Below are 72,089 nucleotides of genomic sequence, written 5' to 3' on the forward strand. Positions count from 1 at the left end.
AGAGAAAGCAGGGAGGCAAAGGAGGCCATGAAACATCCTACATGTTTCCTTCTCTTATTCAATGCAACTTTCACAGCTTTGCAAATTAGTGCCAAAGTGTGCCCGAACAGTGCCAAGTGCACTCTTCTCCAGCTGACATAAATCCACACCTCTGTGTGTGCAGCAAGTCTGGCTTGTCTCAGCCTGTCTCCTCTGTAGACACCATTGTCTCTGCAACAGAGCAATGGAAACAAAAGTGAATACTAGTGAGCAAAAAACAGAGAGCAAGAACAATGACAGAGAGAGAAATGGAGTAAGACGTTCTGGGTAAGGAGCCGCATTCTTGATCACTCGCTAGTTTCATCATGCAGAGCAGGCATTTTAACAGTGTTTACTCAGCGAGGGGAATGCTCTGGCTCACAGCTGCTCTCCAAATAAACAGTCTTGTATTTATCAGTGACAAGATAAAACACATCTAATCTGAACAAGTAACAGCTTTTCGCGCAGTCCAAAAAGTCAGGTCCTTCTGGTTCATTCCTACAAGACAGTTGTGCAACACAGAGAAAATTCTCGCACAATTGAATGAAAATGTGCACATGCTGAGCACCGACACCTTGCCATACACCCACTCTCTCATGACTACACTTCCTCTGCCATGATGTCACAGTCTGGGTTCATTCTTTGCAGATGTGGGAGCCAGTCCTGCTAAGTGTGTGGGAAGCAATCAACACTAATGCAGTTGGCATTGTGGCAAACTGAAGTTTCTAGCCTTATAAAGACACAACTACCACAGCGGCAGGGGGTGAATGTGGCGATATAGTCGTGGCATGGTGGAACAAACAACGCACGTGTACAGAGCCAAGGCTAAATTATCTCTCCAAGACATCTGTTATGAGAACAGAGTCCTGCTAGCATGTTGTTGCGGGGAACTGCTTTGTTAACGGCCCACTCTCTCTGGGTTTATAGTATGTTGAGAGGTGACATTTTGAGCCTCAGGCACTGTTGCCTTGTTTGAGGCCTGCTGTGTATCAGTACGTGGTTAAGAACTGCATGCCACATGCTCTCAAATTATTGCCCAATTAAGCCAGTGTACAAGAACATTCAATGGGAAGGATGACGACATTGCTCCTCCCATAGAAATAAAACCAATCTGTCAGTTCTATCAAGGCGGATAGTTCCTGTTTGCTTGCTTGCTCATACTACAATTATTTTCTTATTACTCCTACTATAAGTCCTAATTAAAGAGAGGTGTCAGTCAGCATCAAAGATTTGGAATTTTACTGAGTCTACAATAAGTAAGGCATTAAGCAATTTAATAGTGATCCACATAATTCAAAGATCTGTGGAGAAGTAACTCCCACAACAACAATATTATCCAAAACAAGATCACTCTCTTATCCCAGATATGAAGACATGGTGTAACGGTATGAAGTGTCCTCACCCAACATTCTTCTCCTCAAGTGCCTCCGTTAACCATAGGTTATCCTATGATTTAGCCATCAGCCACAGCCCAACATAACCATTAGCCACATGAATTCATAATACATTTCATATTACCAGTTTTATAAAAACCACTGCAATTTGTCCACAGACTTCAAATTTGTGCTCTCCTCTCAATCCTCCCTTCTGCTCGAAGTGACTTGCATAGTTGGTTTTGGAGGCCAGTTTGCTGACAATATATAACCAGCTGTCATGGTTATTTATGGACTTTTGCGACATTTATTCCCTGTATAGAAATGCACTGTTTTCCCAGGATAACATCTTTTATGGGTGCCAGTGTATTGGGCAAACTAACATTAAGCAATTCTACATTGAGACACTATTTGGCAAAGAGACTTTCAACCCACAGCAGAGGGAAGTGCCAAAGAACTGTGGGCCGGTGTGTCTGGGATCCTGTTCCCTGGAGCAAACTGAGATAGGTTAGGCACATGATGGAGGAGTTGATAACCGTTGCACGTTTTGCATCACGGGAATCCTTTCATCAAATCCTGTGAATTTGTACATGCCAGACACTTCAGTTGGAGCATGATCCTACCCTCCTCCCTTTAGGCGAGGGTGCAGGGACACAGTCAGGGTTGACTCATATGTTTCCTCAGCCCAGGTTCATAACAATACAGAACGTGGTGATGCAGCAGTGAATCGACAGGATTCCTGCACCCAAACACCATCTGTTTCATGTGAGACAGTGCAAAAGGAAACAGTGATAAGTGTGCAATAAAAATGTGCGGTACCATACAAATGAAGTAAAATGAAGTCGACCGAGTGAAAGGTGGAGTGAGGCAAAGCATAGCCCCATTCTTTCATAACATATAATTAGTTGGAATTAAACTAGCAAGTGTGTAGTTATGAGGCATCTGCACTTCTTCTGCTTACAATTTGGTATTTCCTTTGAAAACAGCACTTCCTTTGAGAGTAGCAGGTAAGTGCTAGGTGTAGACCTGTAATTGTATCCCTAGAAGAATGTAATTACCCCATTAGCACCGAGTCAGTTACCTTTTACACTCCTTAGCTGCCTATATAAAGTTTATGTCCTCTTTACATAAAATCTCACATGGAGTGAACAGTAAGGCTGAGAGTGTAGAGAGAGTAAGAAAGAAGAGCGGGGAAGAGAGCGAGGCAGGATGACTGGATCGTGGGGGGGGGCATATTACCTCCCACAGGGGCCCTGACTCAAAGGATCAAGTTTCAGACGTTTACCAACAAAGCATCCATGGAGGAAGTCTTGCGCCCCTCACAATAACACCACAGCACCTGGTCATCCCCACACAGGAAACCTGAGGTCACTTCCCCCCTTTCAGGGAATTTAGACACACTCCTGCTGCCAGCCACGCGCCCCCGCGGCCTATTGAAAGAGGGAGCTGGCCACCAGGGGAAAGACATGGAGACACACATACAAACTAAAAAGAACATCTAAATTATGAGAACAGCCGAGGCCACATGATTTCCCAAGTTTTCATTGAAACAGTTCACCCAAGTGAATGAGAGTTGTGTGCCAGACAGGTTCTGTTACACCAAAGCAGAAAGAGTTCCAATTTCCCTTTTTTGGTCTCACATGTAACACAGATGTGATGTTGTTTTAATCAGCCTGAACAGCTAAGAGCTGGATTAGGTTGCATTGTTTAATTCTGGTTGGAACCACATGAGTAAGAGGTTGAAAACGAGGTATGTGCCCTAATGGCTGTGCTGGAATGTTCTAATTGTCTAAATTTTAGCAAAAATTAGGACACCAAGACACAGCAAGGAAAAACAGAATGGGACAGAAAGTAATGGAAACAATACAAACAGTGTCCAGTGTCCTCTGTAACACTGTGGAGGGACAGACGGCTGCAAAATGTCAAAGCAGAGCTGCTCCAGCACAAATCTAAGTTCTGCTCCCTAACCACCTGCAACCACTTGACCGCCGATTCTCCATCATTATCGTTGGCCTGGTTTCAAACGATGCCAACCCATAAAACCAGCCACAGCCAGTCCGAGTCATTTAGTTGCAGTCCCGCTGCAGTTTGGAGCTGGCCAGAGTCCAACCACCACGCGGGGCTAACCTTTGGAAAACACTGAGACCTCCGAAGAATGTGACCATGGTCAATGAAACAGAGAGGGAGAGAGGAAGAGGAAGAAAGCAAACAAATACATTATACGGCCCATGGGCTCTGTCAAGGCAAATGTCCCAGATGCTAAATGGGACAGAATGACTGGCTTTTGGCTGCTAGGGGATTATTTCTGCTTGTTACTGTGATAAACAGTTTGTGTAAAAATAATCTGTCAGTGGTAAAAGCATAGCGTGATGCATGAGCCCAAATTCCTCCAAGGTGTCATTTCTGTAGAGACAAATGGGAAAAAAAAAAAAAAAAAAAAGGGTACGTGTGCAAATTCTGCCATTGTGAGTTCAGAATTTGTAGCCTTCGACTTCAAATCTGCTAGAAATCAAACCTGGCTGAATCTCTGTATGTTACAGCTTCACCAATCTATATTCTTATATGGACAATAGATCAAATGACTGTGTGCGTTTCAGTTTCTTTCAACTCAGTTTTGGTTTTAAGGCCCGTGGCTTTACTTTTTTTGTGCAGTGTTACCGCTCTCATCACCCTCATTGGTCTGATGAATCCACTGCCTCCTAAAGGGCGCCTAAAGACCTACAGAACATCCTCATCTCTATTCATTCATCTTCCCCAAAAGCATTGAAAAATAGCCCTAAAAAAAGGTAACACATCGCCCAGAAAACATGTAAGATCTTGATCAAACCTTCCCCTTTTGGCAAGCACTGACATTTTCTTTTCCCACAGTGCCCTCTGCACCCAGATGATGCAACAGGTGAAACGGCAAACAATCGTCATGAGGATGACACTGTTACAACTATGCGCTGTGATGCAATGATGTATGCCCAAAACAAACCTTGAAGCTGCAGCACAGACACACCCTTCCCAGACACACACACACTGCCATATCCCACTTCCTGCTGCTGAAGAAAAGACAAGTTTAGCCTGAGGGATTTTGCTCTCTGAGGCCCTCACACACACACACACACACACACACACACACACACACACACACACTGCTCAGCTGGGAGCTTCTGTGACACAACTGTTGTTCCTTAATCCTTCCTTCACACAGTTCAGTGGGTCACACAGTCTAAAAGTCTTTTCCTCTGACAAGATGTTGTTTAGCTGTTTTTTGCCTCACTTTCTGTGTGTGTGTGTGTGTGTGTGTGTGTGTAGCCTACATTATATTACAGACAGACACGAGAGCAGGTGAGAGACTGTGATTAGAGTGGCAGAGGAAAAGAAAAACAAGCAGGAAAAAAAAGGAAAGCAGAAAAACACAGAGCCAGACAGAAAACGTCCAGACCCCCTCACATGTCACAGGAAGTGGTTCCTCTTTTGTCAGGCTTTTACTTTGTAGGCTTCTCCCCAGGCAGCGTGTTTGACTAAGGTGTGAAGTAGGAAGGCTTGTCATAATGTCAAGCCCACGCTTGTTTTAATCTTTCCACTGTGGACACATTTTCACTCACTAGCAAAAACAGTAATAATTATCAAAAGTGTAAATTATTAATAATTAGATTTTCTCATATAATTATATATTTATAGCTCAGAATTACTCTGCAATTAACTATATTACTGCCACCAATGATGATAATAATAAATAAGTCTCCAAATTGTTTTTAAACTTTTGGGTTTGGCAAACTTTGGTCAAAGGAAACAACTTTATTCCCCAAAGACCTTTACTTCCATTAATTATACACTCAGGTGGTTATACAGTTGTTAGTAATCACAACGTTTGAAGCTAACAGACTTCACTCTTTCTTTACATCCTTCCCTATAACGCTTTAAATGACACTTGAGATACGCTCGTTTATTTCCCCCATTCATTAAAAAAAAAAAAAACTAATTTCCTCACAATCCGCGTCAAGAGAGCGCAAAGTGTTTTCATGGTTTACTGAGCCCGAAGAGGTGAACAGTGGAAAAAAAAAGTGTAGAAAAGTATTTTAAAAAAGTGGATTCCTACCAGGAGTAGTGTCTGAGGCACCTTCTGCAGCAGCACTGTAACCCGCCTCCCTCTCTCTGGAGCTCAGATCAGGACTGGGATCAGTTTGCAGGTCGCTACTCCGGCGGCTCACAAGCGTCGCCCGCCAGCGGTAAAAACTTTCTGTGTTTCTTTCTGACAGTAGTCAAATCTCTGCGGCGGAGGGTGATGCAGCTTGCCGGCTACATTTGTCCTACTACTCAGGAAGTTGCTGGTGAGTCACAAGATCCCGCCCCCCCCACCCCCCCACCCAAAAAAAAGCCATTCCTCCCTCCCTCCCTCCCTCTGCAGCGACTTCAAAAGAGACCAGAGAGAAGTCCAGGCACCGGAGGGTATGATGGGAGCTCCCAGCAGGGCTCTGCGCCTCCACGTGTGCTCTGGCGCCCTATTTTATTCTAACAGAATTATGTTTTAATGGGGAGTGGTGGTGGATAGGCCAAACCTGTTTTTCATATATAAAGAGTGTTGGTAGGTTTAAACGTCTTTTTAATTTGTCAATCAGCCAATCAATTGATCGACCACCCAGAAGATAGATGGTGGAAATCTTTGACAGAGTTCTTCTTACAATGCCATTTTTTCAGCACAGACTCTGCTCAGGGCTCAGTCTGATATTGGAGTGGTAATGGTGGAGAGCTTACGCCTTCCTTTTTTTCCCCCCCTGGTGTTTCACCTGTTGGGTGATTGGTCTCACAGCTAGTAATCCCTTTGCTCTGGATCTTTACTGTCAAGTCACCTCTGAATGTCAGTAAAAATGTCGAAATAAAACTTCAGGGATTGGCTTCAGCATTAGAAATAAGCTGCGTGGGTTTAGGGTAGATGTTGGCTCAGGGTTAGGTAAAATAAGGATCAGAATCAGATTAAGTTGAAGGATCAGCCCATGTTAAGGTCAGGGTCAGGGCTGCATGTTTTGTAGAGAATCGGGTCCTTACAGTGACTCCTGTTGCCGTTTCAGACAAGATACATATTGTAGGGAAAACAGGTAGATACATATAAATATTTTAGCATTAAATTGGTGAAATTGAACGGTGTTGGTATGAAGTAAGACACATCAGCGTTCAATCTTCCATTAAACTTATATCTGTCTGTATTCTGTATACTTCTGTGACCTTTGCTAACTGTCTTTTGTACACGCTGACATTACCAAACAGGGCAGAGACCAACCCAGCTGTCAAATGTTACTTTCTTCTTCCTTCTTTCTTGAGACCCGATGTATCATTTTTGTCATGACTCAACAAGCAGGAGTGACGTTTATCCTGGATGCAGCTGGCTGCCGCTTTGTCATACATGGAAGGATTTGTACTCTTGATCGTTTGAGTCACTACTGGTAATCAGTGTGTGCCCACCCTATTAAAACACAGCCTTGTTGGCAGAAGCACCACCCGTACGTTAGATAGCATTGTTCCACTGTTTCTCATGACATCAAGGGTTCACAGTGGTTGCCAGTATCCAGCTTGCCAGTCACCATGCACTCTCTGGGGTTGGCGTTTTCAGCCTTATCTGCTAAAAGAGCCACATTAGAGTTTGACCAGTATGAGAGTAACATGGAAGAGCAAAGAAACATCTACAACACCAATCTGACTATTGTCAAATATGTACTTAAGTTGGGTTAATTCTCAAAATAAGCTATCCCCTATGATGTGTCATCCAACCAGGCAAAAGAGCCTCCCGAAAACGGCACGCACTTTTAGACAGTCTGTCCTGGATGTCAGTCATGATGTTGCACTCGTGTGAACACAATGAAAGGGACAGAAATAGCCCTGAAAAGAACGACAAAGAAAGGAGTTCAAACCCTACCAAGTTTCTCACCTTTAGTCATCGCTGTGTGAAGCGCATTAAGGTGAACATGAAACCCCCCCTCTGTCTGGGCCCACCAAATTAAAAGTCTTGTGTAATTTATGTATTATGTAAATATCTGGAACTTTGATTTGATTGATTGGGCATCACTAATCTTTTTCTGTACCTGTGCGTTTCTGGAAATACAAAAGCAACTGCAGAATGCGACACATTAAACATCCCATTAAACACAGACCTTTTTACATTGCGGGCCCGAACATGTGACTCTTGTCTTTCATGGTCCTGTGACATCTGAAAGAGTGTGATCCATACTGGTCTGACCCCTGTTTTCCCCACAACCCCCTAATTATAAATTCTAATTTTACACTCTGAGGCGTGGTCCTGTCAGACTGTGTGCAACAAATTAGAGGATAGATGCCTGTCAATTCATTATGGCAGAAATGGCCTGATGAGTCCCTCGCTGTTTCTTTCTAAAAAGGTTAAGGGTAGCTGTTTTTACCTACGACATAAAACATCTCTCTGTTGTAGTTCTGAAAAACAAGTTAAAAGCCTAATAGGGTTTAACTAAGTAAACAGTTCAAAGCATGAAAATGGACACTTAAGAGACATTAAATGAACAAGTATATGTGTAATGGAAACTGTAAACAATGTTTGGTATGGATAATCATTTAAGATGCTTTCTTATTGAAGAATGCGATGCAGTACAATTTTAAACATTCTTTACCTTTTGAAGCAGCATGTGGACGGTGGTGATGACGTCTCAGGTGACTGTCATGCCCTGCTCAATGAAATTTAAATTGTAATGTGTGGTTTTGGAACACCTGAGTGAAATTAACTCTAATGTGCCCTGAGCAGCAGACTAATGAGGCAATTAAACCGTTAAAAGTCCAACTTCAGTAATATGTAGGTGTGACTTGCAACAGTATGTGTCTGTTTTAACCACATTCGTGACGGGGAGTGGAAATGGCGGCTTGCTGCTGTTGAATAACAAAACATTATTTTTTAAAGGGATGGAATGCACAGCACATATTCAAAGGGAGTATGAACACAGAAAACGAGTTCACAGTGTATTTGTAGCTGTGGCACAGGGGCAATTATGTGCTGGTTTTTAAAGCTCAAAATAAACTATCGAAAAGACCATCGACTAAAAGATCCTTCTGATGACTCTGGGGATTCTAGTTTTCTTTACAGAGCACTTGGAATATAACTTTCTCGTCTGAAACCCACCCACTTCCCGCCACTTCAGCGCTGTGATTGTCAAGAGAATAAAACAGGTCATGCCACTATATACACTTGCAAACTCAAGCAGGGAAAATTTGCACAGTATTGGCACTTAATTGTAGACAATTTTTGTTTTACAAGAGTTTGTGGTTAAGGGGCTGTGGTGAGAATCCCACCCAGGAGTGCACCTACTGTATGGCTGAGGCCTCGAGTAGTGGAAGGGGGGGGCTTGGTCCAATAACCAGCGGTGGAACAACTATTCAGATGCCTTTTTTAAGTAAAAGTAGCAATACCAGAATGTGAAAACACACTATTACAAATAAAAGTTCTGCATTAAAGTGGTACAAAGTAAGTATCAAAGGTAAGGCTACTTCAGAAAAGTGGCCCCTGTGAGAGTTACAGTATTATATATTACATTAGATTGTTAATGCTGACGCATCAATATATAATTTTACTGTTGTAGTTGGTTGAGGTTGAGCTGTTTTTAGTCCCTTGGTTCCCAATCCAGTGGTCTAGCCTCCTCCAAAGGGAGAGATGATAAATAAGATGATTAATCAGGTGATTAATCAGGTAGGAAAGAAGAAAAACACGGGATTCTGCTACGCAAATGAGTTTTTCTGGACTTTTCTCTAAGCTTTGCCTTTTTGTGAAATATTGGATAATTTTACCTGCTGGGGACTGAAACGGTTATTTAAATGAGACCATCTGAGAGGTTCGGGGGAGACGACACTCACGTGAAACTGCCGTCAGTACACGAGGCCCCAACTAGACTGCTGGTGGGCTCACAAGCCAAAAAAGGTTGAGAATGCCTGGTGTAGTCTTTGAAAGTGCCTTGTAATTTTAAATGCTTATGATATGTTTCTTTACATAAATCTCAAAAGTACAATATTTCCCTCCGTAATACAGTGGAGTAGAAGTATAAAGTATTAATACCTCAAAAGGTAAATGTACTTAGTTACATTCCACCACTGCCGGGAACAACTGTTAACAGATTGACTTCTTAATCTGTCTGATGTTTTTCTGCCTTATGTGAATTTTAGGAGATGCAACTAAATAATCACAGAGGAGGAACTTCTGCCTCATGCATTTTTCAGCTGGGCTGGCCTGGCGGCTCGCTGTAGATGAGGACCAACCATGGTCAGGGGAGACATACCAAAGCCCTGAGCTCAGCCCAAGTGCAGCAGTCTTACAATATGTCAGCAGTGTTATTTTTACAGCGTCATATTGGAAAACCGAACGGATCTGCATCTGCTCCACAAGGGCATTCCTTTATTGCTGACCCTGAACAAACCCACAACCTCTTGTCCCCCTGCTCTTGCATCAGCTTGTTACAAGGCCCTGATTTCCTGAGTAGTATTTACCCCTACCGTGGCCCACCGGGCATTTCACTTGTAATGATAAATACTCCCATGAATTAAACAGCAAGGAGCCAAGTAAGTCAGAAGGCAGACATTTAACCCGTAAATTGCAGCTGCCCTCTGTGTCTGCCTTGTTAAACACGTTAGTGGGTGAGTGGATCGGCCGGGGCCTTGGGCTGAAGCCTTCACAGGAATCGGGGTCATTAGACATCAGACTGATAAACAAGCCTGTGACATAATGTGGAAACACTGATCCCATTCATAGGTCTAATCACCCGCAAAACATTCTGCATGCCGGGCAAATCTCACACATATAAAACAAATTCCTTGCGGTTGGTGGGGGGGATAGTGAGCTGCCATAGGGGGAAAATGGCTGTTTATTGGAATATCACTCTCTGTCCTACTGGATTCCTCTCACATCCACAAAGAGATGGGAGTCTGGGTGAGATTAGGGGGCTGGTGCCGCTGCGGCTTTGTCTTTGTCTTCCTTCCACCCAAAATATCATGTCAGGAAGTGGATAGTCTTTTCCCCTAGAGCAGAGCGATGGCCCACTCATCGTCCAAGTTCCTGCAGCACTTTTTTCCTCTCAAAAGAGAGAGAGAGAGAAAAAAAACTGCACAGACGCCTTTCATATGTCTATATCTATTTTTTGTGTAAGAGAGGTAAAATCATAGTCAGTTAGTTCTACCTGTGGGATCCAAACAACAAAATGTTTCGGTTCAAATGAGATGGATTTCTCTTTAATTCCTGTTTTATTGTGTGTGAATGTTTAAAGAAATATAACAGAGTTTCAATGTAATCTCCTTTAGGCCTATTGGTTTGGACATTAAATCAAAACAGGGGTCTGGAACCCCAACGGAAACATGCAATAAATGTCCATGTTGGAAAAACATAAACTTGTTACCAATTAGTGTTAACTGTGCGCTCTGGCAAACGCAGGCCCTCATTATAATGACCAAAATCATTTGGTGTATGAACAGTGCAGCCAAAACAGATTAAGTCAGCAGCACTGTGATGACCCTCACTTGCTTTAAGTGCTTACTGTGCCAAGTCTGGCTTGTGTGCAACTTGAAAATGATAGATAGCAATTGTATTGCTCTTCTACTTGGATGAATATAATTAAATCCATTTCCATTTCCCTTTGCCAGTAAGCCCTACGACGCAACTTCTGTGGCTTTGATTATTGGGAGCCAAATAAAATATTACAGGACTTTGAGCTTTAATGACAAAACGTTATTAGATAAGAAACAATATTAAGGTGATTGGGCGATTAAGCATTAAATCAAATATTATTGTGTTTCCATCCATTTATTCATTTTAGAATGATTTATATTCTCATAATACCAGCAGTGGAAGAGAAAAATAGATCCTGCACAGATGCTAAACTTAAGTACAACACAAGAGTACTCAAAGATGTACTTAGGGTATCATTATGCAGCAGAACAGCTGCATAACAGTTGCGGACGAAATACAATTATATACATGTGTCAGTAAGGGATAGATATTACTGATGCATCAACACGTGAGATGCATTTTAACATTGTAGCTGGTTAAGATGGAGGAAATATTAACTACTTTACATACTGTGAAGTAATTAACTCTATAACTATGGCTTGTATTTTGCAAACGGAGCATAGCCTATGTTTTTTTTTAATATCATAATCTTCACGGTTAATGTAGTGGAGTAAAACTGGGCAGCTTTTCCCTGTGAGACAGTCGAGTGAGGTATGAATACTGCACATGTACTTAGTTAGTTAGTTACATGTACCTCAGCTGCATTACACTTTAGCTGTGATTCCTCAATCAGAGGCTCACACAGCAGGTACAACAGGCTGCTGCTCCCATTTCTAAAACGTGTGCAACAGCGCCACCTACTGTTTGCTACGCGCTTCTACAGCAAGTAGCATGAAATCCACAAAACACTTTGTTACATAGAGAAAATACATATAATAATATGATTTTCTGTCTGTTTTTTCTCAAATCATAAATAATAATTAAGTGTTTTTCTTTACATGACAGTAAAATGATTCATATCTCATATTTATGATGTTTTCAGTCTGACTTCCGTCACGAATCTGCGGCAGAGACATTAAAAAAAACAAGCCGCCGTGAACCGGACAGGAAACCACGTGTGCTGCTACCGGGAAGCACTGAGGCAGCAGGGAGGCCTCCGTGTCTGTGCGGCGGAGAGAAGCCCAACTAACACCTGATTTAACCCAAACATTTCGCTTTACCAGGCTCGACGACATTTTTCAGGATGTCTTCGTTCAGGAAAGCGTTGAAATCCCGACAGAAAAATCACCATGAACGATCTCAGGTGGGCATGTTGCTGTTTGGCTGGCTAGCTTGTTAGCGCGCTAGCCTGCTGTCCTGGGATGAAGTTCACTGTAGATATGTTTACATATCATCACCTGGTTTTTAAATGTGATGCCATGCTCCTGTGACACACACACACTGTTATAAATGTTATAATATTAAACGTATATGTCTTAACTGTATCATTGTGTTCTACCAGCCTGGTTTCAGGAAACATCTGGGGTTGCTGGAGAAGAAGAAAGACTACAAACTCCGTGCAGAGTAAGTGGGATCCAATTCCACAGACATATTTTATGTTTCCAGGCTTTGGAGCTAAAGTCATAAAACTTTTAATGTCAAAAATGTTTGAGGAATAAGTCTTGTGATGAGCTTTTGTTGTTGTTGTTGTTGTATTGCAGTGATTACCACAAGAAACAAAACACTCTTGCTGCTCTGCGAAAGAAAGCTCTGGACAAGAACCCAGATGAGTTTTACTACAAGATGATCAACTCTCAACTGCAGGTGATCCGCTTCATCATGGGTCCAAAAATCAGCTGAACAGAGAGCATGCATTTGCTTATGCTGTGTAAATCCTGTCATGTGATCTCTGTGGGCATAGCATTTGATGTCTTGTTGTTATTTTGCGGCATGTTGACAGGATGGAGTTCACGTAGACAAAAAAGATCAGGTGGAGGTGACAGAGGAGCAGAAGAAAGTGATGCGGACGCAGGATATCAAATATGTGGAGATGAAAAGAGTCGCTGAGGCTAAGGTATGTTTATATTACATGTAATACCCTTGTGCGCCCGGCCGACTTCATTTAAGACGTTTTTGAAATGTGGAATAAAAGAACAAAACACAGGTGGGCTTTAAGATGCACATCGACTGCTTGGTGTTCAGCTACAAAAGATTTATGGTGCTGAAAAGATTGTTGGTACAAATTTCAGTTCCTTTTTGTGACCTGATCAGATTTCATACTTAATATAATGAGCTTTAGTAACTTTTCAGGATAATGAACGTAGTTTACACATTGTCATTACACCAAAAAGACTCGATTCATAAAATGCAAAACTCCTTAAAGTTTGGCAACATCACTTTTAGATGCACTTGTTATCTACAATCATTTAAAGTTGTTTCCCTTAGAGGAAAATGAGAGGGTACTTGTTTTAAATGAGGTTATTGTTTATAGAGAGAATTCACAAGAGGCACCAGACGTTGGAGCTTTTACTGTAACTGTCGCACAAAGTCTTTGTTGGAGGGAATCACAGATGTAGTGATTGCCGAGCCTCCTACTTTAAGATGAGACCTCCCCACACTGGGCCTCTGTCGTCTGTAATCTTTGTGTTTCTTGTTTGCTTTCAGAAAATTGAGAGGCTGAAAGGAGAGCTCCATCTTCTGGATGCAGAGAACAAACAAAAAAACAAGCACACATTTTTTTTGGATACCAAGAAAGAAGGTAAATATCTAAATATAAATGCACGGTAGATAATTATTTGAATCGATGTGAACAGACATCTTTTGTGGGATATAATAGTTATTCGGATACCTGAGTAGATCGAAAATTTGAATGGTAGTTTTATTGCGTCTCCACAGTGGCCTCATTTGACCTGGCGAAGCAACTCAACACAGCTCCTGAACTGGTGGACAGAGTGTACAACAGACCGTCTCTGAACACTCTGGAGACCAAGAGCATCCAGGGAGCTACAGACCGTCACAGCATAACGGTCTGTGCTTGTAATGTCTCCAGATCAGCCTCGACATTGGAAAAATAATTCACATTGTGGTGACTTAAAGGTACAGTTGAAGCTTTTCCCCTCACTCTAACTGCAGAAGTTGGCCAGACAGAGGAGGCACCAGTATAAGATCCTTTCCCAGAGGGTTGACCGAGAGAAGAAAATGTTTGTAATCAGCCAGAAGATCCAAACCCGCAAGGACTTACAGGTGAGGAGAAGCAAGGGTCCATAAACACAGTGAGCCATCTGGTTTCAGTTTTGTATAAATGATCAAATTAACGTAAAGATTTTTTTTTTTTTCTTTGCACCAGGATAAGACCAAAAAAGTGAAGGTAAAAAAAGAGACGCCCAATGCTGCGGCTATCTACAAGTTTGAGACCAAGAGGAAACGCTGAGAGGGACGTAATAAACGTGCGGAGGAGAAATCACCAATGTTGCCAATAAGTTATTGGTGAAACAGAGGACTTCTAGATCAAACCATGGACTACAGACATGGAATCATTTACTTTACCTCAAATATTGTTGTCGCCATTCAGTTTTGTACATATTTAAGACTTTTTAGCTTCATTCAAAAATAAATATCAAAACATGCAAATTTGTTCTTTCTTGACTTGTATATAACTTGTGGCTGACCGACCCTTTTGTGGGACAGTAAGTTCATTGATTTGAGTCTTGATTTTTTTGATTTAAGGACAGACTTAAAAAAATAGGAGTGAGAGACAACTGCATGGTAAGTGAGAGAGATGTTGGATGTGCCGCGGTCAGCTGAACCAGTGGATTGTATGTTGCTGTTGTACCAGTAGGTGGCATCAGTGTTCTTTATCACACTATGTGCAAAAAGAAATTCTGAGCTGGAAGTCACTAGTATGACCCAACATTTAGACTTTAGAGTTAAATAGCTGCCGTGAAGTTTTGTGTAAGATGTCACTGATGTGTTCTGTCTTTATTACAAACGGCTCCAGTTCAGTACCCATCACTATTGTTTGAAACCTGCCATAATGGGCCGGGATGTCCCATTTCAAAGGCCTTTTTCAAAGGAATGGCTAAGAAGTGCATTCTTCCTCTGCCAGATTTTAAAGGACACAACTTTGGCATCCCTCAGTATCCCACAGCCCGTTGTGACTCGGCTGCATTCGGCTTGTACTCGTCAACTCATAAAGTCAGGAAATTAAAAGTCCAAGCTGTATTTAACAGGTATTTCCATTTATGTGGTCATCAATAACTGCCCAAAGACGATGTGAAGATATGAATCAACGAAAAAAGGCCACTCCAAGGTGTAAATATTTGAAGCCAGATATGAACACCACTGTTCCACGATACGTTGTTAATCACACAGTGTGACGAATTGTACCAGTTATACAGACATGCTGTATATACCAGTAACCTGTTTGTGTGCCAGGCAGCATTTGTTGTGGTAGATTGTCTGATAAACTTGTCTTAGCATTTGCAGAGGAGCCTACAACTGTTACTACACTACACTATTTATTTTGATGTCTGTGAATCTGGAGCATCTCGTGTAGTGGAGGCCCAGGTTCAGTCTTCGTAGAGTGTCCAGAGCCTCTGATGGACACACCTTTGTCGCAGCCCTCGACTCAGGATGCACACACTTCCAGCAGACCCTTTTCACAGTTGCAGCTGGCTGATAGAATTAAGTTTGATCTAGGTATCAATTAACGAGCAGTGATAATTGTCAGCACTTGGTCATTAGTTTGCTTTAATTGAAATTATACTAATTTTATTATCTGTAGCTGTGTGTATGCAAAAATACCTAAAGGCTCCCGACAGGCTAATGTAACAGAGTCTACAGTTGACTCTCATGCTGCCATAGGTTTGTCACAGGTCATCGGATATCCCAATATTTATCAACCAGGTTAGTGGCCAAAGTGGGAGAAGCAAAACAATGGCTCTGTTCTATTCAGGTGTCCCACTGAGCCAGCATGAACACACTGCCAGAAACTGAAGCAGCTAAATGGAATTCAGTCATCATTCACTTTATTAATTACACCTGTGCTGCGACATGTCAAAATGTCTTCCCTTGAGGGCTGTCACTTTCTACGTCCTCCTCACATCTTTCTGCTTTCACAGGACTATCCAGCTCACACACAGGCGTTTGGCTCATTAGACTTCTCAGGAAGGCGTCTGCGTGTGCTGATGCTTTGCCTGAGTGCCATGGTGGAGCAGGGATTAGCTCCGATGCCTCATTGTAAGATCCCTGGTTTGACTGCCACCGAGGCCACTGTCATCTGTTGATCCTCCTGTCATCAGTCCTCACTGAAGTTGGTTCAGTCAAGACCTGATATACACTGAAGCACCTTATATCAGGTGAGGCGAGCACTTTCACATTTTTAAAACATATCAGTTTCTAGTTTGTTAAAGTGCTGTCTTTCTCCAGCAACCTCTATTTGGTCACATTTGCGCATGAAGTGAGTACTAACAAACTGTATGTGTGGTTCCTCCAGCCTCTGGTGTGAAATAGACTGAAGACCTGGCGCCCAGCAGCAGATCACAGTGACCCACGTTTGATTGATCACTGTGGTGGCAGCAGCCTCATAAACAGGGCCCATCCATCAGCCTCTCCTGGGAACCACTGGAGGAGAAGACGGCAGAGAGAGGGAGCCAGGCAGAAATGTCACCGGGCACAGTGAAAGGTGGAGGGGTTGAAGGAAAGAGACCAGAGGCTTTGGCCCAAACACTGCTGACCAGAGCAAAGGTGAGCCAACACAACGGGATGGGCCAAAGCAGGGAAAGACTGATGGTGTCCACTGGTTGCTCTCATTTAAAACTCAGTAACAAGCTAACAGCAGTTTGCTAATTGCAGCAGATGTTGATGGGGATGCTTTTAAATATAAAAATCAATACAGGACTATGTGTATACACATGTAATAGAGGTATACAGTATATTCATGCATGTGCGGATTTCAAGGTCCTTCGGAGGCCTTTCAGTGTGGACCACTCATGTCAGAATCACATTGTCCCCAGCAAAAGAGTGATTGGTGTCCTGGGCCAACTCTCCTTCCCTCCCTCCTTACGCCTTCCTCCCACTCTCCCTGCCCTCTGCTACTGCGTCACACTGCTCAGAGAGCGTGCGTGTATTGGCACCCTCAGGCCCAGCATCCGTGAGCGTAGGGGGTGGAGGTCATTGAGGAGAGCCCAGGGGTCAAAACACTATGTGCGCAGTTCCGGGACCCCTATGTGACTGTGAGACCCGAGCACAGACGAGGCACTGTTCCCCCTCAAGCTCTCCTTTCATTCCCTCCAGTGACGGGACTCTTGCGCCGGGGTGCAGCGGCAGGGCTCAGGGTTGGGCAGTGGGCGACCTTCTGATTTTAAAGATATAGACAGGCATTGCTCTATTGTCAAAAGCCTCATAATTCATTTGATGACTCGCACAGGCCGTCCTGACCCCTCTCACCCCCCCCAACACCATTTCTAAAGTTAATGGTCCTGGAGGTCTGCTAACGGAAAGTCATTTTTGGGATGGGGGGGTTAGAAGTGGAGTTCCATGTGGCAGTCACACAGCTGCAGGATACGACACTGACCCTGATCTATAGTAATAGTTTGAGAGTAAAAGCGTAGCCTGGTTAAGAAGGGGCACAATACAATGAACCTTTGTTCTACAAATGTAGTTTTAAAAGACATTATCGAAAAGAAGCCAATCGTTTAAATAAGGGGGACAATTTGTGAAATTATCAGTTGTATTTAAAGGGTCAGTTCACACAAATTACAAAAATAATTTAAAAATAAATAAAAGTGTTATTTTCTTATAGATAGATTGGGTTTTATTTGCCCAGGTTTTGAGATATTTATCCCAATACAGTAGAAGTGAAATTGTACATCTTGCAGCATGGAAAAACTTCTCTTTTTTGATACAATCTGCAAGTTACTCTAGACCTCACCGTGAACAGTTTTCATTGGAACTACTCTCTACTTTCTATTGAAGAAATATCCCCATGAACACTCTTGACAGTTTTATCTGGAGAGACTGGGAAACTGTTGTGATTTTAAATCTTCTACATTTTCAAAATGTAATATTTCAACGCTTACCTCACTTATATAGGAGAGGTAGAAGAAACCTCAGAGACAGATCAAATCTGCACAAAAACAAAACAAAAAACTGCAAATGTTTAATTGTAATTTTAGTGAACCAACCCTCATTTTGTGGTCACACTTTCTTTATCATTACATGAAACAAATTAGTCACAGACCACTATCACCTCCCCACATTGTTTTAAACTGGCACTTGATCTTTGCAAACCACAAGTGCTGCACATCTACCCACCTCTTTCTCCAGCACAGAGCTGCCCTGCTCCAAAGCCGGCGCGCGGAGCCGAGGTTAAGGATGGCTAAGGACAATACTAATCGATCCCCCAATTATGGAGAGCTGGAGAGCGAGAGGTGGGGAGAAGAGAGAGGTAGCCTGGGGACTGAGTGTCGGGAGGGTGTCTCAGAATGTGAGGGGTGGGGGATGAGAGGTAGTCTTTATCTTCGGATCCCTCTCTCCTTTAACTTGAAGCTGTGTGTCATGGGGCTTTTGAAGTAGTGGATAGAGAGGAGGGACAGAAAGGGGGGAGGAGAGGGGGGGGGGTTCGGCTGGCGTGCAGGCAGGGTCTCTCTCCATGCCAGGGGGAAGATGTCTGAAGGAAAATCTTTACAGCCTTGACAGTGCCCCTGACGTGTGTGCGTTTTTGTGTATTTGTGTGTGAGTATTTGGATATGTGTGTGTATCTTAGCATGTTTGTGCATGCGTGTGTGTGTGTGTGTGTGTGTGTGTGTGCCTGAGTTGAATGTCTGGCTCATGCAATGAGGTGGGGATCACAGAGCCCCCTTTTTAAATTGCCGCTAATGAGCCCTGGCTGGCGAGAGGTACTCGAATTGATTAAATTTGCATGGGAGCCTAAATCAAGACGGGGGCCTCATACTTGTGCCCCCCACCTCTAGGTGCAGACACACACATACACAGCACCCCTGGTCCCCCCCACCACCACCTTCCCCACCACCACACCAGACCTACAGGGGGTATCTCTCTGCAGGAGAGAGGGACAGGATAGAACAGGGGGAGGGTGTGTACATGTGTGTGTGGTGTTGAACGGGGCGTGGAGGGCACCCATCTGCCCCGGTATTACTGTCAGTCCATCATTCAGGGGAATGCCAAGCACGCGCCTCCGGGACGTGTTCATTACGCTTTAACTACCGGATCTGTCCTTGTCTCCCAGCCTCCCCGTGTCATTGTCTGCCTGAGATTGCGTGTGTGTGTATATTTATGCATGTGTCTGCTTGCATCACAATTGAATGCACCCAATTTTTGCGTATGGGGGGGGGGGTTGTGTTTGTGTGTTTTGAAATTGAACATGATCTGGCAATACACACACTGGACATTGCACTTGGATTTGAATTTGTAGGTGTGTAAGTTTTTGAAAACTACTTGTTATATTAGTTTCCTCTTCTGTCAAGCTCCTTCTCACTTCATTATAATACTCTCTGTCTCTCTGCCTCACAAACACACTGTGCTCCTGCCATGCACTTTTTTTTGCTCTCAAATTTGTGTTGCTTCTCTAATGGTTACCTCTCTAATGGCAACTACACGACGATGCGTGATGAGAGACACTTTTTGTGTACTCGTGCGCCTCATATAAGCTCAACAGTGAGGTGTTGCAGTGAGTGTGCACGTGTGTGTGTGTGTGTGTGTGTGTGTGCATGCTGGTGGGGGACAGTGCTTGTGCGTGGTTAGCCTGGGTGATTGCAGTAATCAGATGGGGGTGTTAATCAGAGTTTGTTCGTCAGTGGCCTGATGAGGGGCGATGAGGGCCGCTGATTGTAATGCGATGCTTCAATCGGTCTCTCTGACGACTACAGAGACAAACCGCCAAGTGAATCATTATCATACCGTACACTTTTTTTTTCTCCCACTTTTGGAACACCACGACAGACGGAGAAAGTGTAAACAAACAAGCAAAACGCCACACTTCTCTACACACCAAACTATATCACTGGGAAGACACAGACTCAATTATCATTATACAGGATGTTTTCATTCCAGTGGACACAATGAAGCACTGTGACATGATGGGGTATATATATATATATATATATACATATATATCCCTATTTAGGTGTCAGTGTCACCCCTATTGAATAACAAGAGCAGGGGGAAGGGATGTGTTGGGGTTAGAGGGGAAAAAAAGAAAGAAAGGTTGGGGGTAGGGAGGTAAATATGACCCCATGGTTTATCGTCCTGTCTTGTCTCAGACAGGCTTGCATCAGATCTCTTTTTCCCCCTTTCTTTTCTTTTTTTTAAATTTTTTGCAAGGGGGGGGCAATCGCTGATGCTATTATGGCTACCTCATCAGCCAAGTCCCTACAAGGGCTGATACAAATTAATTAACCTAATTAGGGGCTGCGATTGCGGGTGTGATTATAGGGGCTGGAAGGGGAGGGAGGGATGGAGGGATGAGGCAGAGAGGGATGGTTCATGGTAGTGGGGGTGCGCTGGCAGCCAGGGCCCAGGCGATGATGAGCCGGGAGGTGTGGGACACGAGCCAAAATGCTTTGCATGGCTAATGAGGAAAGCTAGCTAGCCTGAGCCTTCCCTCCCCTTTCTCTTTTCAATTCTCCATCTTCTATTTACTTCCGTTTTGTCCTTATTTTCCTTCTGGTTTGTATATTTCACTTCTGTTATGCTCCAGTTTCACCCTCCATCACCATACAATTCTGTATTACTGTATTATTTACCCTTTCACTCAATCTGATGCATTTCCTGTGAATATTGTTTTATAAGTTATCGTTATTTCCCCCGTGTTTTGATGACTGACTTAAGCTACAGAAACAAATGCACCTGTTGCAGTGCACAGTTAAACTGCATGTATTCTGTTGTCATTTCCAAATAGAGGTTCAAAGCCATTGACAAGTCTGATCCAACAGCTGGACCTTCATTAATACGTTTACCACTGATTTTCAAGCCCCTCGTGGCTAAAAGCTCAAATTTTTGAGATTCGAGATTCCTCTACAAAGCTGTAATCTGCCTTTTGTTGATGCTCTGTAGTATCACGCTGCATAGGGTGCAGTGCAGCACTGCCTATTGTTCACTTTAACTGTTCTCCACACAAGGAACAGAAATACCCTCTGGGAACACACATAGTGTCACACACACACACACACACACATATGCACACGCGCACACATACAAGCTCAGACAATTTCTCATCCTTTCGTATGCACAACCAATCGCGGCTCAACACACAGCTGTGCACAGTACACTCCAACACTCTCTCTGCCTCCCTCTCTCACACAGCCACACAGGCACACTCCAGAGGAGCAATATTTAAATCTCCCTCTATTTGTATTGGAAACAGAACAAAGATATTCTTCAGACCGAAGCAAAATGTGTTTTCTTGCCAGCATCAGCAATTCTAATGTTTCTAATGAGTTGTAGGAGAAGAAGAGCGACTGGAAGCCGTTAGGTATCAGTAAATAAAAAAAAGAGAGTCAAAAGGAAAAAAAAGAAACACCAGAAAAGTTCCTCAGAAGTGCAGTTTGGGGGCTTCTACCTTCCTGAAAGTGCAGGGACCCGTGCCAGTGTTGTCCACTGATTGCAATGTCACCTCTGAATATTGTTGCTGTATCTGTGCCATGCTAAGCATGCAGTGGATAGTTGCATTTGATTCCCAAGATTGTGCCTTTAGCTGCCTCTCTCTCTCTCTCTCTCTCTCTATCCCACTCCCTCTATCTCTCCTTTCTCTTCTTCTTGCTCACCCTCCCTCTCACGTTCTGTTTCTGCCTCAGTATCAGTTGCAGGGATGTGATTAGGAAGCCACTACCAGACAGTGATAGGGAGGTGTTCATATCACCGTTCTAATCTGGAGCCCCAGGAAAAAAAAAAACAGCCCCTTCTGTTTCGTTCTTCCAAGGATTCTACATTGTAAATGGCTGCACGGCTCCTCTTCATATATGGAACACCGCATAAAGGATTTTTATTAAGCATAAAAGTTACAAATAAAGCAAAGGGTAACATGGAGTGTGAGATTTCAAGCTGCTCTAAACAATAGTTTTGTATTGGAATGTGAATGACGAGCCTGCAGCGAATTATTAGTACAATTTTGGCTCTCATGAGAATTCTCTCTAGCCGTCCAGTTGTTCTCAGATAAAACTCAAATAAACCCCACTGTATGATGTAGTGGAACATTTAGCTGGTTAATAGTCAGACATTTTCCTCAGCAGTTGGTGAAGCAAAAGGAGTGTGAATGTAGGATGTCAAAATTAATGCCAAAGTTGCTCCATGTCTGTGAGGTGTGTAAATAGGCAACTATTTGCTAAGTTGTTCTCCATATTCACTTTTGAAGGTTTTTAACTTTTTTGTGGGAATGACAAAGAGGTTTAGGAATATGAGATTGATTGGTAATTACTGGGAGTTAATTTGAAAAAAACTATCATATGCAAAGTAGTTGTTTCTAAAAATGCACTCATTTTCCTGATTTGATTTGATTTGATTTTTAAAAATTGTGCTCTTAAACTGCTGAATCTGAACTTTTTTCTATAGTGTAGTATGGTTATAGTTCTATTGTTAAATTGAAAACCCAATATGTTTTGCAGTAAACATATGAAATGGGCCACGCCAATTTAAGATTCTGCAACATTTTCATTCAAATCTTTGTTGCATTGCCATTATATGTAGAACATTAGTGATACAATGGATACCAGTTGTATGAGCTTTAACACTCCCTGTCCTAAACACCTGGGTGTCAGTTACATCTTTCCTGGGAAAATCCTCTGGCACACAGGACATGAAATGTTCCAGCAATAGTAAAAAAGACTTTGTTTGTTTGGAATTAATAGAAGAATAATTAGCATGAATCGCTGCAGCCACATGACTGAACATAAGAAATTCCCTTTTCACACACTGTTATGTTGTTTTGTTTTGTCTTAATGAGGTGTTACGAGCGTTGATTCAGTTGAACTCTTTGTACTTACTGTATTCACTGTACTGCTTCATGAGATAATTTAAATTCCTCAAATTGATGAGATCCAATGTGAAGCATTTGTATTCCGTATGCAGGGAGAGAGGAGTCACAAGATGGGTGCTGCTCAGGTTGAGGAGGTGTGTGTGTGTGTGTGTGTGTGTGTGTGTGTTGAGGGAGAGGGGCCCAAGCGATTACTCAGGCCTTTGAGAAGTCCCTGTCTCTTGGCTGCAGTACTCTTGCCTCACTGATAAGCATGCGCCCTGTCAGAGGGAAGGTAAATACAGCACTTAAGGATTCTTCTCTCATTTTGTAGTCACGCTTACGCTTTAATTAAAGCCAGAGAGAGAGAGAACAAGGGAGAGCGATAGGCCTGCAATGAGCCGATGCTATCAGGGGGCCAGGCAGGTAGAACCACTGGGAGATGTGGGGCCGATATCTGGCCTCCGACCAGCGTATGTATGTGTGTGTAGACAGAACAATGCAGTGCATGTTGTTATGCCTGCGTGTATGTACTGTATGTGCAACCCGGTCAAAACGTTTGCTTGTGTGTGTGTGTGTGCGTGTGTGTGTGTGTGTGTGTGAGGCGCTTTACGTTGCTCTCCTAGCTAAACAGCTGTAGCAAGGCTGCTATCAGATATTTATAAGCAGCTCATGAATATGGATGGGCGGCGAGATGGGACTGATGTTTGTCCTCTAAGAGGGGATGAAAGGAGAATGTGCTCCCCTCCCCGAGAGACCCAGTCAGGGCCGCTCACAGAGCAGGGGATGGGAGCTCTGGATTGGGAGTAAGACGGGGATTGGGGTGGGTGCCGGTGGTTCAGCACAGATGGTAAAATTTAATGAAATGTGATTTGGATACTCAAGGCAAAGCATTCCCCTCATGGAATTCTAAAATTAAAAACTTGTAGTGAAGTATTAACACTATTGTCAGTGTGACTGTGGCTTCTTGCTCCATCCGTCCCATATTCTTCATTCAAGATTTTCTCTGCTTTTTGAATTCTGAGATATTTTCATTCTTAATGATGAAATAAAATTGTCCCAGTTTAAAAAGACCAGAAATTTGCCAGCATTGCTGGTCAGTACTAATTGCTTAATATTTATACATCTGATATATTTAGCTTTTATTTAGCAAGTGTTTGGCATGTACTGTTGTAGTCTTGCTGTGCTGATGTATTGCATGTACTTTTGAGTGTGTGACTGTGAAGTACTGGAGGATGAGATACCAGGAGGAACAGTTTCTACATTTACATGCGTGTAATAAGTGCATTTAGGAAAGGTTAAGTAATGAGGATGAAACATTCTTTACCCAGTTTCTGACCACAATCATGTGCTACTGTCTAAATGGAAATTAGGTCCTCCAAGAAAAAAAAAAAAAAGTTAAGGTTCTTTGTCTTTCTCACCGTGAATAACGAGTGTCCTTGTCCATAGTGGTCACTCTGGTTCCCAGCAGCAAACATTTGGTCAGGGACGTGCATAACTGACCTAAGTGTCCACAGTAGAGGTCACCACATTGAGAGACGGGATCAGAGGACGGCAAGCACGGGGGCAAGCGGCAGTGCTGTACTACAATGTACCTTTCAATGCTAATCACTAAGTCATCTATCAGAGCTAATACATGGGCGCTAAGCAACCTGTACATGCATTAGACCTCTCCAATTACCATAATGGGTTGGTTTTTAATATGGCTAATAGGCTGGCACGACCTTGCCCATTCACTCAGCAGGTACATGCACCCAGCCAATGTGAAATGGACATATTTAGAGACTAAATGACCATTAGGGACTTTTAGCTGTTATGGGTCCATAGTTATGCATCTGAAAGGGAAGGATGGATGGATGCGCGGATGGATAGATGACAAACAGGAACATTTGTAGGCAAAAGACAAGAAAATTAGAGGAAAAAAGCTGAAATGGTGATGTATGCAGTAGAGAATGGATACTGTTGGTTTTGCTCTTTGGGAGTACAAAACACAAAATGGCTATTTTATGGGGCAGCATTTTGACCAAGGAGCCAGCACATTGCCCTGTGGGCACCGCTGGGAAGTACGTCAGTGTGGGCGCAATGTGGTACCAGGAGGGCAGATGGGTAGAGAGGAGGAGAAGGGGCAGAATCTGAAAAATGCGCCTCCGCAAAACCCTGGGGGGTTAACATTTTGGTTTTCTCTGAGCCTTTGTGGCAGTGGACAAATGATCCCAGGAGTCAGACAATAATGTTTTTATGGGACTCTAAATGTTGAGCTCAACAAGGTCATTGTGGGAGTCTAATGGCCAACACGTGGCCAGGCTTGAACTCCAGCGGCCTCGCAGTTGGTCCGGGGGCCAGAGGGGAGGAGAGAATGTGGGAGGAGAGCAGGGACTCACCCCTCTGGGTTTCTCCAACAAGTCCTCACTTTGTTCTTAGGGGAAACAAGAGCCACTCAGAACATAAAATACCTAGATGACCAAACTATGCCAGGCCAGGCCAGACTGGGTCTTGTAAACTGGCCCAGAGAGATAATGTTTCCCTGCAGCTAATCTGTGCCTGAATGCCCACGCCCTGGCATCTAGTGAACAATAACCCCTTCCTGCTTCAAACAAGAATCCTTTTCTTGGGCTCTCTTGGGACATGTCAGACTTTTACTGTCTGTCGCTCCCCTGTGTGTGTATGTGTGTGTGTGTGTGTGAGTGTGTGGGTCAGAGCTGAGTGATTTATCTGTTTGTTTGTCAGGATAAAGGATTTCACTGTAGTCTGGCTGTCCACTTCACTGTCACTAGCAAAAGAAGGATGTTGGAGCTGTGTGCACTAGAGTGTGGATACATAATGATATCAAACAGTGATTTTAATTGTTGAAGATCTGCTCTCATGTAAATAACAAACAAAACAAAGATAGCGTATGTGCATGGTTTCAGCAGTATCTATGTTTAAGTGTTTTGCTAATGCGTATGATATGTGAATGAGATTTTCACTACAATGCTGTGTGATTTTCTAATGTGTTTGAGGGTGTGCCGTGGGTCAGTGCCATCTTATAAATTTGGTGGAGCCAATTTGTTTGTTGGTTTCGTTAATAGACAGTGTGTGAGGACATTCCCAAACTTGTGGACTGGTACATACTATAACCCTGACAGAGACTGGTGGCAGGTGTCTAATGTGCATCTGTGCAAATGTGTGTGTGTGTGTGCGTATGCGTGTGTGTGCCCGCTCTCATTTACGTCTAATGTTGACAGTGTACTGTATGGAAAATCTAGGCCAAACTGAGAGCAGCAGAAGATTTACTCTTTCCTCTGAAATACGTGCTTTCACACACACAGTCAGTCCTCCTTCTGTCTTTTGCCAACCGAATCAGTCACATCATTTCATGTGAAAAATGTTGATATGTGTAGTAAATGATGCAAACAGCCTTTGAGTCACAAGATGCATTTGAGCACAGATATTTAACAGGACAGAGCTTGAAGAGGCAGCCTCATCGTGTCTCACCATTGTCTCACAGCCTTTGTTCAGACTGCAGATAAATCAGACTTGTTTTTCAAATCAGAACTTTTAGACTGTCCGCACTATTATTTGCTAGCGATCAGATTGGATTTGTGTGTCCAGACATCACCAACCTATCAGCATAGGTTGCTGTGGTAATGACATCACTGCTTATGTACACTGGTGATGTGGCTTTCCAACATGGAAGCAAAATGGAGATCCACCATCTCGCCCTTCAAACAATCGTGATGTCAAGTTGAGGATTTCACACTGTCACCATTGGAAGTGACGCAAAAGAACAGATACAGACGTATCTGCCGAAATCCGATTGGAATTGCATTTCAAACCACCTCCAAATCTGATCTGATCTGATTTGCAAAAGTCACATTTCATGTGTTTTTCTTGCTGTCCATACTTTGTGAAAACAACCTGGATACAATGTGTATATGCCAAATAAAGGATTTGGGCCGGCAATCCGAACAAAGCCTTAGTCCTGGTAGTCACATGGTAAATAGATGGACCTGTGTCCCCCCCCGAGACCCCGGCTTCATGGTTCCATGAGTGAAGCCGTATGTCTGCTGTTAAAAAGGGCTCGACCAGACAGCTAATCAATAGATCAATCATAACATTTCCACTTCAAATCAATTACCCCATGACTTCCTATCCATCTTTGTTCCTTTGTTTCAAAAGGTTGTGCTTCATCCTCTAAGAATTATTTCCTTCATTTGATGTTTTAAGAATTAATCAATTTGCTTTCATGCTTTTGTCATATATACATAAACAGTCATTTTTTGATGCTGAGCAACATTTTTAAAAGTACCATGAAAGATTTGCGTCACAACGATAATGATACACAATGATAATTACAGCTACATTTACAGAGGGGGAATGATTCAAAGCCAAAGAAGAAAGAGTGAGAGTGACAGAGAGAGAGAGAGACAGAAAGGGTAATAAAGAGAGCACATTGTTTCCAGTCTGCACGCATGAGCTTGTCTTTTTGACCATGTTGAATTCCAGCCATTCAGATGACTGGAGTGCGTAGGCCAGGCCTCCAACGCGTTTCCCCGTCACCATCACAACAGTTGCCATTCATGAGGCTCTGCTGGCTGTGGGGACATCTGCACCACAACTCTTGCCACCTCAGCCCCCCCCCCCAACCTTCTGCACACAGCCCCACTGAAGTAAACACACACACATACAGTACACAAGCACACACATTCACTGACACACGTATGCACACGCACACTAAACTTCTTCAGCTAAATGCCAACAGAGAGAATCAGAAGGGCATCAGAGATGGCTGTTGTCTGCGTACGCCCATGTGTGGGCTTGTGTGAATGGGACCCAAGGGTGGGGAGGTCTCTGATACCGCAGGGTGCCGGCGGGGGTGGCACATTGCTTGGCCTGCTCGGGTGTGTCACGATGGTTGGAGGGTTGAGCGGGTGACAAACCCAAGGTTTTCAACCAGAGCGACGCCCCTGGAATTCCACATGGGCTTGTTACACCACAGTGACGTGGGTGGGCCAGGTGACCTTTGAGCCTATGGAGCTCTCTCATATGTGACCATTGTGCCATGGATTCTGTATCAGTTTCACACATCTACACCGTATGGACCTCATTGGGTTCAGACACTGTGGAAACAGCCAAAACTAAAAGTTATTTGGATGACTTTTGAGCTTGCTATACGTATAACAATAAATCATTCATTCCTGGTCTGTAATTGTTTGTAGTGTGTTGAGTTAAGATCACTTAAATATAATAAAGAAAAGTATTCTGTAAAATTCCCATTCATGATATTCCCAAGCTGGCTCTTGTGCTGGTATTTCACACTATTGGGCACTGGGCGTCAACACAGGGGTTTGCTGGATAAACATCCAACGCTGAGTAGGAGCGCCAAGCATCACTGTTATTGTTACTGCTTAATGCCATGCAACAGCATTGTTGTTTCGCAGCAATCAACACATACATATGTAATAAAGCTGAGAGGCAGTAGGACAATACAAGCTATTGTAACGCCAAACTCAGATCAGCACAAAGGCCCCCACCAGTCTAGGTCGAAGCTGACACTAGCTTTGCATAACTGTTTTCCAGGACTGGAAATAACTGATTTCTAGTTGAGAGTGCAGACTCATGCGATTGGTCGCTGTTACCCTGTTACCTGGCATTTGTCACAGTGTCTTAGTGGTTTAGAGCCATCTGTTGAGCTTGTTGGCATTTCATGAATGATGACGGTTGATGGATGTCGATGAACGTTCAATGGAGGGAAGGACGAGAGGTTACGGGACATTTTGGAGTGACGATGTGGTAGATGTGTGCTTCAGTGGCTTTGTATGTGTGAGTTTGTGTGTGTGCGCGTCTAAGGGCAAACGTCGATGACTGTGTCAGGGGTGAGTGATAACCGTGGTCTTTTCAGCACTGCGGGGCGGGTCAGACGGATGTGATGGATGGTTAGCAGTCTGGCCCCCTTCTTCACGCCTTTCACCGGCCCAGTGTCTGGAGATCTGGGCTGGGGTGGTGGGCTGTAGGGGCTGGGCTGCGGTTTGGGTGGAGATGAGTACGTCTGGCCCTTGTTAGACAAAGGTTGTCTGGACTAAAAAAAGGCTAGGCTAGGCTACGTTGTATGCAATAGAACAATGGCTATTAGCTAAACCGACTGGATTTAAGCTGTCAGTAATTCAATATATTCACCAGGAAGTGCTCTCAGTTTTGACACAGACAGCTAACAGATTTTTAGCAGCTTCAAATTTGGCATGAAGAGGTGTTTTTTGGCTCTACTTTGGTTTTACTCCTGCTTAGAACCTGTGAACTGCTAACAAAAAGTAGTAATTAAGAGAATGTAATGAGCAATGATTTTTACTACAGTTGATATGGATTATTTCATAGACCTTTATACATTTTTTCATAGACAACTTTGGTTGTTTACCGTCTTTCCCCAGTTTACAGTCTAGTTTAGGCTTAGCGTTGGTAAAACAGCTGTTTTAGCCCGATCACCATGAAGGAAATAGAGTGAAGTTGAACATAAAAGTAGTATTATAATAAAATATGATGGTGCGGTCTTATCCTTCAGGGTCGCGGGGGGGGGGCTGAAGCCAACCCCAGCTGACATTAGAGGCGGGGTACACCCTGGACTGGTTGCCAATTACAGGGCTGACAAATAGAAATAGACAACCATGCCGCTCACACTGTGGGAGGAAGCTGGAGTACCCAGAGAGAACGCACGCAAGAGCAAGAACATGCAAACTCCTACTACTTCATCCACTTTCTCTTTTTACTCTTCTCATTTATATTTGGCTCTCCTCCTCATCATCCACCTCATTTTCCTTCATTCTATATCTGATCTATTTCTTTCTACTATTGCTTACCACCCTTTTTTCTGTCCTGTTCCTGCATCACTTAATCTTCTCCTCCTTACCCCCTTTTCTTTCTCATTGTGTCTCCTCTTTCCCTTCATCTCTTTTCTTCCACCTCCCTGTCCCCAACCTCCTCCTTATCTGCCTCCCTGCCTTCCTCTTGCCTTAGTCCTAGCTTTCCCCCTCTTCCCTCTTTTCCTACATCTTCTACAAACATCACACAATATACATATACTGTACATAGACAATCTAGCGGCCATTCATCTTTCTGTACCGGTAGAGGTGATGGTGTATCTGACACAACCATCCTCTTGTGGCGGAGGTTGGCTCTCCATGGCCAGGCTTGTGCCCCCCTCCCCTCCTCCTCCGCCTCGATCCCCCCCCTGTGTTTGAAGACTCTGTGGACTGTGGTCTGCTGCTTCAGGCCCAGGCAGGCTTACAGAGGGACACACAGCAACCAACACCCGAGAGAGGAGCTACAGTAACCTGCCTTGTGTCTTTTCTCAATCTTCAAACACAGGGGAGACAGAGAGAAAGAAAAGAAGCAACAAAGGCACATGTGAAAGAGCACAAGGCCTTCGCACAGCCAGGCTCACTAATTGACGGCTGCAGGGAGTGGGAGAGATAAGAAAGCCACCAGATCCTGCTTACACTCAGCACATAATAACCTACATTCAAATCCCCATGCAGAAAGACACGGACACATACATACAAACATGTGCACATTGCACAAATTTTAAGGAATAGATGTTTAAAATCTTAAATCTCCATTATTCGCCTTCCTATGTCTTTAATGCTGCCATACCTGTAGTCGGTACCCCAAGTATTCACACTCATAAAACAACATGCCGAATTTGTTTCATCTCCCCGGCATATGCACTCATATGTGGGCACAAGTAAGGAGAGAAAGGACCAATTTGCTGCTTTGTCATTGGTTTAGTAATGGCAAACTGAAGGCCTTGGGCCACTATTTAATTGCTTTGGCCATGTGCACCAAAGAGGTGCCACACCAATTAATCCCCTCGATGGCAGAGGCTCCTGTCCCACGCCTGCACCCCCTGGTAGCACTGTCCCGCAGGGGACAGGTGGGTGGGGTGGAGTGGGTGGAGCGGCACATGGAAACCCCCTACCAACAATGGGTACCAAATCCATACCCTCCGCCTCGCCACCATCCCCCCTCAACATCAATGGATCCCCTCTGCAAGCTGAGCACGATCCCTGATTCACTCTGCCAAAATCAACATTACGCAGCTGCATCAGTCATATTTTAATTGAGATGAATATGGCTTTACAGCAATTTGTCTGAAAGTGCACATGTACTTTTAATACTTTTACTTTAAATATTAAGTGTAAAAGCACTCATATGCAAACTGGTACCTGGCATCGTTAAATTGTTCATAGTATAATAATAGATTTCTTTATACATAAGCTGCTGTTTTAACCGGCCAAGGTGGAGATAATAAATACGTCATTTACTGTTGGGTATTTTAATTCAAATATAACATCATATTCTATAGGATTTCTGCAATGTAACTCTTAACTACTAGCAACTAGTAGTTGTCCAATCACTGTAGTCAAATAAAAATACACTTGGCTCTAAAACTAATTAAAGTAGAAATAAGTGCAAAAATGAAAATACTTGAGTGCAAATACCTTAAAGTTGTATTTAAGTAGTATTTGAGTAATTGTAGAAGGTTACAATCCACCACTGATCACTATCCTCCAACTACACATCATCCAGTGTGATATGAGGGGTCTGGATTTGAGAAGAGTGATTCCCCTACCCCTTCCATTGCCTGCCTACCCATGGGTCATGAGTCTTTACCCCAACAAAGGACCTGTCACCTCTACCCATCATCCCTCATTCCCAGGCCTCTTGACTGTGACTGAGGGGGCTAACCTAACCTAGTCTGACCACTGCGGGGAGAGCAGCAGGTGGACAGACAGGCACACAGAGAGAGGCAGATTAGAAGGAAAGAGACAGCGCGAGTGGATTGGAGAGAACTGTTTATTTGCCTCTGTACACAGGGAGGAAAGCATAAGGGGGATGGAGAGGGGAAGAAAGGGGTGACGAGAAGAGGAGGAGGGCTGTGGGTGGATGCAGCATCTGGCTGATATGCAGCCGTGTACTGAGGCGATGAGGCGCCTCCAGCCCAGGAGGAGGTAGGGGAGTTTGTATGAGGCCAACACAGATAGCCCAGTAGATAGACAGTGACAACAATAGCCTCCTGTAGCCCACAGCACCGCTCATTTACGCCACTGACAAACTCTCTCGACCATATCATTCTGTGAACTTCCCTTTACGTCTTACCTAAAACTTTGCTCATCCTTCATTCAGTTTGCGGCAACAAGGCAGAAATCTGGATCCATCATGAATAAAGAAGAACTGTCACGTACAGGGAGAGAGATCACTGCGAAGACGGGTCAGGACGCCGGCTGACCTTTTGTCTTATTTAAAAATCAAATGGGTGCCACTGCCGGCCCGTGGGGGAATCGAGGTGGGTTGGCTGGAGAGACCAGGGTTAGCGGGGGTGTCTGGGTGCTAATCCATGGGACCATCAATGACCCTTGACCCCTGGGGGCATGGGGTTGGGCTCTGCCAAGATGTGCCTGTGAAAGTCTGGCTTTCCCTCTGCGCTTCAGGCGAGCCAGACCCTTCCGAGCCCTGCTCCCAGTAATGATTTATGGGGCAGGGTGCGATCGACACACGCTCAGCCCTAGGGATGACCCTAAATGGTAGTTTTGACACACTGAGAGACAGGGTTAAAGGTGATCAATAACAAGCCACTGGAGGAGGAGAGACAGAAGGACAGATAGAGCGAGGAGGAGAAAGGGAGGTGGTAGATGAGGAGGAGGAGGAGGGAGCAGCTCTTTTTAATTGGCCTCTGCTCATTACTCGGGTCTTTGTAGACCATCGCCTCTTTTGTGCATGTCCTGGCCTTTAGCTCTAGGGCACATATGTGTTGGGATTTTAGGCGTTTTTGTTCAATTCTTCTTGAGCTGACCTCAAAATGTGCTGCTCTCAAAAGACTGGTTTGAAGTTTGACCTGAAAGCGACTCAGAGGACAGAGAACAGTGAAACATTTTCTTTCATGACACTCTTGAATGCTACTTCCAGTCAAGTATATTATTACTCACTAACTCTGCTTTTCTCAGAGAAAGTGTATGATGAAGGTTCCTGCCAACTTCCTTCACACTCTCTGTTCATTCGCCCCTTCATCTTACACTTCATCACGCCCATCTGTTTCCTACAGTGCACTACATATACTGTACCCCCTGTTCCTCTCATTCCTCAGTTTTCATCATTGCAGTTCTTTGACACTGGCTCAGCAGCAGCGGTTCATAATACATGCAATGAATGCAGTTATAGCTCCCTCCTCTATCAGTGGAGGCCCTAACTCGTCTGCTCATACCCCCTCCCACCCCAATGTGTTTCCCCATCTCTGGTGGTCTAACCTTATGTGCAAGAGTGTCTGTATGGCAGTTTCTCTAGTGTACCCTCCCAGGGCTTGTAGTGAAGGGAGAGATGCCTCGTTCTGTGTAACACCCCCTCCACTTTTACACACACACACACACACACACACACGCACACACACATGCACCAGCAGTCTTGGAGTATCTCTCAGAAGTGAGCTGATTAGGCCTAAGACTGGGGACTGCTTTGCCTAATCATATCTCTGCATCCAAATCATCTGTGTACATTTCTAATTACATAGTGGCACGCGGCGTCCTTGAGCACAGTGGCAGGTCTCCATTTCATCTCTGTGCTGTGTCTACCCCTCCCTGCTCTCCTTATTTTTCCCTCTCCTCCATCCTTATTTATTTATTTCCATCAGCCTTATCTTTGTTGTTGTTTCAGTTGACTGTGCGCTGAGCAACAGCACTCATTTGCCCACCGATCTACGTCCTTTGAACTCAGCATTGCAGGGCAAAGCCGACTGTCGGGGGCAGCGGGATCATCTTTGATGATCTGTTTATTGTCCGGCTCCAATTTGCAAGGGTTCACAATATAATATCCATTCCAGCATGCATAACACAAATGATCAGTCATGGGTAAAGGACAACAGCAAAGAATACTGTTTGGGTGTGGATTGTAGTGCTGGCACACAAACAGTGTAGAGCAGAGCTTGAACTTCTTCAGTTACTTTTGTCCTATATCCTCCGCATGATTGTCCATATGTCTTCTTAAGAAACAATACAGCTGCTCAGGGTATCCAGAAAGAAGATACTTCAGCTGCTGTGCCTATACATTTGTGAACTCTGAATAGCCACGCTCCTTTCCTTTTTGAATATCCTCCATGAAGGAAGGCCCTGAACACCTCAGTGTGCTCTAGGGTTAGATGACCTTCCTATTGTTTATCACTGTGTGCATCTCAACTGCAAGGCCTTGTCTTTTCTCTTCCTCTTCTCGGTTGTGAACCTTGTTATTGAAGTCATCATCATTGCAATAGCTGACAAAAGCCAGGCTTGAAGGTGAAGAGAGGACAACCTTTAACATAGGAATGCCATATCCTTTTAGAGGCAACAATTAACTTTGCAACCTTGTGCAGTGGTTGAAAAGGCCTCCTGAGCAGCTGTGCTGTGTGATTTCAGGATGTGTCGTCGTGAGAAGACCAAAAATAAAAAAATAGAATAATAAAACCATTATTATTACTGCTTTGTTTGGTTACTGTATTATCGCTTTTAGGTTTCCTTGGGCTATTTGCAACCTTTTGTCAGACATCCTACAAAATGAAGGCAGCTTGTGCAGTACAGATGATTGCATTTATCTTGCCTTTCCCACTGTGTTCTTATCACCTGTCACAGCCATTGTTTAATACCAACCAGCTCACTGAATCAGTGGTAATTGCTGGTGCTGAATGCCTCTAAAGTATGACTTTCTTCTCATTGTATGCCACTAACAGTAACATCTATGTGCTTCTGCCTGGAGGCAAGTTCCTGAGATATTAGTTCTCCACTCTCAGAACTGTTAGTCACACTGACAGACACCTGAGGCGATATAAAATGTCCCTCAAAGCCATGAAAGGGGGAGACGGGCTACTTCTCTTCTTCAAAACCTCAGAGTGAGGAGCAAAGAGATGCAGAGGGGAGGGGAGAGTAACTTTCTAAAGCTGCACTTAAACCCCTTCGCATATGGGGGCCATACCTTGGAGTAGACATGAAGGGGGAACCCATATAGCTACAAGGCCCAGTATCATAAATAACACAAGACTTCTCCTCTCCCGTCTCCGTCTCCTCCAGTTCACTGCTGGAGTGTTTCATATGGTAACTAGGTGTTCACTGTGTGGCCACATTGTTGCCCATCTTTCAAGTGGCTCAGAGGAGGAAACCTTGAGGTAGAGGAAGAGAAGGAATTTTTGATGAAAAAATGCATTATTCTGTTCTTTTTTTCCAGTTTCCATTCCCCCTTTCTCTGCCACTCACTGTGGGAGTGGAGTATTTATTACATAAACGGTAAAAAGAGAAGAGGAGAATTCGGCTAGAGAAATGGGTAGTAATAGAGACTAAGAAAGCTACAGGCTCTTTCACCTGTCGGGTTAAAATGTGGGTTGGATGGAGGAAGAGCACTTTTTCTCCCCCACACTCTACCTCCAGTGTGGTTATGCAGAGGATGTACAGGTGCACGGCGTGTGCAATTTGATCAGTGTCAATTGCAGTATTGATCCGGCAGAACTTTAATATTACCTTCCATTAAATGAGAAAGGATGCGTATATAAAATGAGAAACTTAATAACAGCGCACCACATTTTCAAGTTGTTTTTTCTTAACTTGCCATCTGTCGTGTCAAGCCAGTCAGCACTTTCTAAAGAGTTACCCTGTTTTGTGTTTATTGACGCTAATAAACCATTTATTGATACTTTATAGATCAGTGATAATCAACTATCAAGTACAATTCTTGGGCTGCCAGGTAATGGACTTGCAAGCCGCACACTGTCATTACAATAATTCAAGTGAAAGTTAATGGATGGGTTTTTGTCATTCACTTTTCACCAGTCAATTTTTTTCTCCGTTGCCTAAGTGATCAGATTATGCTTTGGAAGGATCTTTCTGATGGATATAAGAGAGACAGCAGAAGACAAGTGTCGCTAGGGGAGACTATACACCAACCAAAGGTGTATTTCACAGTCTGGCAACCCAAAACTTGTTCTTACAAATGTCTTATTACTAATTAAGAAGTCATAAATGATTTATTAAACATGAATAAAGCCATATTACTCCCTTAAAGCGTACTGTATTGGAAAGTGGTACCCAAAAACTAAATGCCTCTCTGCCTACAGCTGGCTTGGCTCTCCAGCATCACCCCATATCTCTGTACATGAAGACGATCTGGAATCCCAAGAATCCCAACCAAGTAAATTATTCAGCCGTTCCCATTATTTCCATAATTGCCAGCATTGTAGTAGTGTTTGTAATGTCATTAATAACAGGCGTTGGCGTATAATACGCTTAATGTTATTTATCTGTTGGCAGATAGCTTGATGCTGCTAATCCTCATTCATTTGCTGTGGATCAATGCAAATCCGCTAGTGTGAGTGAAATCCCCTCCCCCTCCCAGAGCCGATGGTTCCTAATGTATTTTCCCACCATTAACCAGCCATAATCCCTGCTAATCATCACTAATCCACATCTCCTGTGTGTGACTATACTTCCTTGATGAAGGAGGCATCGGTGTTCACAAGCGCACGGGCACTGCTGAGGCTGGAGCTCCTCTGCAAGTGCTGCAGAGGGCCCACTCAGTGTAGGAGAGCAGACCGCTGAGAGGGGGAGAGGAGGATAGGAGGGAGCGGCGAACTGTGATTCATAGGTCAAATTGCTGGGTTTTGCTGTTTTGTGATGAGTTCTGCTCATGTATTATTGATTTATTGCCATAATGGAGGTTGTGTCCCTCCATACGGTACAGAATGAAAACTGCATATCATCAAAACATAACAGTTGGTTCCAGTCACCACAATCTCTGTCGTCTGGTCAACAGTGGACTCCTTCTGTTTCCCTGTCACTCTGTCGTCCTGCATTTCAGCCCATTTCTACTGGTCCACTGGTCACCTATCGGTGGTTTGAGCGGCTCTTCTCATACTGGGACGTGTGGTGGTTGATCCCACACTGAGCCACAGTTAAAACTTTTAATAGTGGGGCCTGACGTCTCTCAGCTTGGCTCAGTGTAGTGACAGTCGTAACAGACTGAGGACTAGTCAGGGGGGGCCGAGGCTACTCGTGCAAACAACTTCACAGAAACAGCAGTTTACCTCCAGCAGCCTCAACCCAAATGAGGAATATTTATCAGCTTGAAATTTGACTTAGAAAAGAAAACACAACTCAGTCCACAAAGGTCCAGGGTGGGGTTATTCTACATGCTTCAGGTGTTTGTGTAACACAAATAGATGAACTGATGTTGATAACATTATTTCTAATATTATATATTGTTGTTTTTGACATTATTCTTCCTTCCTATCAAACACACATGGAGGTAGAGCCTTGGTGCTGCAGTGGCCAGGTTGTGCCAGCAGGGGGCGCCTGTGGCCCGCTGTTGTGTGGCAGCTGGCTGGCTCCTAAATGTGGCCTCTTCTCCCTCAGTTTGACCACCTCAGCCCGACAACACACTTTTTTGCACTTGCGTCACAGCAGCATAAAGGCCGACTTTTAAAATCGGCTGGCTTTATATTGTGTCTTATGTCTCGTTGGTACTTATTTCACGAATTCACCTTTAAGAACAAATCGAATTATGCAAAATAAAGGCAAATATTCGTGTATATTTGGCGTCAGAGAGATTTAAATTGGACAGAAATGAACAACTCCCGAGTTAATGTCTCCAAAAATCTAACTTGCGGTTTCTTTAGACACTGACTGCTTCAAACTTTGCGTGGCGTGTTGATGTCAGACAGCGGCACAATATCGGTGAGAAAGTAGCCTCCTAAAATTCAAACATGCAGCTGTCAACTATTTGAAGTAACCTGAACCAGATGATCACAATAACGACCTTTAAATGCAACGACAAGTGCAACAAACCCAGACTTTGGAAATGTGTCAGCTTCGCTTTCTGCTGCGCATCTTTTCACTTTTAACTTGTCACGCTGATTTTTGAAAATGTAGAAACGAAGCCGTGAACGTGGTGAAGAGAATAAAAATAAATAAATAAATAAATAAATTTTTTTAAAAAATGGATGAGCGCCTGCAGTGGAGCTCAGATCTGGTTTAATGTGTAGCTGTGAATGTGGAGACAAAGCGCAGTGCCGCTGTGGCCCGAGACTACAGCAGAGACAGAGGGGCCCAACTTTAAGGCAGCATTTAACACATGATGTAGACACGCTGGATATTTATTTAGGCGCTAAATAACGTTAGAATGTGGTGTGTGTGCCTGCGTGGCTTTACTCTGATTCAACTTTCGGGCCTGCCGCTTTCGTTATGTGTGTGTTTTTTTTTCCTCTCTCCATCTTTGGAAAAGAGGCGGATTTTTTTTTTTTTTTTTTTTTGCCTACAGGCACCTCTGTCTTCAGATCAAAGATTCGTCCCAATTCGCCTTTTCTAAATGCTTAAAACATGACAAGAGATGGGTGATGGTTTATATAAAGACAACAGCTCAAATTGCAGAGTTGGACTACTCCTGATGAATAAGTCACCTGGATGATCCCAGGCCTCCTGTTAATGATAGTGATGATGGCAAGAATAAGAATAATAAGCACCAGTCAATGAAAAGACAATAATTCCGTATTAATATTGCACAATTTAATACTGAGATTATTACACAAAGATGTGAACAACGTCAGAGACTGTGTGGACTTAGCAGGGAATGCCTGAGGTAAAATACTGTTGTCTATTCCCTTTAACAGCACATGTACACAGCTTCTGATTTAAACGACCCCCTGTTACATAACGAACCACTGCTATTTAAAGTGAACACACGGCGTGCTGACCACTTCCCGACGCCCAGCACACTGAACAGCATTAAACTTTATCATCACGTTTATCTCGTTTGCCTGCTGATGCTACAACAGACAGCAACAAAGGGCGAGAGGGGGGTTTGGATCTTAATGAAGACAAAAGACCATTTCTTGTATATATGTTTTATGTAAGTAATAAAATATTACTATAACATAAATATAAATGTGACTTTGCAGTCTACATTTAGCAATCAACATACAACCAATGTAGTAAACAAAAAGAGAAACATACTGAAATCCACTGCAACATAACCATTAACAGAGCTAAACAAAAAGCTCCAAACACGTTTAAGAAATAAATATATATATATAAATGGTCAGATTCATAAATGAAATCATATTAAAATATCTTCTTGGAATTAGTAAGTGTACAAAACTGCCCGGAAAGAAACAAAAACAAAACAATATCTCAGAACAAATACAAGTTTACATATTGGACATATTTACATATCGGAAATAATCCTGGCAACATTTTCTCTAAAATCTTTTTTTTTTTTTTTATTATTATTATCATTTTTTCTTGAAAAAAAAAAAAAATGTTTCCCTCATCTGTATTGAATAGCACTGCTGTAGGCTTTTGGACTGGTCCAGCATTGAGAAATGACACACAACGCATGATGATTTTCAGATTTCCTTTCAGGTCAGGAAAAGAAAAATAAATATATCTAAAGTTAAGTCCCTACATCGGTTACCCTTTAAGGAATTATTATTTTCTTTTCTCCGAATCCAGCGTTTTAATATAATACAATGGATATTTGGGACAAAGGAACACGGTGTGGTTGTGACCAGATTAAAACATCTAAAAACACAGAGGAACAAAGATCGTGTACAGGCGTGATATTCCGACATGGGGCACTGAAGTTACCTGAGTTATTATTACTTTTCGTTTCGTATGTGACCAATCTCTCTGGAAATGTTTGGAATTACGACAGGGGTAGCAGGCAGTAAGCAGTGTGAGCTGACAGCGCTCTGTGGTGACACCCAGGAACCTGTAAACATGGGGTTTATTGTGTTTAAGCCAATGGAGATTAGCGCCACTCACTATTTCATTAACACATAGAAAAAATTGCAATAATAATATCAACGAAAGAATAAGTGCTACATGCAAAACAAAACGATAACTTGAAAACAATCAACCCCCCTCCCCTCAAAAAGAATAAAAAAATAATTAAATTAAATGCGTTTTTAGAATTGCCCTTTTAGCGTCTGGTGCTGTTTGCAAATTTCGACGTGGTCAGCTGCAAAAGCTTTAAATATCTTTTTAAGGCATGCGAGCAGGACTCAGGCGTCCTGTTGCACTGGACTTTTTTTTTCTTTTCTTTTTTATTTTTTCTTCTGAAATGTGTCTGACCTTAATTCTCAGTGTTAATTCTTGGGGTGCCATAATTTCCATCACTTTTCCTCCATCAACTCCCACTTTTGAGCAAAGAAAAAAAAAAAAAAGAAGAAGAAGAAGAAGAAGAAGAAATAAACACATTAGAGGCTGCTCTGATGAGTTACAGTACCTATAGCAAATAATGAGAGAAAATAACAACAGTCTGCAGAAAGAGAGACACTGAAGTTATAAAGTATTTCCAAACCAAAAACATCACACTTAATATAACAAAGAAAGTATACACTAATATTCAGAAATCTGGTTAATCAGTTGAAGCCTGAAAAAGCAAAATGTTCATTCAGTGTAGGCTGCTCGTCTCCAGTGCTGATCGTGTTCAGGCAACCACCTCATTCTGGTGAGCGCCAACAGTTCAGGTTGCACCAGGAGGAGATGGCCTCAGTTGCCACATTTAATTACTCCCCATTTGAAACAGCCATGGGATATCAAATTTACTTTATATGCACGTCTCCTCCATATAATTTTGGTAAATAAAGATCTTTGTTTCACTTTAAATGCGCACAGAATCAGTAATAGCGAATTTTTTTTTTTCTTTTTTTTTCTTGATTTTTTTTTCTTTCTTAACATTTTCCCCCCTCCTGTCATCTTATTTTGTTGGACATGACGATCTCCGAATACTAAGGGCAAAACTCATCTGTTCAACTTTTCCGTGTCTCTTTTCTCTCAGGAAAACAAAAGCCAAACTTAAATACTGTAAACTCCATAGTCCCTTTCCCTTTTCTATCCCCCCGCGGAAATGCTGGGATTGTTCATGAAAGCAGTCACTGCACAGGGCTCTGTAGTGTGCGGTGTAGAGGAGGGGTCTCTGCTTGGGAATATACGTCCTCCATATTCGGGTGAGGGACCCCCACTGGTGTCATTCTTTTCTCTTTTTGTCTTCTGTTACAAAACCAAACGCGGACAACCTCTTTTTCCAACTGCAGAGTGCCGGCTAAAGTGGTAATTTCATGAGCAGACGGCTTTGGGCATTTTAAGAAATGATTTTCCAGCGCCCCTTTCACCCCCACTTCGATGGAGGTCCTCTTCTTTCGTTTCCTGCCCTGCGCAGCAATCTTGTCCAAATTGGTGGGACTGCCTGTGTTTGAGTCTGTCTCCTCCAGCCACTTGTTTAGGAGCGGCTTAAGTTTGCACATGTTCTTGAAGCTGAGCTGCAGCGCCTCAAACCTGCAGATTGTGGTCTGAGAAAAGACGTTTCCATACAGGGTGCCCAAGGCCAAGCCCACGTCCGCCTGCGTAAAGCCCAGTTTGATCCGCCGCTGCTTGAACTGCTTGGCGAACTGCTCCAGGTCGTCGGAGCTGGGCGCGTCCTCGTCCGAGTGGTCCTGGTGGTGGCTGAACGCCTGCTGAGGCGACTCCATCTGGTTGTCGTGGCTGCCCGAATCGTCGTGGAGCGGGTCCCGCATGCCATGGTGCAGGGAGCCGGGCTGGGGGCTCAGCATTGCGTTAAGGTTTGTGTATCCAGGCTGGGAGTAGACCAGCGACTGGTGGCCGTTGGATGCTGGGGACAGCGGGGACAAGTGGTGGGTCGTGGTCGGCGCCCACGAGCCGTGGTGGCTACTCTGCGTCTGTTGGTGCACCAGGTGAGATCTGTGGTGGAAGCCGCTGCTCAGGTCCTCTCGGGTCGCCTGCACGCTGGCTTTGTGCTCCTGCTGTCCGATGTGGGTGCCGCTGGACCAGTCGGTGTTGGAGGTGGGCAGCCACTGGTGGTGCGTCAGGCTCATCGGGTGTCCCGTGTTGGTAGCCGCGAGCCCTTGCAAGTACTCGTGGTGCATCATTTTCTGCACCTCTCTGTAGGTCGTCCCCTGGTGCATCCTATCCGAATCCGGATGCATGAGCGGGTTAGACGGTAAGGAGTTATTCCTCGGAATATACTGAGCTGTTGTCGCCATGGCTCCTACTTCGAAAACTGACGAGCACTTCGGAGGTCTCCAGGCTTTAGAGCCAAAACGCAACAACCTGCTCTGGGAGGTCTTGGGGAAGAGCGAAGACACGCCTCCCTTCCGCGTGTATTGGCTCCTCTCCGATTCAAGCCCACTAGGGACACATTCAATAGGCGCAGGCTTTCAGAGCATGGTACAGCGCATTTTTCGCACAGGATGGATGGAGCTCCGATCTTACATATGTTACAGAAAAACACATGTTCTATTTATTAAATGTCTCTTTGAGTTTTTAACTGTACCGCTCATCTGATCCCGCATACCTGCGCGCAGAAAGCCCCCGCGTCTATGTGTTACAACCTTTTTCTCCACGGAAGGTGAGCGAGGCTGCAGCAGCGGGGTTTGATCAGGTTTCCCTCACTTTGGATCGGTTGTTTTGCAAATAACCACGTGGGGGAGTATGGAGATCTTTTTGAAAGGTCCCCCCCCCCCTCCCTCCAAACACACACACACACACGCACTCACTCACAAACACACACCCGTGCACCTTTATAATAGGTCACTGATGATTATAGCGCTCCTCATTTTAAATAGATTATAAGGCGCGATGCTCCAGCTCTGCAGCCACCCACACGACAAGAGGCGTGTAAATAAGCGCCATGTGATGTGTGTATGAATGCTGCTGTAAATGTGTGACAAATTTGAAAGCATTTGCTCTATTTCAAAGCCTCCGCGCATGTCATTTATTTGTATTGTCTCGGTAATTTTCAATGTTGTATGATCTCATCATCACCACCCACTTAGTTATGATAGGCCAAGATACTCTCTCTCTCTCTCTCTCTCTACTCCACCTCCACACACACACACACACACACGCACGCACGCACAGTGCAGGTGACACATACTGCACACAATTTATACACATCATCTAGTATCTTATTTTGAAATCCTGAACGCAGTAACACAGCCGTTCTGAAAGTTTAGTGCTGATAATAATCATTTCTAATTGATCATCAAACAACCTGATTTTTTTTTATAAAGGCACACTGTAACCTCGCTGCCCTGCTGCTGCTACTTTGCTCTGCATTTCGCCAGTCCTGGATGTTTCGACTGAACACAGTCAAGAAAATAAAACAGGCGATATTCTTGTATCATTTACCTCTCGAAGCATTTTTACTAGGCACCAACTTGGAGAGAGAAACCTTGTGTTTCTTCCTCCTGGCTCCTTCCCTCACTACCTCTCCCGGTTGATCTGATTATTTTTCCCTTCACGTTTTGTCCCAATAGCAAATTACCAATTCTATGAATTGCAAAGCAGCCTCAGAGACGCTGAGGGGTAGAGAGAGGGGGGGAGATGCGAAGATTGAAAGGGATCTTTGCAAACACAATCACGTTCTTAAATGGAAATGCGGGGCTTTAAACAAATCTTACATCTCTCCCGTTCCATTCGCCTAAAACTCTGCAATCAGGCGCATGTTCCACTCCTTCTAAAACAGGAGCTTTTTGGAAGGTTTTTCAGGCGCAACAGTCCCATTTTAATCATTTACCTGAAAGCAATATTTTGCCTTTTTATCTCGGCCGCGTGTTTGTTTGTTGTCACCCTCCCCATGCGACTATTTTCTTTCTATTTACAGGACGACTCAACTCTAGTGCTCATTTTAATCCGGGACTACATGACTAAAAGGTAAGTTGTCTCCTTTCTGCTGTGACCGCGTCCTTGCTGTAGCTGCTCTTGTCTCCTGCGTTAACAATGTAGCGAGTGTGTGTGCGTGTGTCAGTGTGTGTGTGTGTGTCTGTCTGTGTGTGTGTGTGTGTGTGTGTGTGGAAAATGTTGTCGGGGTCACAGGTGCTCGTCATCATCTCTTGAAAGGCGTGGTTTTTGTCCACCCCATCCTTTATATATTTATTTGGGATGAGTGGGAGACAATCCGCGCGAGTTATCTGCGTGTCATTTTAAAGGCAATTCATTAGTGACAGTCCGGTTTTCAGATAAATGGAGATGTTTTTAATGCAATGCACTCTTTATGGGCTGCGTTAGTAACGTGTCTCTTTTTGACAAACAGGTCTAATGATTATTATGTTGCATTTTGCAAAAAAAAAAAAAAGAAAAGTTTTTTCTTTAATTCTCGAGAAGCGATAATTTACATGATTAAATCGCCGAATTTTAACATAAAAGAGACTAAACTATAATAAATGTACCTGCCAGTGCAGATATTTATTGAACTAAGCATCATCTTGTGTAATTAATAGTTGATAGATTATACCCGGGGAAATCGCATAAAGTGTAAAAATAACACGTAAGACAATGATGGACAGTGCTTCTCTAACGCGACTCGTTAATGGGGAAATCCCAGCCGGGACATTTCTTATTGTCAGTGTCTTTCCTCTGCGCCCTAAACTCCTGAGAGACCTCAGTGGCTGTGTGTCATTGCTGTGAGGGACCGGAGCTCCATGCAGCACTCAGTTAATGAAGACGCCTCAGCCATTCAGTCATTCTTGTCCCCCAGTCTATAAAAAGCAGTGGTTTCTGCCACACAGACCCAGTCTTGTGCGTTTGCCAAGCCAGCGAGGAGCTGCTGGAAAAGAAAGATCCAGATGCTTTGGCCCCTTTTGTAAAGAATATGGCCTTGTGCGCGCTGAGGTGCATTTTTGCCAGGACGCACTAGGTTTCCATGGTGCGCTCGATGAAAGGGATCACACAGAACTTCGTGGTGAATGACAGGCCGTACAGGAAAAGCGGCTGGAAATGAGCACGATATGATGGATTTAAAAAATAGAATGAAGGGAGGGGTGGGGGGGGGGGGACAGAAAGTGCGAGGCGAACTGAGCGTGAACCGCAGGGATGAGTGTGGAGGAAGTTGGGTGACCCTTTTACCAGAAATAAGTGTGTGCACAAGTCTCTTCTTTGTATCACCCTGAAAACTGTCTGATTTATTCTTCATTTGCTCGCGAGTCTCTTTCGTGTGGTGTCTTGACATGCTGTGAACATGCAGCGAGTGGAGGGACATTAAAACACACTCAGGACACTAAACATGATGCTTCTGCTGACCAAACACAAGTCCCTTCATTTTTTATTTTATTTTTTATTTTTTTGGAAATAACGTTTGAGTGATTGCAGCGAGTGTGTTTAGGTGCTGCTGTAATTTAGGGGTTTTATTTAATAGAATGAAGGGCATTTTCTTTTTGCAGTCAGTCACGTGTTAATCCTGCCACCAGTCTCCTTAATATGCAGCACTTATTGTCAGGACTCAAGTCAACCAATGGGACAGCATCGACCCTTCACTTAACCAAGTTTCCCTCCTGTCTGTCTCCCTCAGTGGGCTGCAGTGTGGAGAATAAAGCAGAAAATAATAAGCGAAGTGTGACTTTATGCTACAACATTTTCTGTACTCTTCAGCGGGATGATAAAAAATAATGCAGAACAGAAAAAAGATCAATTGTTTTGTTTGCCAGAAAAGAATTTAAACGACTCCAAAGTCTATTATGAAACACGAGCTTTAGGTGTTTTAAAGCGAAAAGTAAGATTTGAAACAGGTTATTTTGGTCCTCAATCTAAGGCCATAAATATGCAGACGTTTAATTTCGAAAGAAAGTTTCAGCCAGTCGTCATGTGGTTTTGTTTCCACAGGTCTGCCTGAAATATCGCGCTTCTCGGCCTTCTATTAGATGTTAAATACAGGTCCTCTTTAATTCCAGGGGGAGCATTTCGACCTGCCACGAGCTATGTTTAGATTTTAAAATTTATGTGATGTGCCCCCCCCCACCCAACTACACCGACTAGAATAATATCCACCAACTCACTCAATCAGATAATTGTATTTCGTTTCCTTTTTTTTTTTTTTGATAGACATGCGTAATAGGCACTAAATATGCAATAAAAAACTCTGTTTGCCCATCCATTTTGAAGACCAAATCGTCCCGTGCTTTTCAGGTAACTTTTTTCCCTTTCTTTTTTGGCTAATGAACTTGGGCTATTCCGCCAGCATCCCCCTGAGAATGAGATGGAGGGGGGGGGAGGGGGGGGGGGGGCGCTTCTCTTGTGGTAAAAGGTGCGAGTTTCTTCCTCTATCTCTCGGCTAATTAGGCGGGGTCTGAACGCGCCAGAATGAATATTCATGAAAGGCACCAGCGCGCAATTAGTAGTGGAGAGAGTTCCCAACTTCAATCCCCAAACAACGCGGCGCGCAGAGGAACGGGGTACCGGTCCCCCCTACTCCATGTGTCTCTGCTTCTGCTTAAGCACTCTTTGAGCCCTCACTTATACTCTCAGTTCTTATCAGCCAGTCTCCTGCTCCCGTTTTCAAAGCAGCCACCAACATAAGTGATTTGTCCACTTCATGTAAATCTCCATGTTGGGAATAACAGCTAATCCAATTAGATTTCTCAGTAACTTCTGAAGAGGCCAGAGCAGGTACTTATTGGGCCAGCTGAGGTTTAGGAGTTCATTGGAGTCACTTTATTTCAAATGAACAAAATCTCATTCATGAATCCGACATTTGTATGTGTGCATTTCCAAAGACTTGACTGATATGTCCCACGTCTGACGCTCACTGTGAGGTTGAAAATGTACATTTGTGGCAAAAAGTGACAAATGTACGCATGTGAGCAGATGCAGAAACACAACCGGCACATGCACGTACCACCTAACGACGCAGATCATCACACAATTTCACAAACATCACACCTCACTATTCCAAATCCCCCGAATTGTCAATGGCCCCTGGTGCACACATCTGCTCCCAACCCCTAAAGCCTCCCTCTACCTGTCTCGTGGTTTGTGTGTCACGCCGGCATGAGCCTTAGCCTGTGTGGCTGGCTGGCTGCCTGTCCGTCCGCCCGCCGAGGACCCACAATCCTCTGCTTTGAATTCAAGGTGATTCTTATCCCCGACCCCCTCCTGCCCCAGCCCGCTTGCCTCTTGCCTCCATAAAGATGTGTTTATGTATGTATGTATGTGCAGAGGGGAACACGGGGAGGTTTTTCAAGGGTTGGGGGGAGATAAGCAGAGGAATTTGAGGCCGGTGAATATGGATGGGGTCCCTGCTTTTAGAGAGCACCGCTGATAGAGAGGTAAACAGCTCCTGGCCAGGAGAAGGAAGAAGAGGGAGAGGTGGAGGGGGGTGGTTGATGCATGCACTGGCATACATTTGAGGCCTAAGTCCATATCCCTCTCTCTCTGTTATTCACTCACCATCTCTGAGGACTATCTATCATTCTTCCTTCACCTCACTCTGCTCTTATATTGTCGAGTTTCTGCTTTTGGACAATCTTGTGGATTTTGACAATGAGGTTCCATTATCAATACACAGAGTGTGAGGGTGTTTGCAAACCTGATATCAGGCTCTGAAGTTTTCCGTCTCTCTGTGCTGATGCTGCGTTTCTAGGAACGGTAGAATCCGGGCAGGTTATTGGATACAGGTGGCATTGTTTTTGTGCACATGGACTGTCAGTTATTACTGTCAGTGATAGAAACAGTAACGCTCTCCTCTCCTCTCCTCTCCTCTCCTCTCCTCTCCTCTCCTCTCCTCTGGTACTCCCTTGTTAAGATGATGACAAGACCAGTAACATGATGATCTTAGACTTCTGACCCTCCCTGGCTTTCTTTCTCTCTGTTCCTGTCTTCTCTTCTCTTGACAGATCCTTCGAGGCCGAGCGGCTTGCCAACACGTAGGCCACGACCCAACAGGACACAGACGGAGTGAGTCGGCGCGTCTCACAAATACTGTCACGGCGTGTGTGTGTGTGTGTGTGTGTGTGTCTGTGCGTGTGTCTGTGTGTGTGTCTGTGTGTGTGTCTGTGCGTGTGTCTGTGCGTGCAAGTATGCAAACATGTTCTCTGTTATGAAAAGTCTGTTGTTCATGACTCTGCTTAGCTCCATTCCAGCATATTTACCCTTTTATTTCAGTGTTAGGGATGAACAAGCAGGATTTGTGTCTGTCTGTGTGTGAGAAACAGAGTGGGAGAGAGAGACAGATTAGATGCTCACTTACAGTATGTAGATATTGTAACATTCCGCTATTGAGCCTTCCTTTTGGTGGTTGTCAGGCTTTAAATGAAGGATTACATGGCCCCATATTATTTTTTCAAATCCTTCAATATTGGGTTGATGAAAGTTTCTTTTTTTTTAAAAAAAAAAACCTAACCTAACCTTTTTGAACCTAAAAATTCATGTGCATTTAGCAAAATTTGTTATGCTGACAATCTGTTGAGTTTTCAACTGCTGCAAGGTTTTTAACATTTTCATCAGTCTAAATGGATTTCTGCTTTACTTCTTTTTAAGCATTATTTTGGGCATTTTACTGCCTTCATTAAATAACAGTAGAGGCAGTAGAGAGATGACAGGAAACAGGGGGAAAGAGACGGGGAATGACGTGCAGCACAGGGCATCACTCTGTTTTCAGCCAAGGAAGTCACAGTTTTATGGTTGGCACCGTAACCTCTGAGCCTCTAAGCCACTGCTGTTGTGGAATTAAATGGTGAATAAAGTTAACTATATTTGGTGAAGAACATCTTTGCATTTGGCTCATTCCAAGTACTTGTTTTGTTCCACAGGTAAGCCCTCTCAGGCCCTGACTTTCCTTTGGGGCAGCTGCTTAGTTTTATCCCACTTGATTGCTCTCTTGGCCACGACACAACAGCTACTCTCTCTCACACACACACACACGCATGCACACACATAAACACAATCCAGACACACACTCCAGAGAACTTCCACACTAAGGCCCCACCGCAAAGTTATTAATGAGCTGTTTAATTTTAATTAGATAGTAATTCATGTTAATGCCTGCTTAATGGAGCCAAATAATTCCCCTCGGTCACTCGGGGTCTTTATGCTTCGTTTACCAGCCCCTGCAGTTATTCTCTGGCTTTTGTTTTTATATTACATTTTCAAGTCTTTTTTTTTTTTTTTTGGAGCAATGAGTGAATGATGAAACAGTAAAAACAGGAAACATATGTGGTGAATGAAGCGTGCAAGCGTGTGTGTGTGTGTGTGTGTGTAAACGAGTGTCAGTGTGTATCAGTGGGAGTGGAAGCTAGTCTTCATATGTTTGCGTCTGTGTTCTTTTTATTTAAATTTCGTTTAAGCGCTTGTTCAATCAACTGTGTTTTTGTCTATGTGTGTATGACCACATGTGAGAAAAGTTGCAATACCACACACACACACACACACACACACACACACCCACTGACTCTCTTAATGCACAAGCCACTGCAGTAAATGCCTTAAGTCAGTCCAAAGAAAAGGTCAAACTCGGTATTGAACGCTAAGCAGGGTTAAACGCTCAGGTTGAAGTGCAGGTACCGAGACATTTGCAAGAGAGAGGTCGTGACCTTTTTGTTCAGGCCAGGCCTCAAGGTAAATTACCGCTGCCTCTCATCACGTGGGCACGCACTGCGCTGCTGCTTACCTAGGGGAAGCATTTGTTCGAGACAACCCCCTTGAGGTTCAAACATCGGTAAAGTTGTGTAGGAGTGACCACACCGCCTCGGACCACGGCATGTGTGTGTGTGTGTGTGTGTGAGAGAGAGAGAGAAGGAGCGGAGGGGTCAGTGCTGTTGAGTCTGTCTCGGTTCTGTCTGGGTGCCTCGGCTCTAACGGCGCACTAAGCTGAGTGGCTGAATTGAGTTAGTGGCTACAGACAGGCTTTTAATTGTTGATTGACCAGTCTGAGTGCTTCCTGGGCTGGGGTCATTGCAGAGAGCAGGCGGGGAGGTCCCCAGGCCCCAGCGGCAATTTCAGCCACACACGCATCCAAGCGCCGCGAAGGGGCGGAAAGAGATGGAGGAGGATGTTGCAAAGGTACTTAGGACACGGTGAGGGGGATGGATAAGAGCTGAGAAACTTCAGAAAGTCAGAACATTTGTTGTGCTTTATTCTTTTTTTTTTTTTTACATGAAGTTTGATCTCGGGATTTGCAGGGGCCGTGCTATTCAAGCAAACAGAAACGCATATTGGCGACAGCGTTACAGTGGCTGTGAGCAGAGCGGGCTTTGAGGTCCACAGATTAGCAAGTTCAATGTTTACTCCTCCACAAAATCTCAGCTCCTTCATCTGTTTGACAATTACAAATTTACTTTGTACCCGTTCCATTCACGTCTTTTGCCCCTGCACTCCCTCCCCCTTTATCCTCTCTTCTCTCTCTCCCTCTCAGCCCTCTTTCCTCTAATTCTGCACGGGGCCACAAAAGCCCATTCTGCTGTTTTAGCGGGTTAGCTCTCCTCTCCTCTCCTCCCCTCTTCTCCTCCCCTCTTCTCCTCCTCCTCCTCCTCCTCCTCCTCCTCTCGGCTCACAGCAGGTGCCCGTCCTCAGCTAACATTTGTTATCTCTAATCCTGCAGGTTCGGCGCACAAAAAGAGCGTAGTAAACTCTCTCTCAGACCTAATCCCACCACTCCTTTTTTGATGGCGCTCCCCTCGCCCTCCTCTCCTCTTTTCTCCCTTCACTATCTCTCTTTTAGGCTGCTGGGGGGACACTCCACTTCTCTGATTGCCACATAGCTTTTTTATCACCATGGCCTTCAATTTGGGGGGCAGCTGTTGGTGGTGGGGGTGCCCTTTTTTCCCCCGTTCTTTATACCTTCAATTCCAGCTCTCTTTTTCCTTTCTCTCTCCCTCTGTCTCCTTTTTTTGCCCCCTTCTCCCTCTTCTCTCTGTATCATTTACAGTCATTTTCTGGCAATTAAAATGGAGCGCTGCTGCAGGATTTTCGCCTGCAGTGCAACACTACAGTGCTGATGAATAATTCTTCACTCTGCAAACTGGAAAGCTAGCCTTTCTTTCATGTCGGCCCTTTGTTGATTTACCATTAAAACTTACTGCACCGTGCTATGAGTGGAGGGCCCGGCTCTGCGGGAACTAACAAAAAGCAAAAATGAGGATGAAGCAGATATGTGTACATATGCTTTAGGGTCATTTTTTCCAGCCTACTATGAGGAAGTCCCTGACTTATGTATGTGAGTTGTATATATTTGTGTTTATGGTTTAGATTTATGGCGCAAGAGCCTTTCCATTTATGTCCACTGTCTCGTTCTGTAACACTTAGGTTTTATGTTAATTTTTCTTATCAACGGTTTTCATTATGGGGCTTAGCTGTATTGTGTGAGTGATTAGACGGTCATTCATCTCTGTGTCTCTCTCTCTCTCACACACTGACACACACTCTCACACACAGCGAGCAGTGACTGATGTGTGGATGGAGTGTGTGGGGTGCTCAGGCTGCAGAGGTGGGGTGGTATTGGCACTATGTTAAATGATGTGGGTCTCCAGCCCAGCCCACCTCTGCTCTGCCTTCTGTTAGCAACATACTGGAGCGGACGATTCTCTGCTTTGATCGTTTCGGCTTAGTAGAACAAGTTTATTGCTTCTATTTTCCACAAGGAGTGGAAAGTAGAAGCTTATATTTATGCGTCACAATAATAAAGAAAACAACAGTAAAATGAACAGACAAGACACAAGATAATAAAATACACAAGACAAGACAGACAGTGCTCAATCATCATAAACATTTTTGAATTTTATATCCGGTACTTGATAGACCTTGCTATAAATTGTTAAGATGTAATTAGTAAGATTTACAGTATTTGAATGTTACTTAGTGTACGACTGTTAATATCGAATCACTGTTTCTTTGGGAGACTGTTCTCACTACAGCATCATTAGTTTAAATGTTCGCACAAATTAAATGATCCAAGTTTACATTTTCATGAGATTTGACCACTTGCAATACTGCAAATGTCTACTGTCCTGTCTGTAAACGCTACAACAAAGGATTTTGTTTTTTTCATATGGCTTAAAACAAATTGTATTTGCAGGAGGTAGTGATGAGTTTTTAAATAGCTGTGTAAAGTCTGAGAGAGGAAATCTGGGCTTGGGTCCCATCCTTTAGCAAAATTCAATGTTTCTTGTAACAGAGCATTAGCATGATCAATCGCTAACCAAGTCATTTCATTTGTCTGAACTGAAAAGTGCTGCTGCAGTGTCTTCATCCTACCACTGGGGGTGCTCCATCAGACTCGTAATAGTCGGTGTAATTTTTTTCTTCGTTATTATTGGATACTGAGCCAGTGCCAAGTACTACCAAGCCCATAATTCCTAATACTGATATGAACACTGATACTCATTATCATTAAAAGACTAACGTGTTATCATACAGGCGAGACCCATTTGTCATGATTTATGAGGTGAAAACATCCTTAACGGGCTACTTCTGAATACATTAAACATTTACTTTGCTAAACACTAGGTATTTCCTCGTTAATCTCTATTGATTACTTAATGGCATGCATGGCAAAACTAAAGATACACGTTTTTAATAGCAATCGACAAATGTTTACTGTGTGACTTCTCTGAACTAACAAGGTGATTTGGTGGGTGCATGGGCAAGATAGTGGCAGAAAAGTATAGAGTGCAGCCCAAAAGAGTATGCGCAGATGCTTTGAACGCTAAGACTTAGTATCAGCACTATCGATGCATTTAAGGTAGCGGCCTGCGCACCTCTCTCTGCTGTCTGCAACCTACGGTGAGCTGTTTTAGCATGTTAGGCCTCCTCTCCTCCCATAGCAGCAGGTTTGTTCACATTTCAAGAGACGCATGTGGCTGGAGAGAAGTTTGTCCAATTTAATAATTAGAATGAATGAACCAGTCGTCCGAGAGAGAAACAGGGAGCAGTTTAAGGAGCTTTAACCCTGGCTGGAGGGGTTGAATTAAGGCCTGAGAGGAAGCATCTTCCTGCCATGTCATCTGGCTCAGTGGTTATCTCCCAGTCAGTTATATGGGCTTCAGCATATTGAACAGCAAATATGAACACACACTCACTTGGATCCACTGACAGGCACACACATGAGCAAGCAAACACTCAGAAACACACACACAAACATGCACAAATGTACACACAGTAAGTAAACAAACAAACACTCTATTTTTCACACTGTCACACTCACATGGACACAGTCACACGCTGAAGAGATAATGGTGGCCAGAGGCGGTCCTGGTGCGGTCTTTCTCTCTCTCTCTCTCTCTCTCTCTCTGTCTCTGTCTCTCTCTCTCTCTCTCTCTCCATGTCTCTGAGGCAGAAAGCGTGCTCTGGTCCTCACTGTCTGTTAGATTTGATCACCGTCACCCAGCTGCAACGGACAGTGCACAGCTCAGCTCAGCTGACGGCTCATTGGCACATGCACACATAGGCATGCGCGCACACACGCACATACACACACACAGCTACTGCGCCAAAGGATATTACATGCAGTGTCTGACACCTCTAAATAACTGTTTACTACGTGCGTGCATGTGTGTGTGAGTGTTAGAGTATCTGTGCATGTGCTTTTGCCTTTGCTTCTCATTTGTGTGTATGGCTGCCTCTCCATCCATAACCCTGTGTGTGCGTGCGTGAGTGCATGCGTGTGTGTGTGTGCCTGCGTAAGTGCGTGTGTGTGTGCGTGCGTGTTTGTGTGTGTGAGAGAGAGGAAACAACAGGCCTATGAAATGTATCCAAAATGATCATCACCCATTCTCTGCATCTACATGGCTTTCTCCATCATTAATATAGGCAGCATGTAATTCCTTGAACTACTCATTTGAATTGACAATGTTCTCATCGTATGTATAAGTAAGTGAAGTATGATTTTACTGTGCAAAGATTAAGCAAAATAATCTAAATAAAAAATGTGAATGGATTTCTGTCTGATTGTGGAGTTTTTTTTAGTGGTCTGGCATTACGTTTCTCAAAACAGGATGTGTTGGTGTGAACACAAACACATTAATTTATCATTCATCTGCATATTTTTCTGTTTGTTGGTCTCTTTTTCTCCACACACACACACACACACACACACACACACACACACACACACACACACACACACACACACACACACACACACACACACACACACACACACACACACACACACACACACACACACACACACACACACACACACACGCGCTCAGGCAGGGTCTTAAAAAGCTATGACAGACAAGGAGCAGCAAACTGTATATGCATGTGTGTGTTTGTGGATGTGTTAACACGCACACACATGCATACACATATATCTGTCTGTCTGCGAAGAGGTTTTAATAAGACAGAAAAGACGGCGTACAGTAAATCCTAAATCTGAGCACACCCTTCTCAGAGACCCGAGGGTGCTATGCAGTGATTGACAGGCCTCCTTTCACTGGTGCTGTCGGACGGGGGACGGATTAGGGCCGTTTCGCCCTAAAGGGCCATTGTGGCTCCACGTCTCCCAGCTGCTTCACCATGCACACCCCTCTCCACAACCAAGGAGGGGCCCTCGTGAGTGTGTCTGGCATGGGTGCGCTTGACCTTCTGTCTTAATTCTCTAATCTGTTAAAATAGCAGGATGTTACCGTTTAGTCAAAAGTTTTGTTTGTTTTGTTTTATTGCCAAAAATGTCTTTTAAGATATGTAAGACTAAGAAAATGAACCACACAACTGTCAAATCCCATCAGACCAAATAATTACTGTTTACATTTGCTGAGGGAATCTAATTGTACAAAATCATTTTTATCCTTAAACATGATGTTTGATATGCTGTTCGACAATGTCAGTCATTAGCGATAATCTGTTGAGACAAATAACTTGAAAACTATACTTTTGAGAACTGGAAAAAAGTATTATACAAATTATTTATGAAAAGCATGCCATCATAATGTCACTCAAAAATCAAATGAATTTTGAACCCCCTTGCACTGATTTGAGAGATTTGAGAAACATCCCTGGGCTTTCATACTTGGCTTGAAAATATTTTTGACTCATCAAATGAAACAATTAAAAGTTTTGTTGAACAGATCCCCATGCTGAGACATGAGCCACTGCATGTGGGGACAGGTGACGCTCACATGACTCTAAAACCCAGGTGTGTTGTTATAGTTGCCTGGAGCTCTGCCTCCACTAAATTTGTCGCTGTGTTTGAAAGTACCAGTTCAACTTGTTTAGTTCCTTCTGCAAAAGGTGAAAACTGTTTCCCTCGCTTCCCTCTCCGTACTTGTTTTTAAGTCGGAGCACATGATTTTTTACATTGGCATCATAACTTTTCTATTATATTTGTGATAACATCATAGATGAAAATACAGCACTGAAAAGTAGTTATTTTATGTATTTTCACTGAAAATATATTGAAGTCCTGAAAAAAAATTGTTGTGTCTGCCTGCGTGTGTGTGTTAGTGTGTGTGCGTGTGTGTGCGTGTGTGTGTGTGTGTGAAAGAGAGAGAGAGAAAAGGAGAGCACTACATGTGAATACATGCCAGTAATATGACCTTTCCAACCTTTCTGCTGCTTCCCTGGGGTTTCCCATCCGTTTCCAAAGAGGCCTTGTGGGGAGTGCCCATCATGGGGGATCCTTCTGGGTTATGAGACCCCTGGCGTGGATGCAGAGCAGGGCGGGCTGGCACTGCGGCATTGCTGGCACAGAGCTTTGCCAGGAATGGGAATGCCAGAGGCCTGCCACACTCCTGCTGAGAACCTCCCAGGCAATTAGACTGCCGTGGTACTGAGCTGCTGTCTGCACTGTAAAGCAGAAGAAGAGTGCACAGGACCAGCGATTAGCAATATATGACAGTTTGTGTTGACATTAGCTAATCATCTGAGTGTAAACAAACATGTTGTTTTAGGTTAAAGTGAGCGTACTGTTAATGTGCGCCCTCGGTTCGACTTGTAAGCATTTTGCTCTCAAAGTGTGTGCAACACGATAAGTCCTTGGAAGAGGAGCCTTGATTTGATATGTGCAAAGGGTGAAAAAAAGTTGCCCTCCTTCTATCTATGTCCCTGTCACCCCAACGGAAAAGGGAGTGGATCGCTCTCACTCTTACTGTCTCTCTTCCTTTTTCTCCTCTCCATTTCTCTGTCTGATGAAAGAGGAGCTATGATCGCTTCGACAACAAAGGGCCCCGCCGCCTGTATTTGGATGAGGCTCTCCTTTCTTCTCTCCTTCCTCCTCCTCCTGCTCTATCTATCTCTTCTAACCCCCTCTGATCTCACTTACTCTCTCTTTCCTCTATGCTGTCTCCCCCCCACCCCTCTTTCCCCTCACCCTCTCCCTCCCTTCCTGCTCTATCTTTCGCTGCCTGATGCCACTCGCTGGCATTGCTGCTCCATTCTTCGTTAGGGCCCCGGCGATACAATCAGGGGACGGAATTAAAAATCAGAAAGTGTCCTTGTCGAAGAGACACCCCGGATGGCGCACTTTGATGTCTCCTCGGAAATTTGAAATTCATATGTTGTCACACTTCATTTTATTCCCTCTCTCTCTCTCTCTCTCTCCCCTCCCTCTCTCTCTCTCTCCCTCTCTCACTTTTCTCCTGCTTTCTCCTTTTCTTCATCTTCCTCCTTCTCTTCTCTGTCAAGTGCCATCATGTACTATTCAGTTAGAAAAAGGAGAAACGAGGGGAATGGAGAAGAACGTAAAATGCATTAAACAAGTGTTTCTGAAAGCCCTTTCTTGTCTTTTATTTTTCATGTTTTTTACTTTGTGAAGAAGGCGGGAAGATATAATGAATCATTTAATTTTCTTTTGATTGTAGGTACTGGGGCGCGTGGGCTGAGAGGTAGATGACAGGGAGTAAGGGACCACAGGATGGGGTGGAAATGTGGCGGTGGGCCACTTTGATGCCATTTCAGAACCCTCTGCCAAGTCAAAGCTATTTGACAGAGGGAAGAAAGTGTGGCTGCCACATGCTCTGTAGCGCACACACACATTCAGACAGGCACATAAACTCTCTGGCACAAACCCGAGCCTGGTCCCCTGTGAAAACAAATAAATGCACACGCCGCACGAGTTTCTCTCCGCCCATGATTTACTCAAACCTTCAAAATGAAAGACAGGAGTTCGGACAAAATCCTATTAGGATTTAAATAAGAGAAACATCAAAATATGTTAATTTTACACTGAATAGCATGTGAGTCACTGTGTGAGTGTGCTTGAACACATTGTTGAGATTTGAAGGAATTCCTCTTGTAAATAGCGTGGAAGAATAATTAGTCTTGAGTCAATGACATTAATAAACAGTAGCCATCCAAAAGAAATCTCAGGAGCTGGATTTGGGTATGACACATTTCTGGACACATTTCTCATTCTTGTCTTCAAGAAAATGAGGGGGCACATCACCGGGTCCTTGATGGCCCCTCCCAAGACAGTTACAAATGGGCATGAAGGTGGGGTGGCGAGGGCTGGGGATTGGGTAAAGGGTGGGGGGAAGGTGGATGAGCAGGACGCGGGTGGAGACGGGAATGGGGAGTCCCACAGGTCCACTATACCCCAGATTCATCATTAATCACTCCTGCTGAGCCTCTTAGACTCTCCTACACCTCCTTACCACCCCTGCATTCCACCTATAAGACCCACTCCCCAAGGTGGTGGCAACCCATCCCTCCTGCCCCCCTCTCACCATCAACACCACCCGTAACATTTGCCCTTCCTCAAAACAACAAATTCTGTCATCTAGCACCTCAGGAAAGTCACCCCTCTTTGTCTCCACATCTCTTTCTATCTGTTTATGTCTCTCTTTTGCCCCCTTCCCTCCTTCCCCCTCTCTCACTCTACATCTGTGTCTTTGGCCCCCTCATTACTTTTTTCTCTCTTCTTTTCGTTTTCTCCCTCTCTCTTTGTGACAAATGGGTTTTAATAAAAGCTGACAGAGCGATGAAATTAAAGGAGTGCATCCCATGGCCAGCTATAGCTCCAGCCTGAGCGTGGCACTGACATATTTAAAACAGGGCCTTAATTCAGTAGCCCGCCCGTGTCTTACATCACCGGGGCTCCTCAGTGTTATCGGAATCATTATTACTGCCTGACACTGTATTGTTGTTGTAAAAAAAAATCATAGCTACAACTGGCACCGGAGGAGACAAGCATTTAGCAGCCACTTCGTCCTTGTGCCAACAATGACCCCTATAAAGCAGTTTATTCCATTGACCCTATTAGCAGATATTAGGCCCCATCTCCCATGTTGCCTCATTACAGCCCTGGATCATAAAAAAGGGGGTTGGGACGAAGGAGGTGGTCGGAGACAGAAAGCGAGTGCAAGTCTTTTCTGAGGGAACCCTTCCATAAGGAATAACTGACATGGAGGACTTACCCACGCCTCGGGAGCTCTCGCTCAACGTTAGAAAGCATTGTTTTGTTGGATTACAGGGTTAGGAGGGGATCCTAATCCCCTAATTTTTAATCTCTCCTGATTCCAGAGGGATGCATAAGAGACTGGGGGGCTTCCCTGACACAGCTTGGGTAGGTGGGTTACAGACAGGGGGGGGGGGGGGCCCGGGGGAGGGGTGAAGGGATAAAAGAAAAGGGAGGTTTCTTAACAAAGAGGCATATGATATTTTAGGTGGGGCATGACTCTATTTATTTGAGAAACCATGAGGACAACATGAAAAATCGTTGAATGTAGCAACAGAGGCCTAAACTGAAATCGTGCGATGCTATAAAGTTCCCAAACTGAAGATATCGAGAGTAGAATCAGGAGTAAAAAGATAGCAGTTCACGAGTAACATGTAACAGAAATAATTCCAATCCTATTTGTAGGCTGTGCACTACACAACATTCAAAATCATTCTGTGACAGTGATAACATATCCTTCTCCCAAAACATTTCTGCTTTGTCATTTCATACCCTCGCCACCATGTGTCTGGGTGTGTGGATAATTTCTCAGACAGCTTACAGTGACAGGCTTTTGGGACGGAGGGATAAGTTGTCTGGGAGCTCATCCCTATAATCTGTGAAGGATATACAGGGTCTCCCCAGGCAGGATACAGGGACTGTTCACCTGCAGCATTAGCTAAATAAGATTAGGAGCTGGACTGGAACCCAAACACTCGCCGTGGGTGGAAATATATATATATACGAGTATACACAAAATCTCATAGGGAAATGTTTAAACTGGAAATACAGTTAACGCCTTTTGCAAATTTCAAAATCCAGTTGATGTACAAAAACGTATGAGGGGAAAGAAGGGACATCAAACCTCCAACTGGGTTCAACCGAAGGCCTCTTTCAAATGTAAAGTTAGCTATGGCACTGGCGGGAAGTGGAGCAGGAAGGATGGAAACAGGGATGGAGAGGGGAGGGTGGTCGCGGCGAACATAGGGAGTTAGAAATCATTGCGTCCATTGACGAAGTAACCTTGGGCGGCTTCCAGCATGACTGGGAGAGTGAGTGAGTGAGTGAGCGACGGGGTCTTGGAGCCAGGCCAAGCAGAGCCTTTTGTGCCAGCAGCCGCCACATTCCAATCAGCCACGGATATTTATACTCCAGGCCTAATTGAAAGGTTGGCTTGTGAACCATCTGCATGCACCCACACTCCAACTCCCCCTTCAATGCACACATACACCCACACACACAGACAGACACTCTCCTCAGTGCTTTACCGCCAGCTCAGACCCACAGAAGAGGGAGGTCAGTCGTGCTGCATCTGTGATGGCTAACATCCCAGAAGGCCAAACATGCAAAGGGTGATTTCTGGCAAAAGCCAAAGGTTAAATTCAGAATTTCTCTCTGGGAGTCTGTTTTTTTTCTTCCTCTACTTACAAGAATTATGCGAGAAGATGCTGGTGGAGGAAATTGGTAATTGTCCTGAACCACTGGACCACATACACTAGCTTTAAAGCACCGCGACAACAAACCAATGTTTCAAAACTGAGTTAATTTGTCAAGTGGTTGTAATTACATTGACATAATAACCACAACACCACATTTCAAATATCCTAGGCCCTTTCAAGAGGATTTAATTTCTCATAATAACACAGAGCAGATAAGCTTGAGAACTTGACTTTTTACTGACTGATAAGTGCAATAACAGAGAGCCAACAAACCTGTAGCCAGTAATATTGTGCAGCTGAGTTATTCTGGCTGTTGATAAAAGGAACTCCACCAGTATGAGATAAATGACTGGATGATTGATTACTGCCTAAAGCAGAAAAATGAGCAAAGCACTAAACCAGTCAGTTATGTTTGTGTAATGAACATTTTCTCACAGTACCTTCTCTATATGACACAGCAATGAAAGCATGTTTAGCACCACCACTGTATTTCAGGTGAATGTTTTGAAAAAAATTATTGTAAAAACAGATGTCCTCAGCGTCCACTCTTTTACTTTATATTTTCCTTGGAAACTCTGATTAAGTCCTATCTTTAAGTACATAACACACAACCATCTACCCCTTATTTAAGCTTTTCTCCTACACCCCCCCCCCCCCAGGGCTCTACCTGTATTCATTACTTTAAAAGTTGTAGAAAGCAATAATATTTTTGTAGTAAGTAACTATGACAAAGTGCAAAGTTACTGGTTGCTCAGCACTGTTAATTTAAGTAGATAATATCAGAACAAACCCAGCATTCATCTGTCACGCTGATTATCAGAAATAAATTCAGTAGTATTAAATCCAGCCAGCATTCACCTAACCCCTAATATTCACTTTAAATCTAATCTGAAAATCTCACAACTACAAGTTTAACTGAGTGACTAACTATGTGCCAGACCGCAAGCCAAAATCAGGACTCCAGGGAACCGTGGACCAGTCAAACAAATATCAGACTTCTGTTTCGCAACCACTGAAATGCACCACGGGCTCATGGGATCGGGTAACTAAACCCACTGATTAATGCACAATTAGTGTTGTGTTGTGTCAGTTAACAGGATGGGCTGATGGAGTTTGCAGCGATGGTGAGGAGTGTGTTAAAGCTCTCGGCGGGCATCCAGCTGGCCCTTCGCTCATCTCTGGGACGTGCTAGGCTTCCTCTGCCAGCTGGCACTGGAACACACCGTCATGTTCATTCATGACAGGCATCTCCAAAAACTTGTGAAAAACCTCGTGATTCTTGAATGCTCCTTTCACAAGATGCTTCCAAAAGGAAAAGATACAGAATAAAAGAAAAGAAAGAACACCTTTTCATGAGTTCTAAGCCAAGGACATTTGGGGCAACTCGGAAAAGTTTATTTAATGTGCAGCCCAAAACATTATTTATGTGTGTTGTGTATGACGCCTCGCACATTTACATTGCCAAAAAAAGGCAGTCAAAAAGAAGGCAAAATGGCTTTGCTGCATCCACAGTGTCACTATCGTGCGCTTCTGTGTATGTTAATTCTATCCATGTTAGGAATATGTTGTATGTTTTAAATGGAAAAACACCCAAATTAAGCACATTTTAAAATGCCAGCATACATACTAAAATAGCTTTTGAGTGTGATGTTGAGCAACACTCGTGTTGCACAAAACAACATACAAATGCTTTTTAAAAGAAAATGTCTAAAAAAATAAAGTAAAATATTATGTTATCATGCTAGAACCAAGTAAAAAGTGGTAAAAAGTATCCTTTAAAAAATTATTTAGTAATGTGCAAAAATGTGCATGAAAAGTATTAAAAGTTCTTATCACAAGGACTTGTACCTTTGAGGATCGTTTAGTCTTAAACTGTTGATTTATTTAGACATAAGCAGCTTTTTAATGTTCAACCCAACTGGACTAGATTCAACATAAAAACCTGCTTGTACAAAAATATTTTTAAATCCCATTTAAATTTTTTGATACCTTTTGGTAGGTACAAGTGAAACACTTAGTACACTGTGTACACTTTAGAGTATTTGTATACAGTATGGAATCAGGACGGAGTGATGCAGCATGTGGACAGAGCGGGCGGCTCTATCCAAGGTACTGAATCACTGAATTTAGGCTTTTCACCAGTAAACAGAACCATTGGCATGCTGCTGGGGAATGGGAATAGCCTGCCAAATGCAGAAATCATCCTCTGTTCTCCCTTGGCTTGTGCCTGTGATAAATCAAAACGCCAAACAACAATTAGCACTCTGTTGACACTCTATTCACATCCAACAGCTGATACAGGAAGGGGGCCAAATGATGTAGAACACATCTTATTGTCTTTCCGAGTGCATCTGCTATTATCAGCAGTAGAAATCTATCCACTTGTTATATGAGCTTGTGAAAGCTGGTCTACGGATTCCACTTAGCGCCAATGTAAACTGTTGTACAACAGACAACTGGCAATGCAAATTTACACTACATACATACAGTGGGAAAGCACAAGGGACAATTAATCCCCGACTGATTAAATCACTCCAAGAATATGAACTCACTGCATATGCCTTACAGGTCAAATATACAGTAGCGTGTCCCCCTTCTTTACATTCAATAGGAAATCATTCGCTCAAAGCAATCAAATATACTTCAATAACAACGGAGATAAACAACACTCATCCGGTCTAATCTCTCTGCGGACCACCCAACCAAATCAATTAATTACCTAGTCTCTGTGTTTTACTTCAGGGCATTAGTAATGATCTTTAAATATTAATTTGGCTTTGTCCAGGGACTGATAATAGGGCCCTGTTGTTGTCTTCTAGAGTTCTAGTTGTCAAGTCAGAGGCACTCTGCAGAGGGAGGTAGAACCGAATAGCCAGAAGAGAGTGCTAGCAACGGTGTACAAAGACACACTTCACATTTTGTTTGATGATCACAAACGGGACAAATAATCTTTCTTAAATAATTCAGAGAGAAGTCTTTTAAAGATTTCTTTGTTTCAGAAATAAATGGACAAAAGTTTGGATTTGTGGTGATTATTGCAGAAAGGTTCTGTGGTGGGTGGCTCATGTTGTGCTGAGTAAGAGAGTGCACCCACCAAAAACTGTTCAAAGGCCTGAAGTCTGAACTGAGAAAGACCCAATTCCAGGAAGCCCTTTGATCCATTTTATTAGTGTTGTCTTGTACTCACAGTTAATTTCAAATACTTGTTTGAGGCATCGTTGCAGGTGGAGGACTTTTTTTCTTAGCACACTAACCTGTTTGTGATTATGCCCACTCCACACTGAGTATCTTTCCATTTGTTGGAAAATGAAGAACAAAATAGGCCAAATAAAAGCGCGTAAATATGGGGAATTGTCTAAAGGAATATAATAAAGATATGGAGATTAACAGTATATGGCTCCTGACCACCAGCGAGGCAAACAAACAGGAATCACAACAACATCTCAGTTAAGATCATGCTTGTGGAACCACCAAACCTTCAGAGGATACTATCTATCTTCGTTTAGGCTGTCTTTAATAATTAATCCAATACATTTATTTATTACTCTCCACCACTGAGATACCCAGGTGAGTTGAGTTTCTCTCGGGATGAATGCTCAGGGGAGGGGAGGGAGTGGAAGATTCCTCTCCTTTTTTCTCTTCTATATCTTGCTCTGCATCAATGTTTGTAGCCCAGAGCAGAGGAAGCCGAGAAAAAACTCAGATTTGGCCTCTGTCCACCTTACCTGCAAAATATACAGCATCAGCAAATTTCCCAGAGTTCCAATGGGCCAAAAGCAAAGAACGGGGGAATCTGGAGAGATGGCGGCTGTGAACCTAATTGGCTGATGAACAGCCTAATTTCTGTTTTCTTCTAAATGGCACATGGATGCGAAAGCTCTGTGCAGTATGTTTTAATTGTTGTCTAAAATGATTCATTTTCTCAGCGTTAACAGTCAAGTCTGGGAGTCACGCTGAAGTGTGGCCCAGTGCATGATATCTCTGCTCAATTTCAATATTAGTTAGATCATAGTTTTTGAATCCCGCCACATGCTGTGATCAAAGACTCCTTTCAACTTCAACCTATATTGAAAATAGCAATTGACAAAGACATATGCAAAGGATTAAAGTATATGTGCTCTTGTGCTGTAAAAGATACGGGTCAAAAGGTGCAGCATACAAAATTGACATGTACAGTATCACTTGGAATGGGATCATTGATGTTTATGTTTTATGATGCATCTGCCCCTGCCTTGTTAAAATATCCCCTGGACCAAATTCAACCTAAAATATATAATCTTCTGTGATCTTGGTATCTCTGGTGCTCATCTCGAAATCCGACCAAAAGTTGACCGCATGCCAAGTTGGGGGTGAAACCAGCACAAACAGGGAACAGCTTAACAAATTACCACACTGCTGCCAAGTCCTGGGAGGGAGGAAGAGGCACAGCGGCTTAAAGAAAGAACTAAAACCCCTGATACAGAGACTGAGAAACCCCAGAGGGTGAGGGGTGAGGAGGAACAGAGAAAGACAGTGGGTAAAAGCATATTGAGAGAGGAAGCAGAGGGTAAAGAACTAGCGAGATAAAGAGGCAGAGGGAGATGGAAAGAGTGAGAGGCAGAGCAGAGAGAGTACAAAAATGAGGGAACAGAGGAGGCTTGATATGATTTCAATGGAATGTTTGTTGACAGTGCTCCGTGGCCCAGGGCCTTGGGATAAATGATTGAACACTGCGCCTGTCAAAGCCAGAGGATTTCTGTGGGCTTGTGTTTCTCTCAGCACTGTTTTGCTGGAGGGAATGTAGCAGTCAACTAATTGACACAGAATTAAGCATGAAACGCACTAAGCGCAGCCCTCTTCTGCCATGGCTGGCCTCTCTACCAAAGACGGGGCTTCCAGCCAGTTAAAGGCTACAGCTGACACACACACGTGCGCACAAAAATACACACATACGCCCATATTAAGATGAAATCAGACGTGCAAATGTACAAGCGTGAATACATTTGCAAAAAAAAAAGAGAGAGAAGATGAAGATAAAAATCCAAGCAGATGGCCCACTATTCAATTACCCTAGATCAGTAATACAACATTTTTGCACCCACACATAAACAAGCGCACACAAGCACATCAGTAGAGGCAAAGAAATGCAGGGTACAGAGTACATAAGCAAACAGTATAGACTTTTCCTTTGACAAATTGCTCCATGAGAAAGTAATCCTTCAAGATTAACAGTGTCATTCTCTGCCACACCTTGCAAGTTATGCTCAGGGGGCTGAAATCTCAGCCGCAGGCTTCGTGCAAATGGCTTACCAGGTGTGTACTTGTGCTAACTGTTTTTGCCATGCTCTGAAAAGCAAAGCACATGAGAGAGACTAGACAGGAGGACGGAGCTAACAATCAAGAGGGACATTTAGAAAAGGACAAAGGAATTGTGGAAGAGGAGAGAAAGCAGTGTGAGGAGAGTATAAACAACATAAAATTCAAACAAAATGTTTGTAGGGGAAGAGGGGAGGAGGGATTAGAAAGGTAATCCACAGCACTGAGCACAGGTGTACAGGTGGGCATTTGTTTTCCATACACTCGCCTGTGATTGAGCGATGCATGGGTCGATTAAGGTTGAGCGGCACGGACCTTTAGCTGTAAATAAACAGCACCGCCTGCTGAAGCCCAGCCAGTAACGCGGTGGTATACAAGGAGTCTCACCTCATTAAAACTTGGAGCTGCGACAACAAAAACAACATGACTAAGCAGCGGGTGTGTGGGGTGGGGCACTTTCAAAAACAGACAGAGAGGGGGGGGGCCTGTGCACCTCTTAAAAAGGTTGTGGTAATGGTCTGGGCAATAGTTGTGTCAGGCAGCTCCCTTTCCTATCGTCTTGTCTCCTCTCCTCTCCTTCCCTCTCCTCTCGTCTCGTCTCCTCTGGACGCATCACCATGTGAATGCCCTTGTGAAGGAGCTAGAGACAGGAAGAGAAGGGGAGAGGCGAGGAATAAGAGAAGGCAGGCTGCGGGGTCAAAGGGCCAACCCCATCCTGCTGACTACCAACCAATGAGGAGGTGTCCTGCGCCGTCTTGGAGGCAACAGAGGGGGAAGAGAGGAGGAGGTGAAGAAGAGGAGATAACCAAGGAAAGAAGGAGGGTGGGTGGACTTCAAGGCGGATCCCCAGGGTCAATTATCCCCGGGAAGGAGGTACTTTAACCAACGCTCTGCATCTCATTTGCAAGGCAGCAGCAAAGGTGCACCTGAGCACGGCTAGTGAGCGTCCTGCCATAGCACCAAGGCAATTAATGTCTCCTTTCAATGACATGTGCTTCTCAGTGTGACAGTGGCTGGGCAGCTGTGGGCTGGGCCAACTGGCTAAAAGAGAGAGCCTTAGCAATCCCTCTTGTCTTCCCAGAGAGACTAATTTCATGTAGACATCCCCGCCTCTGTTTCGCCAACAGCCTGAGTTAGAGGGCTTTGGATTCGAGCCTAAAAACACACACGCAGAAACTCAAATAAATGTACACATGCGAAGACATGTAGACGAAAGATAGCGTAAGATACGAAACATGTGAGTAACCCTACAAATCATGCAAAAAGTCCCTCACTCACACTAGATATACACAGACATGTATGCTGCACAATTACACACATGAAGACAGACAGTTGGAAGACAGACACACCAACACTTTCTCTTGTGCAGACTTGTGCACACATTTAAAATGGCACACACACACATAGAAGCCCATAAAAACGTAGACACATAGTCTATATTTAATATGAATTGACCGCTCACAGAAATCTACCAATAAGAAAAAGTGAACAAAAAATGGTAGAAAACACAAGAATGAGCTGCTGATTACTGCTCATCTGCCCATCCTGTGTGCTGCAAATAAAGCAAAAAAAAGCTTGTTTTATCTGATCTTCATCAAATTTTGTATTTAACACCCATTCATTAATGAATTTTGAAATTAAAGCCAACATAACCAAGCCTGTGTATATTCTAGCTCACTCCACTTACATCAACAAACACCCAAACATTCAGACACTCACTGAGCTATGGAGCAGGTTCAGCAACTTGCCAGCTCATGGGAACTATACCCCACCCATATCTAAGCTCATCAGCTGTTGTCAACTGTTACACAAACATTTGCCAAAACTAATAAAATGATTTATCGTAACAGCACTCGGTATTGGAGAGTTATAACTTATCTTCACTCACATGGCCTAAACACTGATTTAATTTCTTGACAAAAAGTTGTTTTGGAGGCAAATTGGTAAGAGTTGAATCACAGTTTCACATGAGTCTTCGTTACTCTGTCACACAATTAAACAAAGAACAAGCAATATGCTGACAGCATTGATATTTTTGGAAAGTTACTAGCACGGTGCTAAAAATCTATTTTTTCCAGGAAAAAATACATTTTTTCCTGAGAATGTCACTGGAGGAAAGCTCATGGAGTGTTTCAAATGGGAGGAGACCATCCAGAACAAACGTGCTCAGTCAATATCATACATATTTCTAACGTGTAAGTGTAAACCTTTGGCCTGATGTTTGTAGTGGAAGAAAGGTCAGAGGTCACCAGAAAGATATCATCCTCAGTGGATCATGACTGTAAATACCAAACTTCATGGAAAGTAGTGCTAGGATATCTTTCCCCAGGTTAAAGTGTTGGATGGACGAACGGACCAACAGAACAACTTCAGCATCCTTAGGCCTTAGCATCAACAGGGCAAAAACAATCTTTCTAACATAGCCTACCAAATACTACCATAAACTGACAAACTTAATGTGGATAGCGTGTGCTTTGATATTAAACAACCAGCATGCGTAAGAGGGTAGCTATAAAATTATAGCACAGAATTCCGTAGGAACAAAAATTTGTGTTGATGACAGAGAACACAGCATGCCATCAGGCTCTTTTTTCCTTTATATCCACATCATTAAATTAAAGCAAAAGACTGAGGAAAACTCAGCTGTGAGAATCATCATTTAAAGAACTACTTCTGCGTTATCTTCTTTGGGTATTGTTATAGCATTGTATGTGCTGTGTAAAATATGTTAATAAAAAGAACCTTTAAAATGTACTATCAAGAAAAACTTGCTGTGTTTGCATTATATATAAGATCTTTTTAAAGTGAAATGTAAATTTATTAAGTATAACTAAAAAAAATGATGAAGAATTTCGAAAATCACAAGACGATCAGCGCAGCATGTTTTAAAAATCGCAATCTCCTCAGGAGGCATTTGTTGATTTTGCTGAGTTAGTATTGAAACTGTATGGAAGCTATTTGTTGCTTACACACACCGATGTCAGCGAGTGCATTACCATGTAATCAAGTCACGACCTTGTATGTGACCTCATTGCCGCAGGGCATTGCAGCTAGCAAGGCTAACATGAGGCTAATGAGTGCCATTCATTGCATTTGGGTGCAGAGGAAAAATGCAAGCACATGCGCGCATACACACACACACACACACTCAACAGATCCAACCTTCCGATCACTGCTCCCTATAGCCCTGAAGCTCACAATGAAACCCAGTGTCTCCCTCAGTGGGCAGTCTCTGCTCTCCTCCCTGACCATTCCCACTCATCCGAGACAGAAATAGACATCGCTTTGCTTCCCTGCTCATTCTCCTAGTCAACTTGTGGTTGACACACACTGGATGAATGACTACTTCCTCCTGCTCGCCTCAGCCGACTACTGAGGTGCAGTTCCGAGTTGTCGAGCTTGCCACTGAGAGAGAAAAAGAACAAGGGAAGTTGGATTCGGCTCGCAAGGTAGAGGGGGGGCAGTGAGAGAGAGAGAGGGAGAGTATGTGTGCTAGGTTGAGCAGACACGTCATGCACACACACAAACACACACACACACACTTACAGCAAAGCTAGCTGGCTTTTGACAGTGGCAGAATTATTATGGCGAGGTGAATATTACCCCCATGGGACTTCATTTACCTCCAGCATATTCACTGAGTTTCTCTGTGTTTTACTGCTCCTCATAATCCAAGCCAACCACACATATACACACACACTCATATCACACACTATTTTTATGTCCACGAGTATTGTCAGGGTTATTATTGAGATCATTATGGGATGTGGATAGTGTTCAGATGCCCCCCTCTCCTTCTAACCCCACCCTTTTTGTTGCAGTTTTGAATCTTGGGGACCTCTCATGGAAGGTTACCAAAGCTTTACTATTCCAGTTCCTATTTATCAGTACAGCGTACAGTCAAACATTGACACATACACACTCATAGAGGCAGTGTGGTATTTTGCAGCTAGTAGAACTGTAATTCTCCTCTTAGTATTTAGTCCGTAAAGGTCACTGATGGACTTCTTTTGTTGTGCTGTTTGAGGTCTCTTTTGTCCATTGTGTTAACAAGTCATTAAAAATTGAGGGAAGTAAGGCAGGCCAGAGACATTGCATATGTTTGGAAGCATTATTATTATTAAATAATCATGTTTGTCTCCTAAATTGAGAGTGACTCATGCCACAATATCAGTAATTAGATAAATTATTGATGAGCTAGCGGGTGGGTGAGAGTATGGTTGGTTGTGGAAATGGAATTGCCAAACCCAATTACTGTCTTCTTCTCTGAGTGGCCCCATTAGGGTTGTCACTTCTACTACTAAATGGCGGCACTAATAAAACCACAACTAGCACCCAACCAGCTTAATTAATATTAAGATGATTAATATTTTAATTGCCGCAGATTAAATACAGCTCACACTGAGAAGGCTTTACGAGCTTTACGAGCTTTACAAGAACAGAGGCTGTCCGGCGCTCTCTGTTTTAAAATGTCGACCAGCTTTGTCACAGTGAGTCTTGACATAAAACAAGAACAGTCTCAACATTAAAAGAAGTAGCAGTATTTTGGATCAGGACACAACAACACCTTTGCAATAACAAGATGATTGATGGGAAAGAATTTTCCCGGAAGTTATCAAATGAGTTACCCAAGGTGTGATAAGTGCACAGGAGAATCACAACTACGTACGGAGCAAAGTTTATAGTGTATTATCTTAATAACACTTTGTCCACACTGATATGCAGAGTAGATAGTTGAAATGTTACAAGAGACTGTATCCCTCAAAATATTTGTTAAAGGTATTAACAAGTCTCATGTAAATTTTTAAGACAACCTGTTTCTGTAAAGAATTACAGATTACTTCATTAGCTTTTTGCCATGCTACTGCCAAACTCTGAAAAATGTGATCTGAGCAACTATTTACAACACATATGGTATTATAAGGTTATAAGCTATTATTTTTTTCAACATTATTTCTAGAGAAAGGTAGAAAGGTGTTCTTTCATGTAGCAAATAGTTGTATGTCTCGTTCTCAATTTGAGATTGAGATAGTAACAATTAACTTGCATGTTGCCCTTTGCAAAGAAAAGACTTTGAAAGCAACCCGCCCCCAAGCAGACACAATAACCCTGGGTTCATGTGTACCATCAGCGCTATGAGGCACCTGCACAAACACACACACATATACACACACACACACACACACACTCGTACGCCATAATAAAAAAGCGACTATCCCTCTTCCGCTAATACCGATCAACCCCCTCTCTCAGGAGGGCATGGTGTCTTCCATGCCCGACATGAATAAAACAAGTTGTTATTCTTTTCTAGATAAACACCCTCCAAGTGCCCACAAACAAGAGGGGGAAACGACGCCAAGCTTTGGTTTTCCTCCAGCAATTGCAATAGAGATGGGCTCCCCAGACACTTGCTGGGCTGTGCAAAGTGGTCCTACACCGCACAAAGTGTCTGCTTTGCCAGAGGCACAGGATGGAACTTCTAAGCACAAACAAAATCTACTAAATACCTACCAAGGCTCGCTTGCCATTTGAACAAAGCATATTATTCATTCACTACATGATATTATTAATCAAATTCCCCAGTGAGATTTGAGCTGTTGTTTGTTCATTTGAATCTACAGAATGACTGTGGTGGTAAGTGAATCATTAAGAAGCATCACTCTGGCCCAGATTTGACAAAGAGGCTGGGAAGGTGTACATTAGCCAACGGAAAAGGTTAAGCATGGTAAAATGAGAAAGGAAATGTGGCGGACAAATTGAGAAATTAGCAATGTGCGGGTGGGGAAAGTCTCGGAGGACTCGGTGCTGAGGCGAGACCTATTATGGCACATGGCACCCGGCAGCTGGGTGGGTAATTATCATCATGTGTTTAGCAAGGCGCCCTTATCCAGGGCAACATATATGACTTGTGCTTTAACCACTTAGTTGGCCCATTTAGCTCTGTGCCTTGGTGTGTATGTATAAGTGGGGGATGAGTGCAAAATTTCAGTGGTATGCTGCTTTAACAGTAGGCAGCGTTTCCCCTCTGCAGGTGCTGGTAAGTCAGCCATGGTTGGCACCTTGGACTGTGATGCAGGTGTGTGACCCGTAGCGTGATGCCAGGGGTGACTGAAGTGGCCTCACTGTGAACGGGTGTAGCATGATGTCCTTGGGGAAGGTGAGAGAGTGACCCCATGAAGATCCAGCTGGGAGCCTGGTTAGCAGGGGGCCCAGATGTGTGTGTGTGTGTGTTTACAGGAGAGCGTGAGTCTTTTAGTGTCTCCATGTGTGCCCACTGCCAGCTTGGTACGAAACAGCTGGCTCCCACCATCTGCTACTCCTCTGCATCAGCAGCCCCAGAATGTGTATATGTTTTATGTGTGTGCTTTCCATGTGTTGCAGGCCTTTTTTTCTCAGTATAATCCACAATTAGAGGTCTGCTCATAAATGTAATATCAACTGATTTAAGAGGTTATAATGTGCAGTAAAACATGGCAAGAAAGTACTAAGGTTCCCATTCAAATAGAAGAAGGAAGACCATTTTTCTGTCATTTATATTTGGAATAAGAATCCAGTGGATGAGCATTTCTTTGAAAGCGCCACTAAGACTATCTAGTGTATGTTAGCTTTTCCCTTTGGTTGTTAATCATTTGCTCCAAGCAAGCCTACTCTATTGAACAGACTCAGGGAAAAGAGAGAGGGATTGGGAGGTTGGGGGGGTTACTATGCTAAAATCTACCCAAAACAAAACACATGAGACATACGGTTCTAGTGTTAATTAGGGAGCCAATATTACAAGATAAATCAGAGATGGAGGGCAGGATAGGAGGAGAGATATGAGGGAGGGGGAATAGAGGAGGGGGAAAGGGAAGGGAAGGGAAAAGAGAGAGAAACATATAGAGAGAGAGGGACGGCAGGGTGTTGATTTGAGCAGGGCCTGGGGGCAGCCTACAAGGCAGAAAAGGGGAATGATAGACTGGCTAACCAGGCGTTGATCAGGCCTGTGCAGCCCTCTTCCTTTCATCAATAGCGAACAACTAAAGTGGAAAGAGAAAGTCTGTTAGCTACACACTTATTTGCTTCAAAGTCACGGTTAAACACCATCAAGTGTCACTGGAGTTTAAGATAATCAATTATGCTTTTTGATCTACTGATGGCATAAAATGTATTTTTATGGATCAGTACTCGAAAGCATTTTCTTTTATGAAACTGATTCCATCTACAGCACTTGTGCGCGCACACGCACACACACACACACACACACACACACACACACACATACACACACACACACACACACACACAGAGCCACCAAGTATCATGTTGCTCGCAGAAGACGGTGATGAAAAATGATGTCCTTCTACTTCCCCAAATTTCAAGTCTAACAGCGGCGGCAAAAGTGAGTAATC

At 43.6% G+C, this 72,089-nt stretch overlaps 2 protein-coding genes across 2 annotated transcripts; one reads left to right on the top strand and one right to left on the bottom strand.

The window, feature by feature from the left end:
- The first annotated feature begins 12,027 nt into the window (after positions 1–12,027).
- On the top strand, positions 12,028–14,484 carry utp11 (UTP11 small subunit processome component). Its single transcript, XM_070835588.1, has 8 exons — positions 12,028–12,187; positions 12,386–12,447; positions 12,585–12,687; positions 12,824–12,937; positions 13,528–13,621; positions 13,759–13,889; positions 13,996–14,106; positions 14,210–14,484. Exons 1-8 carry the CDS (start codon positions 12,128–12,130, stop codon positions 14,291–14,293), a joined length of 759 nt encoding a protein of 252 aa, XP_070691689.1. The 5' UTR covers positions 12,028–12,127; the 3' UTR covers positions 14,294–14,484.
- A 25,687-nt stretch (positions 14,485–40,171) lies between these two features.
- pou3f1 (POU class 3 homeobox 1) lies at positions 40,172–41,867 on the bottom strand. The gene has a single exon (XM_070835664.1). It carries the CDS (start codon positions 41,865–41,867, stop codon positions 40,740–40,742), a length of 1,128 nt encoding a protein of 375 aa, XP_070691765.1. The 3' UTR covers positions 40,172–40,739.
- Between the last annotated feature and the right edge of the window lie 30,222 nt (positions 41,868–72,089).

This window comes from Pempheris klunzingeri, chromosome 8 (assembly GCF_042242105.1).
Source record: "Pempheris klunzingeri isolate RE-2024b chromosome 8, fPemKlu1.hap1, whole genome shotgun sequence".
Taxonomy (NCBI): domain Eukaryota; kingdom Metazoa; phylum Chordata; class Actinopteri; order Acropomatiformes; family Pempheridae; genus Pempheris; species Pempheris klunzingeri.

Bases quoted from the DNA above. Each gene is read 5' to 3' on its own strand.
- utp11 (XM_070835588.1), top strand. From the start codon at position 12,128: ATGTCTTCGTTCAGGAAAGCGTTGAAATCCCGACAGAAAAATCACCAT. The intron at 12,188-12,385 runs GTGGGCATGTTG...GTGTTCTACCAG, and splicing joins ATCACCATGAACGATCTCAG to CCTGGTTTCAGGAAACATCT. The intron at 13,622-13,758 runs GTAAATATCTAA...GCGTCTCCACAG, and splicing joins TTTGGATACCAAGAAAGAAG to TGGCCTCATTTGACCTGGCG.
- pou3f1 (XM_070835664.1), bottom strand. From the start codon at position 41,867: ATGGCGACAACAGCTCAGTATATTCCGAGGAATAACTCCTTACCGTCT.